General features: G+C 38.0%; 1 protein-coding gene across 1 annotated transcript; it reads right to left on the bottom strand.

The window, feature by feature from the left end:
• Positions 1 to 18,772: 18,772 nt before the first annotated feature.
• On the bottom strand, positions 18,773 to 45,296 carry CLDN16 (claudin 16). Its single transcript, XM_075555631.1, is given in 6 exon segments — positions 18,773 to 18,906; positions 20,609 to 20,800; positions 21,215 to 21,379; positions 25,003 to 25,105; positions 44,966 to 45,097; positions 45,099 to 45,296. Coding segments are annotated over 6 exon segments (924 nt in total).
• Positions 45,297 to 72,089: the final 26,793 nt, after the last annotated feature.

The raw sequence follows: 72,089 nt of genomic DNA, 5'->3' as shown, positions 1-72,089 counted from the left end.
ACTGTAGAGAGATGCCTTGAGAGAATGCAGAGAACAACCAGTTCCCATCAAAGGTGAACTGCAGAGAGATGCCTTGAGAGAATGCAGAGAACAGCCAGTTCCCATCAAAGCATGCGGGCAAGGAGAGGAGGAACAGAAGAAATCCTTCAGAAAAATGCAATAGAAATATGATGACAAACCAGTTATGGATAAGGAACCAAAGAAAACAAGAAAATTATTAAATCAATGAAACATTTCAGATTAGCATTAAAAACTAGCTTAGTTATCAGTGTCATGAATCATGATTTTTAAAATTATAATTATGCTTTATTCACAGTGACACAGGCTGAGGGTAATGTGAAGGATAGAAGATGATGGCAGAGAGAATTCTGAAAGATAATGGGAATTCCATGACTTAAGAGAATACCTAGAATTAAGAGAATAATGAAGTGATGGAGACAAATCACATGCTTTTGAAATTATATCATGAAATTGCTCATAATAAAATGTATCAAAAACAAAAAAACTCTAATTAAAATTAAAGTTGAAAAATTTTGCTACAAGGAGAACTCTGGAATAAGGTAGAACAGATAATTCTCATTTTAAAATATTGTTTGTGTTCGGTCATGTATCTTTTTGTATAGTATTTGTCATGCATAGTATTATTGATTTTTAAAATTAAATGCAAATGTTATTCCAACAAACAAATTGTTTGGAAAAGATATAGTTTACAACAGCAAGCAAGCAATGAAACACATACCATAAGGAGAACCAAAATGTTAAGTATGAATGTCATTAGGAGGTGGGGTGATTTTATTAGATGATTTTTTTAATTCACATATTTGGATGTTTCCAATTGTTCTATAGTGTGTTTATATTGGTTTTATAATTGAAAACCTTGGCAAACTTCTGTTTTAAATTATAGGCAAAAGAGCAAAATATATATCTGTCATTGCCTTTGTTTAGCAGATGAGAAATTTTAAGCTCTGCAATGGTAATTACCTCATTCACGGCGCATAGTTGATTAGCGTTAGCAGCAAACCTGGGACTAGGTATTTTGACCTTTCCATTTTTATTCCAGGTATTTTTCCTTTATGATCTTCTGACTTCAAAAGCAGGTATTAAAATAAGGATCAGTGAATTTTGGTTTAATTACATTGATCTCAAATAAGTAACACCCAGAAAAAGAGTTTTCGTTCATATAGCTGTTATATTTGCTAGAATTCATCAGTGTAATAGAACAAGTGTTGGTTTTATTAACAAAGAGAAAAGTCTTACTGTAACACTGACCACCACTTCTCTCTCAGTTTGCCATCTGCGGGTTTTTGGGGTGCTGGGTGCTCTTATGCTAAAAACCGCCACCAGATTTCAAATGTCATTCAGGTCCCCTCTGGTGGACAGCTTCCAGCAGAGTTTAGAAACTAAGACAGACTATGGAGAAGTACCTGGCAATCGACTTGTAAAATACTTGACCAATAAGCTTAAGAGAAGCAGCAGCCCATTGTCTGACATCATGCCAGCAGATCACATCCCAGGTTAAAAGACTCTAAAAGTAGAGCTGATCTAGGAGAGCTGATCAAGGAGAGCTGATCTTTATGATGTGGGTGGAGTAACTTTTAAGTCCCTATTTTGCTGATGTGGCACATGTGGATGAAGTTAAACATACACAAATAGAATTAGAATGCATAGCATATAAATCTAGGAAAATTTGAAATTATCAAAATGGAAATGGGGTGCTTGAAGATGGAACTGATAATTATTAAGTTGAAATGAACTTGTACTGACCATTTCTAAGCCTAGAGTTATACAGCCTATTATGCTAGGAAAACAGATCCCTGGTGTTTTAGTGAGTTAAGTGTTAGGCTGCTAGCTGAAAGGTGGTTTGAACCTCACAGCTATTTATCAGGAGAAAGAGGAGGTAGTTTGCTTTTGTGGAGATTTATAGCTGCAGGCACCTCTGACCTCAGAGAGGCTCTATAAGTCAGAATGAATTTAATGGAAAGAAAGTGGGGTACACCATAAATGAAAAATTGAGGAGGAATAGCATCACATTGATTGTAAATGGGGGGAAATTCTATATCTATCTGAAATACAATGTTGACAATGATAGGGCAATATCCATACATCTACAAGACAGACCAGTTAATAAGACTATTACTCAAATGCGCACACCAACCACAGAGCCAAATATGAAGAAACAATATTTTTAACAACTCCTATAGTCTAAAATTTATCAAATATGCAAACAAGATGCACTGATAAATATTAATAATGGAAATGCAAAAGTCGGAAACATAAAGGATCAATAGGTGGAAAATATAACATTGGTGCGTGAAATAAAGCTGGAGTTCACATGACAGCACTTTGCAAGACCTTTGACTCACCTGTTACAAATACTTCTTTCAATCATACAAACAACTATATATATGGACTTCCCCAGATGGAACACACAGGAATCAAATCAATTGCATCTGTGAAAAGAGACATGGGGAAGCTCAGTTTCATTAGTCAAAAAAAACAACTATGGAACAAATCATCAGTTGCTTATATGAAAGTTTATGTTGAAGTTGAGAAAAACTAAAACAAATCTATGGCAGTCAAAGTATAATTTTAAGTCTATCCTACCTGAATTTTGAAACTATCTCATAAACAGATTAGAAATGCTGAACACTCATAATTGGAAAGGTTGTTGGGTGACATCATACATGAAGAAAACATTTAATTGAACAGATAGGAGAGAAAGAAATTCCAAAAACGGAGTGCAGAAGACCATCTGAATCTTGCCCTTCAATGAATGACAGAGAAAACATCACAAGAAAATGGAAGTTGAGACACACAACATCTTTCATAGGTCACACCAGAAGAACTCGGTACTGAAATCCTATTAAGTGAACTGGGCCCTACCTTAAACTTACCTATAACCCTTTGAATTAAGCCTGAAACTTCCAACTGTGAAAAAAAAAAAAAACGTAAACAAACCAGATAACTACTATCCCAAGGTTTAGACCAGAACATGCACACTGCTACAGATAAGAGCCTGCAAAACAGGAAATCCAGGATAGATAAACCATTCAGGGCCAACATGGACAGTAGAAATACCAGGAGGTTTAGAGGAGTGGGGGGTGGGTTGGGGGGTGCGGGGGCGGAATGAATCAAAAGGCTCAAAGTATAACCCCCTCCCAGGGCGACAAATAATTGAAAAGTGGGTGAGGGGTGATGGAAGACAATGCAAGATATGAAAATAATAATCTATAACTTATCAAGAGTTCACAAGGGAGAGCAGGCAGAGGAGGAAGAGTGAAGAAATGGGGAGCTGATATCAAGGGCTCAAGTGGGAAGAGAATGCTTTGAAAATGATGATGGCGGCATATGTGCAAATGTGCTTGACACAGTGGAGGAATGTATGGATTGTGATAAGAGATGTAAGAACCCACAGTAAAAGTGAGGGGAAAAATGGTGTCATTGAATTTGGGTTCAGATCCCTTGGCTTGAGGAAGCTCAACAAACGGTAGCCCGGGACTATGATATATTTACAAACTTAACACCCTCCTTGCTTCATTGTGGCATATGTTAATCAGGTAGACTTGCATCTGCCTGTGTCAACAAATATAATTGAAATTTTTGTGTTATCACTAATCCCCATTGCTGTGTAGTGTGTAGTCATTTAAGAGTCTAATCCTTCCCAATAAACAACTCATGCAATGCTGTTCATAGCTAGCCTGTACTTGTTTAATTTCCTTTTCTCAGCAGTGTTTTAAATTCTGAAAAAGAGAAACAAAAAAGAAAGAGGAGGAAAGCGAACTTTCTACAAAAAGTGAAGTGTTGATGTTTAACCATTTCTGGAAGTTGATCAAGAATCTATAATATTTATGGAGGGAGTGCAACCTGCACTGAAAACACTGCTGAAAAACAAGCCTCCAGGAAGTGATAGAATACCAATTGCGATGTTTCAACAAATTGACGCGATGCTGGGAACTCCCTTTTCTGTGCCAAGGAAGTTGGTATGCAGCTACCTAATCGACAGATTTGAAGAACTCGATACTTGTGTCCCTTCCAAAGAAACGAGACCCAGCAGAATGTGGTCATTATTGAATTTAATATCGCATGCAATAAATTTTACTGCAAAGTATTCAAAAGTGGTTGTAGCAGTGCACAGGGACCTGCTAGAAATTCAAGCTGGTTTCTGAAGGGGAGAGTGAAGAATTGACAGTAGTAATGTCAGAGCTTTGCTAAGTGCAAGAAATACCAGAAAGACATGCATCAGAATTTATTGGCTGTTCTAAGTCATTCAACTGTGTGGATCATAACAAATTCTGCATAACACTATAAAAGATAGGAATTTCAGAACATGTAATTGTGCTCATAGGGAATCTCTATACAGACCAAGAGGCAGTCTTTGAAAGAGAGCAAAAAAAAAAAAAATACTGTGCGATTTGAAATCATTGGAGGTATGCACCAGGGATTTTTTCTTTTGCCATATTTATTAAATCCATATTAAAAATAGATAATATTAGGAGCTAGGCTATGAAGAGGAACAGCGCAGCAGGGTTGGAGGGAGATTCATTAATTATTTGTTATATGTGGAAAGTGCAGCCTTGTTTTTTAATCAAAGAACACTTGAAATAACTAGTGATCAAACACTTCAGCCTCCCATACACATTACATCTCAAAATTAAGCAAATAAAAATCACTATTGGAGGAACAAGCAACCTCATAAGAATGAAGACAATATTGAAATTGTCGATCATTTTACTTTAGTTGAATCCACAATCAACAGCCATGAAAGCAGCCGTCAAGAAAGACCTCTACAAAGTGAGGTTCATGTGTTCCTGACCCAATACACGGTATTTTCAATGACCTCATATGCTTGTGAAAACTGGATAATGAATTAAAAAACCTGCAGTATAATGGATGCCTTTGATTGATAGTATACATGAAGAAAATTAAGGACACCACAGACTGCTAGAATGACAAAAAATATATTTTGGGAGAAGTACAGCGAGAATATTTAGAATCAGTTTGGGTGAGACTTCATCTCATGTACTTGGGCAGGTTTTCAGAAGGGACCAGTCCCTGAAGAGGAATGTCATTTTTGGTAAAGGAGAAGGTGAGTAAGAAGGAGGAAGATACTCAATGACATCGGATGATACCAGGGTCGCAACAATAGACTCAAACACCCTTATGAGGATGGGGCACCATGCTGCAGAAACAGCTGGATTGCACCAAGCAGCAACAGAAGAGGCAAGCTCTGATGCGCTTTCCAGCCAGTACAGCTGGAAATAGAAATAATGATTCAGCAGCTGGATTGCTTATTTTGGAGAGGACACAAGGAGAGTCTAGGAAATGGGTGTAGGCAGCTGGGCAGGGCAGTTTCAATGACATTTTTTTTTATCAAATGCAAGAGAATAGATTTTCATTTAATGTTGAAAATACTTAGGGAATGACTATTATAAGTTAACTATTTTCAAGTTTCTAGAGCTATCCCTGCACTGTAGTTGGCCAATATTAATTTTAATAAAGCCTGCTTCTCCATCAATTGTTGTTGTAGTTGTTTTTGAATAGTAAGGAACTAGTACGAGTTAATTGCCCTGGGTCAATTTCAACTACTGACTACATCATTGTCAAGATAAGCTGTGCTTCATAGAGCTTTCAATGGCTGACTATTTCAGAAGTAGCTTTCAAGGTCTTTGTTCAACCATTCTGGGTAACCTTGAAGCTCTAGTATTTCCATTGATAGCCAAGAACATTAACCATTTGTATCACATAGGGATTGTTCTTAAATGTAGAGAGAGGTTTTCAAAGTTGTATAAAAGTTGCTGGTGTGTGTGACCCACTAGAAAATACTGTAAATAGCAAAATAAAACAATAATTTGGAATTTATGACTACTATGGAATATAAAATGTGGAGCCCTAGTGCCATACTGGGTTACTCAGTTCAAAACCCCTAACCTCTCCACCGAAGAACAATGAGACGTTCTACTCCCATAACGAGTTATGTGCCAATACAATTGTGATTAAGAAAATGTTACAATCTCAGAAATCCACAGGGAAGTTATACCTGTCCTATTGGATCTGTACAAGTCAGAATCTACTTGATGACAGTGAGTTTGTTTTCTGGAGTTTTAAAATATTTAAAAAGAAAACTTGAAATCAAAATTTGCATTTTCTGTCATCTCACTCCAGAATCTTTTCCTGCATCTTAGCTCTGCAATATCTCTTTGCAATTTGAATTTAACCAGATATCTCAGATTTTCGTTTTATTAGAACTGGAACTTCTTTTCTTATATCAAAGAGTGTTCTTTTATTTATTTATTTATTTTGTCTTTCTTCTAATTGTCTTCAGGTGCACCATTTATTTTGAACTTGAACTGCCCCGTGTTGAACACAGTAATCAGTTATAAAGAGTGTGAAATAATGAACCTGGCGGCTTCTAGGCATTGCTCTTCCTTTGACAATCCAGCAGAGGGCATAAAATTCCATCTACGAGGCAGCTCCTGAGCTAGATTTGATTGAAGGACTAACAGAAACTAGGACGCTTGGGTATTATTGATACCAATTTTTTGACAGACCCCAGAAAAATGGAATGATAATGAGACTTTTGTAAAGGATAATGATATTTTAGATCGTGTTGGTCAAAATGTACCTGAATCTCAGATGAAATGCTGTCACTGGACAAGTCCAGAAAATGTTTTCTGAAGAGACCTCATCCTCAAATGCATCCAAAGACATGTTACTGTGTGCATGCAATGGCCACGTGGGCATGTCATATCAACAGAACTGACCCCAGGGGTCTAGCCTATTTCATTTTTCCCTGACTTCAAATTCTTCCCTAATTTTCACTTTTGTAGTTCCAAATTTATTTTGTTTGTGTTAGGGCACAACTTTTATAAAAGACAACTATAACTTTCACAGAAATGAAGTACAGCTGGGAGAAGGCAGAATATCATTCATGTGGACTATGAAATGAAACTCACCCAGAATATTATGTTTAAAGGAATTGAGTAAGGGAAAATGATACAATGAAAATGTGCTGTCTCTGAGACACATCCTTGAGAAAAAGTACCAAAATAAGCCCAAACAGTTTATTTTGTTCTATCAGAACAAAGAAAGGAAACTGGATGTACATTCCGCATTTTACTTTTAAATTCACTTTGCTTTGTGATTTGTACAAAACAACTCTAAGCTGGTATTCTCTTATTTTCTACTTGATATGAGCTCATAGCAAAATATTATTGTTCATGATACTTTACAAACTGTAGTTCTGTAAAAATAAAAGCAATGTCTCTTTGCAAAATGTAATGATTTTCCGATACACAAAATGTATATCCATAGGAGTATGTTTGAGAAATAACTTTTCTCTACCAAAATGACAATGCTCTATATCTACAATTTGACTCATGAAGGACACAATGCACTGTATTAGCTTGGGCACTTTAGAGAAACAAATCCACAGAAACTCATATGTATGAGAGAGTTTTATATAAAGGGTAAGTGCACATCAAGAAAACATCCCAACCCAGTGCTGCTTAAGCCCACAAGTCCAACATTAAACCATATATCTGACACCACTCCACAAAGTCCTCCTCCATCTCACAAAACACACACTATGATGCCGACTGCAGGAGGAAAGCCGAGTCAGTGAATGTGTAAGCATCTCAGCGGTGGCAGGGGTCTCCATGCGGCTGCTCCAGCACCCAGGGCTGCATTGGGGTAGGTCCATGTGGCTTCCTTCTCCTCAGGGATGTTTTGCAGGAAGTGAGCCTTGCTAGCTGAAGCAGGGAACTGACTAAGGCAGCTGCACCCTGGTGCAACCATCACAAAGCAAGAGACCTGAGAACTAGAAAGGCGAGGCTCACCAAGCCATTAATCCCTCTGCCCTTCAATTAACACATGTGTTTATCAGCCAGGTTGGCACAATAAACTAACTCATGCACATCATTCAAAATCCCAGGTTTGTAGAATAAGATGAAGAATGACATTACTCAGAAGTGCTGAAATTATCTGTGTATAACATTTTTTATTGTCATGTTTGTTTATGAATGGTTTTCTATTTGAGCATTTGTTCATGAAAAATAAGATAATCCCCCTTTATCAAGAAAAAAATAAGACATATCTTTATACTGAATAAATAGCCAGGGTGTGTTTTCTGCCTTCATGAGTTAGGAAGAACGGCTATAAAACACGAAATCATGTGTCAATTCAGATTATTCTCTTTTATGCGTTTATATCTAAGTGTTCTGATGTATAACAGAATCTTGGGTACCACTGACTAATTGCCTGCTAAGTTTACTTGGATAGAGTTATTTTTCTTTTCTTGGAGCTTATGGGGAGTCACAGTATACAAAGGTGTAAGTTTTACTAACATTGATAATTGGGTAATTGCATGTTCACCTGATAGCCTGTGAAAGTTTGCTGCCTGTGATGTAACCAAGAAAAGAATATCAATAGTTTAAGTAGAGTTTGATTAGAAGATTGGGATGCCAATCTCTGGACACTACCAAAACCTTGCCAACGTGTTAAAATATCAGTACATGGGTTTTTGGTTATTTGTGCTAGCTTGCTTGTGTGTTTATTTTTAAAGGTGAGTGTACATTGGACATAATTACTTAACCTCCTAAAAATGAGAGGCACCTATGGCGCATTCTCAGATTACAGGATGGTTAAAATACTAACCAGAGGCTGGAGGCTTGAACACACCTAGAGACACATTGGAAGACAGACATATCAATCCATTTGAAGAACAAGCAAACAAGAATGACCTTTGAAACCTCCATGAAGCATGCCTCTAATCTGAAACACGTGACCTCACCGTGATTCAGAATTGACTGGATGTCCCATAGAAGGTTGAGTAACTGCTGTGTGAGTGTGAGGTTTATGTGTTTGGATCCCGAATAACACTTTCAAGCCTATAGAGGAGGGTTTGTACTGCAGAGAGAACCAGACCATCACTGAGACATTAGCTTCCTGTGGTTCGATGTCCACTGCGTTTACAAACAAACACAAAGAAGAGTTGCCATCAATGTGACCCGTGTGCTTCAGATTAGACCTGCAAACGGTTTCAAGAGCAGTGACCTTGGGGATGTGGCAGTGGGTCTCCATAAATACTTAAACCTTGGGAGCCCTCCAAGCCACTTTCATTCTGTCCTCCTGATTCCTACTCCCTTGGCATCAATAGGAGGGCAATTGATGTGGTTTTGCTGCCCTTTCTAAACTTGATTGCCAGGCTTCTCTTCTGAGGTGTCAGCAGGTGGATGCCAGTGACCGATCATTTAGTGTGTAGTCTCAACTCCATTGTGTTCTTAGTTCCATCATTTTATTTCCCATGAATGAAAATTTTAATTGTTTTATCCTCTTTGTTTTGCTTGTTTTACTATAAAATGTGTTTACTGCTTCAGTTTCTGGTACAGTAACTATGTTAGCTTATGTTCTTTCTGTTTGCTAAACTTCAAGCCTTTTCTGCTTCTGATCAAATAATGTCCCCTCTGATTACCTACCCTAATAAACACTCCCCACTTAATTAATACAGAAAAACACCACATCCCCTTTCTGGGGAGCAGATATCAACTCAGAGCAGCCCTCTAGGGCAGAGGAGAACTGTCCGACAGGGGTTGTAAGGTTGACCTTTTTATGAAAGTGAACTGCCACGTCTTGTGTCCATGGGCTGTTACAAACTGCTAGTCTCAGTGTCAGCAGCTGAGTGCTTGCTAACCCGCTGCATTATTGGGAATCTTGTCACTCAATAGCTTCAGGAAAGTAAGACATTGTATAATAGCTATTTGGATCTACTCGAAAGGAAGACATATAGTCAAACTGGCCCCATTTGCAACCAGTAACATTCCTCAATCACTCCCCAAATTTTTGAGGCAATATTGCCTAAATGTTATATGTTGGCAGTGGTGGTGTGACTTATCATAGAGGTGATTCTGATTCATAAGACCTCTTAATTTGCAGAGTAAAATTGTACCACAAGACTTTCACAGCTGTATTCTTTTGTTGTCAAATCCTCCAGCCAGTTTTCCAGGATGATACTGGGTGCATTTAAACCCTCTGGACTTGTAGCTGGGCACTTCACCATTTGTGCCATATAGGGATCCTTTGTTAACAAGAAAATAGCAGAAAAGATTGATGGTTTCAACAACTGTACCTAATTCATTTGATTTACAGTGGTCAGTTTTTTCAGAAGTGGACTGTGTTCTTCTTCCTCTGTTTTACTTGGTCAGAAAGATCCACCAAAACCTGTCCACCATGGGTGAACCTGCTGGCATTAAGAACTCAGTGGCATAACTTTCAGTATAACAACAACACATTTTGATAAACTGGCAGAATGGTGAACGAAGTCTCATGTACTTTGAACATGTTATCAGGTATGAGCAGGGCCTGCAGAAGGACATCATTCCAGGTACAAAAAAGATCAGCAAAAAAGAGGGGGGCTCTCAACTACTTGGATTGAGGCAGTGGCTGCTACAATGGGCTCATACAACAGATAGAAACACTACCTGGTCCTCACAATTATATTATTGACACCTAACTATCACAACCAAACTTGACATCTTATCTACATCCAGTCCTTCCCTTGGAAGACAGGATGTGAGTTAAATGGCCCAGCTTCATGCCCCTTTACCTGTATGAAGGTCTTTTCATGAAAGATCAGGCAGTCTACTTCTATGAAGATTTCCGGCCCTGGAAATGTGATGGAGAAGTTCTGTTCTATAGAGTCAATTTTGAGTTGTGATCCATTTAATAGCAACAGGTTTGCAGTTTGAGTAAGACCTTATCACAAGACATAGCATTATTATTAGCAAACATTTAGTCTATGAACTTTGTGGGAACAGCTTAACTTATTAAAAGGTGATCTTATAATATTTCACATTCTTCAAAAGTCTTTGAAACATTGGTTCAAGTATAGATTATGGAAATAAAAATTATAGTATTATATTTAAGAAACCTGTGAAATGAAAAGATTCTCATTGTGTAGTCCATTGAAAGGACATTTTTTGAGATATGGGAAATTGTTATTATGGAACTATTGATTGTTACTCTTGTTGGCTGTGATGATGTTATTGTGCATTTACAGAGTCCTTTTATCTTAGTCATATACATTGAAGTATTCCTGGAAAAAGTAATAAAACATTTCAATTTATTTAAAAAACCCTAGAAAATATACAATGCATTTTTAATGTGAATAATCATTTGTCTATGGATAAAACATATATGTTGAGTTTCAGTTTACAACACTATCATTACTGTGAACTGTAATCCTAGTTCATGATTCTCTTATATATTTGTAGTAATCTGAAATAAACAATCTCTTACCTTGAGCTTAAAATACATTTTATTATAAGCTTTTCATAGGTTAAGCAAGCATATAATAAAATTCAGTCACATACGTACAAGCTTTTTCACATTTGATATATCTAAAAAAATCTGAAATATATCTGAAAAATATATACTTACAAATGTTTGCTTAATGCATTTTAAAATGTATTCAGTTCCTATTTAAATGTATTTTAAAAGGAAACATGCAATACCATTGGAATATGGATATATTTTCAAGTCCACATTTAGGAGCAGCATATAGGAGTATTCTATGTACTCTCTCAAAACAGTTTAAGAGACATCCTGAAGTGAGGAACTCAGTGAGTCAAGCTTTCAGAACATTAGTTAGGTCTAAAACTCTCATTGAATGATGTGCTTGGTACTACTTCATAGCATGAGAGTAAGAAACAAAGCACAACAATAACTTTCATCAGAAGAAATACAAATATCAAACATTGGCAATATGAAAAGTTGTTCATTATGTTCAAATTAAGTAACTAAAAGAAAGTCAAACTAATAGTCCGATACATTTGCTTTTGCCCATTAGATTAGCAAAGTTTACAAAAATCCCAGGTTTTCAAAAATGAGGTGCAACAGGAACTTCTGGGAACGGTTGCTTCCTGATCCATGTCCAAATTACACAAAATGCAGTCTCACCCATCTCAGGATTTGGATGCTCACTGGTTTGGCAGTTCATGCGTAGTAATCCTCCATGATGAGATCTAACACAATGTAATCACTTCCCTGATGAAATAGCTATGAGAGGTCAGTCAATGGGAAGCAGTTTTTCTCTAGGGCATGACCCACTTCCACTTCCAATATATGCAGACACTTTAGAAATGCTTACTTTTTTTTTTTTTTGGGGGGGGTCTGGATCCTGCTTCTGGTTCATCCTCTGACCTCTGGTTCTTTGGACTTGAGTAAGAAATCTGCTGTTGCCAACAGCCTACCGTTCTTACATGTTGATCTTTGATTTATTTGCCTCTTTAACTAGATGCTATACCTGTAGCTATGAGAGCAAGGAGAGGCCTCCAGCCTGACATCTGACCTATGCACTTGCCAGAGCCATGTCCTTCATGTAAGCCTCACTGTGTGTACATGAGGGAGGAGCCCTAGTGGCATCGTGGTTATGCATTTGGCTGTGATCTGCAAGGTGCACAGTTTGAAACTATCAGCTGCTCTACAGGAGAAAGATTTGGCTTTCTATTATCATAAAAAGTCTCCGAAACTCATAAGGACAGTTCTACCCTGTGCTAGAGGGTCACTGTGAGTCAGCATTGACTTGATGGCAATCAAGTTTTGGTTCATGTATACATGTATAAACTTCATGGATTTTCCTTCTCTAGAGAACACTTCCTGAGTTACCGTGGGATAGTCAATATTATTCACCAACACCATAATTTAAAGCAGTGGATTGTTTATTCTGGGTCCAGCTTTCATATGCATATGAGATGATTAAAAATATCATGGCTTGGCCCAGGTTTACCTTAATCCTCTATTTGCTTTTGAATACTTTTAAGAAGTCTTCTGTAGCATGTTTGCTTATAGGAACAACAAAAACTGACAATGATGGAAATGAGTATCAATATGGCAAACAAACCAAATCCCCCAGCTATCAAGTTGATTCTGATGAAAAATAATCTACTGCTATTAAGATAATGCCAATGAATATATAAATACAATTTAATTTTTAAAGAAAAATTACACTGTAAAGTATGGTGTTTTACAAATATACACATGCCATTCATATTGTTTTTCCTTTAGAATAATGAAAAAAAAAACACAATACATTTACCTCTCCATGAGTGTGAATAAGACACAGTATGTAGATGCATTAGAGAGATATTTTCCATGTATATTTGTGCATCGTTAATGAACCAAACAAACTTATCAATGTCATTTTTCTGTAAGAGAACATTTCTGGGCTATAATAATGGGCATTTTAATTTTCTAGTTTAAAGCATTTTGTGATTTTAACAAGTTTTATTCCAGCATGTTTAAAAAGATGAACAGACATTGTCTTTATATTTGTTGTTCTTTGCTTGTTTTCTTTCAGCATGTTCCTGAATGTAAACACAGGGGAACCAAGCCTAGATTGTGCAGTGTCTTATTTCCAATCGGTTGCTATATTTCAGAGGCCAATATTATCCATCTATGAAAAATATTTCTTATTTCAGAATAACGTGTTTGAGAAATCATTTTTCTATCTAATAATTGATGCATCCTTGTAAAATAAATTGGGTTGATTCTCTGTATCATGAGGCTCTTGGGAAATAAATCAAAATTATAAAATAAATAGTTTGAAAGATTAAAGTGTCAAGGAGAGTTAATGGTAGGGAGATTAATTTAGGGATTAGCATGACCTCTTTGATGGTGAAGCTTGGTTTAAGACTGCATTCTGACTTCTTATTTCCAAAGACATCTGTTGGAAGGAAAGTTGGCTAGTTACTGGCACACTAAACAAGTTTTTTATGCTTCTATTTCTTGTGGTGGCATTGAGGACTTTTCAACAAACACCCTTACTTCAATTTTCCTTGGAATAAAAATTTTAAATCATTTTATTTGGGGCTTGTACAACTCATCACAATCCATACATACATAGTGTCAAGCACATTTGTATATTTGTTGCCCCAAAAAAGTCCTTCTCGTTTCCTGTGTGAGTGTATTGTGCAGACCACACAGACCTCTACCCCCAGCCATTCTCTGGAGACAAGGCAACACTTACCACTTTCAGCAGACCTGTTGCCCTCATTGGTCTTGTTTTTTATGCGTGTTGTTCGTTTGCATAGAATTTGTCTCATTTCCTCACTAGGGTAGGTGGGCAGTATGAAGCTCACTGCCTGTAATAACTGCCTATAAAACCTTCATGCAACATCTCAGCAGAAATCTATCGTTTGTTATTAAAATGTACCTGGACTTAGTATAACAATAAAAAGTCTTCATAAACCCAGCGTAGCGGAATCAATAATGCCTCAAGGCTAAAACACTATGCTAATTTATTTTAAAAACTTTCTAATGCTCTCTGCTTATTATTACTGAATTATATTGATGCATAGAATCACACGGTTTCATCTGCAGGCGCTGCAAGCACTGTTACTTTCACTGCTGCAAGATTTTTATAGTTTCTGATTTTACCAACATTTCTGGTGTTTTAGTTACCATATTGTTGTCATTAGTATTTGTGAAAGTATATCAACAGCCTTTTTTGAAAATGAAATAGGAATAAAAGAAAAGGAGCAAAATATATATGTACAAAAAACCTAAATGTGGAACAGTCCTGTGACTTTCCCAGACTGTAACTCTATGGGAGTAGAAAGAACACTTAGTCTCTCTCCTGAGAAACAGCTGCTTGTTTCAAATGTTGATCTCACAGTTAGGAGCCCAACTCTTAACTGCTACACCACCCAGCCTCCGCTGGCCATCAGGGACAAAACAATTGGTTTTTAATGAGGTAAGAACAGATTCATATAGACTTGGCCATCATATAACTTAAAAAATGGGGCATATGAGACAACACATGCAATTTTAAAAGTTATTTTTATCACCTTATTATACAGTGTATTTAAAACATCCAAGACATTTATAAAATGAGTGGATTAAACTAGATAGTCACATCTTTTCTCCCCTGAAATTTTTATTCCAGCATTATTATTACATTCCTCTAACTCATTAATATCACAATTCATTTCCAACTTTAAATATTTGTTTAATATTTTTTAAATATTAATTTATATAGGCATTTTCTATATTGTAATTTTGTGATATATTTATAATGGTTTACTGCATGTATCTCTGTAAAATGTGTGAATGTTTTTTTAAATCTTCTCATGGTATTTTAAATCAATTCATACACATGTGAAAATTAGGCATTGAATAAGAGAAACCAAAGAAGAATTGATGTATTTAAATATAGTTGCATTTGAAGAATATTAAAAGTATCATTAACTGGTAAAGAACAAACTATTACATCTTTGTAGAAGTACAGCCAGAGTACTCCTTAGAAGAAAGAAGTAAACCTCATTGCATGTACTTTGGAAATGTTGTCAGGAGAAAGCAGCCCCTGGAAAAGGACCTCATGTATGATGAAATACAGGGGCAATACATCCTCCCAGAGGAATTTATCTCAGAGGACAGCACTGAAGATGCAGCTCAGGAAGAGGCACATGTCTGATCAGAGCACACGGGAGCAAATGAAGGGGGAGGAAGAGAGAGTGGAGCACATCCTGGCCCATCAGACCTGGATGACGATATCACCCGCTCAGAGCAGCCAATCCACAGAGAAGACTATACGGCCGGCCCCACTATGAGACACCACATCCCTCACTGACCATGGTCCTACAGGGGATAACACTGGAGACACAGTGAGGGAATTGTGCCCAATATGACCCCACCACACCAAGGCAAAACACTAAGGGCCTACAACAGAACAGCAAGAGGAACAGAGTAAGGAAGTTTCCAGGGATTACCAAAAATAAACTGTGGGGAAAGTGTGTGGCACTGCATCAGACTCGACGGGAAAACACATAAAGGCCAACAAACAGTCCTTGAACTAACGACAGGCTTTTATTTATTTATTTATTTACCTATCTTTTTTTTTTTTTTTTGGTCATTGGTTTTTTTGTTGTTGATTTTTTTTGTTTTCTTTTGTTGCTTTGTTTTGCTCTGTATTGTTTTTGTGCATGTTATTATTTCCACAGGTCTATCTAGATAATATAGACTGGATAAACAATCTGAAGAAGAAAACAACATGACCAACATTCCCGGGGAACATGGGAGAGGGAGAGGTGGGGGAAAGGAAGTGGTGTTAATAAACCCAGGTACAAGGGAAAACAAGTGATCCAAAATCGGTGGCGAGGAGGGTGTAGGAGGCTTGGTAGGGCTTGATCAAGGGTAATGTAACCAAGAGGAATTACTGAAACCCAAATGAAGACTGAGCATGATAGTGGGACAAGAGGAAAGTAAAAGGAAATAGAGGCAAAGTGCATTTTTAGAGGTTTCAATACAAGCATGTACATATATAAATAGATTTATATATGATATATGAGGATGGGGAAATAGAGCTATGTGTATATATTTATAGGTTTAGTCCTAAGGTAGCAGATGCATATTGGGCCTCCACTCAAGCATTCCCTCGATGCAAGAGTATTTTGTTTTATTAGACTGGCATTCCATGATGCTCACCTTCCTGACATGATTGCTGAAGACAAAGTGTGTGCATAAGCCAAAGTGGTGAAGAAAACTAATGGATCCTGGCTATCAAAAGATATAGCATCTAGGGGCTTAAATACTTGAAGGTAAACAAGCAGCCATGGAGCTGAGAAGCAACAAAGCTCACATGGAAGAAGCATACCAGCCTGTGTGATCATGAGGTGTTGAAGGGATCAGGTATCAGGCATCATAAAACAAAAAATCAAATCATTGTGAATCAGGAGGCGTGCAGTCTGGGAACCCAAGACCAATCTGTAGGCAATTGGACATCCCCTTACAAAAGGGTTGCAGGGAGAAGAACCAGTCAGGGTGCAGTGTAGCAATGATGAAACATACAACTTTCCTCTAATTCCTAAATACTTCCTCCATCCACCTCACCCCACCCACTATCATGATCCCAATTCTACCTTGCAAGTCTGGATAAACCAGAGGATGTACACTGGTACAGATAGGAACTAAACACACGGAATTCAGGGCAGATGATCCCTTCAGGACCAGTGGTGACAGTGGCGATACAGGGAAGGTGGGGTGGAAAAGGAGAACGATTACAAGGATCTACATATAACCCCCTTCCTGGGAGATAGACAACAGAAAAGTGGGTGAAGGAAGACATCGGACAGTGTAAAACATGACAAAATAATAACAATTTATCATGGGTTCATGAGGGAGTGGGGAGCAGGAAGGGAGGGGAAAAATGAGGATCTGATACCAAGAGCTCAAGTAGAAAGCAAATGTTTTGAGAATGAAGGTGGCAACAAATGTACAAATGTGCTTGACATAATGAATGGGTGTATGGATTGTGATGAGTTGTATAAGCCCCAATAAAATGATTTTTAAAAATCTGAAATGCAGGATGCATTTCCATTGTTAGAAATTGAACATAATTAAAACAGTGATTAATTACAAAACTATATGTAATTATATTTTGTGAAATATTTATTTCTAATTACAAATAAATGAAGCTTTTTCATAAAAAAAGAATAGGTAGAGAGGGAAATACGGTGTTGTGATGGCTAAATAAGAGACATAATATGAATTTTTGTGTTTTGTAACTTTCTATAATACACATATACAATATTTATAAGGATACTTTTACTTACAATTTTATATTATAAAATAACTAGTTATACAAAGAAAGTTTGGGGTAAGATATGAAAATAATAATTTATCATTTTTGAAGGGGTCACAAGGGGGTGAGGTTGTGAAGTAGGGAAAAAAAGGAACTGATAACAAGGACTCAAATAGAAAGTAAATGTTTGGAAAATAATGATGGTAACATATGTACAAATGTGCTTGCTCCAATTGATGTATGGATTGTTATAAAAGCAGTAAGAACCCCCAATAAAATGATCTTTAAAAATAATAATAATACAGAGAAAGGTCAATAAAATACTACATTTTATCATTGTTACCATGACATAACTAAACTATAATGCCCCAAGTTTAGTTGGCTTTTTTCATGTGTCAGCTTAATAATAGTCTCATGTGTGTAGTCTTTATACAATAAAATAATTGTATTTTATTCCTGGTCTGTTGAATCACCATCGTGCCAATGATTACTTCACCCATCGTGTATGCTGTTAATGAGGTAGAAAGTCACCACTGATTCCCAAATTAATTTTCAAACTAATATTCTCAAATATTTCCCTTTGGAAATTAGTGTGTGTGTGTGTGTGTGCGTGAGTGTATCATAGGAGAAGGGAAGTTCCTTGTCTTCAATGTCCTCCGATTGTCGGTACACGAAGTTGGTATTTTCTTTACTGTTTTAACAAAATTAGAGCAATGGTAGATACTTTATATAATTGTTTAATTAGGTTAGAAGCATTTTCTTCAAAGTTAGCAAATATTTCTCTCAATTGAGAATACAAAAGTAAATCAAAGCTAGGGAAAGAGCTAAGAGGATAGCTTCTTTTGAAAATAGTTTTCTCTTATTAAAGTCTCCTTTTAAAATATCACCACCTCCCAATTTCTAATAGCAACATACAAATCACAAAAAAACATCTCAAATTTCTAGCAATCTTATCTTTAAGACGTATGTGTGTGAGAAAGGGAGACGGAGAAGCTGCGTGGATAAAAAGAAAGAAAATGAGGAAAAATATAACAACGGGAAAAAGAAATGAGAAATGGACTTTTGACTAAGTTGAGCACTGGATTTAATTAAACATAGAGTCTAAATAACAGTTGGTCCTGAATTTATGCTAGTTTATTAACTTGAATATTTTGATTGATTCATTAAGCAGTATATCCACTCAGGCTGGTGCACGGTGCTTTATACCCTTGTGTCAATAGCATACATTTTGGCAGTCTCTGTCTGCGGTGCTATGGATGACTTGACCATGGAAACAGCCGCAGTTGAGTAAGCCTTCCTCGTGGAGTAGGGATAGTTCCTCTTAGGTTCAACATCTGAAAGAAGTTAGTGCAAGAATGAACATTGTTCAGTAAGAGTGTTCTTCGGTGGCCTCATGCTCAAGTGCCCCCTGGCTAACCAAAAGGTCAGCAATTCCATCTACCATCCATCCACTCTGTGGGACAAAAATATGACAGTCTGCTCACTTACAGAATGAATTTAAGTCAGAATTAGCTTGAGAGCATCGAATATTTCCCATTAGTCAGGGATAAGGTGCGGTGCTGGGGGCATAGTATCATTTTATATATTCACTCAAGAAAGAGGTAGGGATATGGGAATTATTTTTAAGATTTTCCAATAAAATGAGAGTGATGTCTTTAAAACGAACCCGGGACATATGTAAACCACAGATGCATGAATGGATTTTGAGCTGGTACTTATTGTAGCCCCGTCTAAAATACAATCAATAGCTTTAATTATGTGGCCCTGATTGACACTTGCCCTCATGAAGATATCACCACAGCAAAATATGGAGAAGAAACCAAATGGTGCCCAGGAACTAGAGAGAATATTGTGTGAGGTTGTAAAAGCTAGTATTAAAATAAGCAGTCACTTAAGTGATGTACCAACTAAGTCCTCGTGGGAGAAGCATATTAGCCTGTGTGATCCATGAATTATGAATACTTAAATCCAAGACCAAATAAGGGGACAAATTGGAGTTTAAGCTCTGAGCACCCAGATTACAGATGACTATGGATGATGTGAAAGCCCCCAATGCACTTGCAGGGTGCCCATGTGGACCAAGCCTCCAGGATATCCCCTCTGACCAGGTGCATTAGAAAGTGGATTCATTCAGATAGAGTTGGATAATATTAAACACCTTACAATTGACCTATTTTAAATATATTCTAGCTTAATAGTTTCTGCTTTATTTTTATTAAGGTTGGTTTCTGTTTTATTTTGGAATTTTTGAGGGGTATGTTTTTCCTGTACATGAAATTCAGGATAGGTAAATCTATAGATACAGTAACTGGATTAATAGTTTTTCAGGGTTATGGGAGAGGAAGTTGAAAGGAAATGAGGAGCTAATAATGAGTGTAAGAATGGTGAAAATGTTCCAAAATTTGCTGTGGTGATTATTGTACTACACTTTTTAATCAGCTTCAACCAATGAGATGGATTATGTGTGAGTTGAATGATCTATGAATTATATGTCAATAAAACTGTTTTAGAAGTATGGGGACAAAGATATGAATATTCTAAGGAAAATTTACTCTAAAAGTACCAGGAGTTTTCACCATTAAAGTTATTTTTTGCTTGAAATTTTAGTTAAAGTTTTCATTCTTCTCAATGACACAGCAGATTTATTTAGCTTTTTTAAGGTAATGTTTTTAGCAACTCAAGAGAAAAACATTAAACTCTTTAAAAACAGATATTTTTCTTTATTCTTAACCCATGTTGTTTCGCTCAAAATGTAAATTTAACAAATTGGATAACATTAGATATATGAGATTACAATGCATATAAATAATCATAAGTTTGAATCTCAGAGATAATTTTAGCTCTTGGTTTCCTTTTCGCCATTGACAGAGCAATAAGGTTCAAGTCTCGCAATTCAGTTGTTCAGTAATTACTGAGCAATTGTTATTTGTCATGGAAATCAGTAGGGATTAAATGAGTGGCATTATTCTGTGCTGGAGACATGGGTTTCCATTGTGTCGGCAAGTATGTGTGTGCCCTACTTTGCTTTGTTCTTACCTCTAAAGACATAGAAGCAGCAGGTGAGAATAGTCCCAGCCAAAAAACAACCCAGAGATCCAGCCATTCCAAGCCAACAGGACCAACCAAATTTATATTGGATGCCAAGGAATATATTGTGCAAAATCAGAGATGAACGTTCCACATAAACATCAACAGCATACCACACAGAGCCAATGATCCCGGGGGCACCTGAGAAGCAAGTGCAAGGACACCTGGCATCATTCAACATGGCAATAACAATACTGAAAAGTCATGGGTAGCTAAATTTGGGGAAGTTTCCCTTTATCTCTTTCTTTGACCTTCTTGTTTCTCTTCCAAATTATATCTTAGTATATACATAGGGGGATGTGCAACAATAAGGGGGAGCAGAAGTCATCAGATTTATTACCACCCAGGACAGCAGTAAACCACGACTTGTGATCTTACTGTAACTATTTGAGAACTGAAAAAAGTTGCTTGGAAACAGGTGCCCTTAGCTTCTTTAATCTCGATTAGCAAGCTACACATGATCATAAAATGAAGTTCTGTGTCTGCACAGCATCCTTCTCTTTGACCTCCCATCCGAAAATGAGTATTTCTACTCTCTCTAGTCCCAACCAGTACCTGCTATCAGTAGTGTAACTCCAGCAACGACACAGAGGCGAATTTTGATGTAGGGCTCATCAGGGAGAAATTTTACACAATCCAGACCCAGCAGCAGAGTGACGAATCCAAATCCAGCTAGAATATCGGCAGTAATCATCAATGCCCGCGTCACCACCAGCTTCACTGGAAGATCAGGGTGTGTGGTTATGGCAAAGAGAAAAGGACACTGTTACTCCTCAGAGATATATGAACAGATACTCACATACTTTAACACAGGTATGTTCTTAGATGTCAAATAGTTCATTGGTGTGAACATGGGAAGGAGTATTTTATAAAACTAAGAACTCTTTTTTCCCATGGAGCTGAGGATGTGTTCTTGACCTTTTGATTACAACCAAGTGCTTAAACCACTGCATCACCAGGGTGATTATTATTTAATCTTTGTCATACAAGGAAAGTACATGGGACAGTGGGAATTTACATAAATGTTTTCCTGGACAGAAATGATCTTACAAGTGTTTTAGATGACCATTCTTCAGAAATGCTGAATCGTTAAATTTTCCCTATATTTATTTGAAACTTAATTCAAGAAATCATTAAAGAACTCATTACTAAAATTTGGTATGAAGGAGCACTAGAAAATATTCCAAGAGCTAGTGCCAATTCGGGACTTCTGGTAGTGTTGTGGTTACATGTTGGGCTGCGACCTGCATAGTCCGGCAGTTCGAAACCCCCAGCAGCTCCTCGGGAGAAAGACGGGGCTTTCTACTCCCCAAAACAGTTGCAGTCCCAGAAACCCACAAGGAGTCGCTATGAGTCAGCATTGACTTGATGGCAGTTAGGTTTGTTTGTTTGTTTTTATTGCCAGTTCAGGCTGGAGGGAATCGTATCTTTATAAAATGTAAAGAAGACTATTTCTGGAAGCTTTACATCATGCTCGCTTTCAGAACTTCACATCAGGTCCTTTTGGGTCATGACTCTATAGTAGCTTTTCCACTTTACTCTCGTAACTGAGCTTTTGTACAGCTGCAGGCAAGAAGCATGTGTGGTAAAATCGGGTAAATGGAAATGGAATTGTGTCAACTGCCTTATGCAGTGGAAAATTTATCTTTGACTGTAGTCTCCTGACCTGTAGTGTCATGGTTAGGTAGAATTAAAATTGGAAAAATTCTATCTAAAACAGATGGTTAATTAACTTAAGTCAGAATTATGACTATTTTAACTTGCTGTTAGAAAAGTATTAAACTTATACTTTGATGGTCTAATTTTGAATTACATTTTCAATTTCTTAGTGATTGGGGACTTTTTTGCATTTTAAATTATTCTTATTCCCTCAATAGGTGGCCTTAAGACCTATTCAGTAATAGCTTAGTTGTAAAACTAGCCAATTTTCCTTATTTAAAATGCCTCATGCTGCATCTAAGAGAAGGAAAATTTATATATTATATCAGTTTTTAATTTACGGGTGAATTAATATAATATATGTTATTAATAGACCTACATATTACTATCAGAAAAAAGATGGGACTTTCCACTCCCATAAAGAATTAGTCTTGCAAACTTACAGAGGCAGTTCTACCCTGTCCTATAGGGTCACTATGAGTCAGTATTGGCATCACTGTGTTGGCAGTGAGACAGAGAGGTATTACTACATAATTATTTTTAGAATGGTATTCATCAATTTAAAATTTGCTATTATTTAAAAAAACATTAATAATCTAAAGCAAGGCTTTTTAATGTTCAAAACTGAGAGCAAGTGAAAATATATGACTCATAGGATCTTATAAGTTTCTTATGGTTTTCAGCAGATCCACTTGATCCCCAAAATTATATATGTACATTTCGGCCCTCAGATCTGGGCAAGCTGGACTCTCATCCAAGGTCTCAAGTCTCAGAGGTCCCTGATATTTGGGTTTCCCTTAAAATTAAATCTGCCTTCAAAACCCTGGATGAGCCAGGGCAAGCAGCACCATCAGAATGTTTAACACTGAACTCAACTGGAACCCCATGGACCCTGGACTCTCCCTTCCCTTCAAAGAGCTCTTTAGCTTCTTGCTGTTACATAAGATCATGAGGTCCTCTGCAGGGCCAGTTCCAGGAGAGTAGCCAGAGAGCAGTTTGCGTATAAGGCCTGTGAAGAATTTTTGTGTTTTAATTCTGTAAAATCTGGCTAAAAATGCTGTTAGCACACTGATTTGGGGGGATACAAAGAGTATTTTTCTGGAGCCTCACACCCTAGGTATCTGGAAATCAAGTCATTTGCAAGTGATTTTATGAAGTACTGAAAGACTAGAAATTCTGTTACCTTTAGCACATAATAGAATTTTTTAAAAGGGAAGTAAAATAAAAAGACTTTGGTATATGATTTTAAATCAGTAGTTAGAAGTATATCGGGTAAAAAGACAGGAGACAGTAGAAACAATTGATGAAAAAGAAAGTTAATAAAATGCAAACAGTGATTTCCTCTGTGTGGTAGCCTTATGAGTAATTTTATTTTCAATTTACACAAATGTATATAGAATTATTTTGAAGCTTGAAATGTTTAATCTCGCTCATGTTTTCTTCTGAGGACTAGCCAGGCCACTACATTTTTGGAAGGGGCATATGGTCCATAAGAATTTCTATTCCTATTGACCAAATCATACAACATACTAGGTAGGGCTAGGTTCGCACAGAGAGGGGGAAAAGGTTCAATGTAAAGAACCTTAGGAAAACTTTTTAAAAAAATGAAATAAATGAATTATGTTTTTAAAAGTTTCAGGCACCCAACTAGTTAATGGAAGATGAGGTATTTCAAAGCACTTCTCCTTTTAAGTGCTTTTTATGTACTGAAACTGCTATTGAAAAGCAGGGAAAGTCACATTCCAAGGGCTTACATTTCATTTGTCTTGAAAAAGAATTTTCCATGTGGTGCCATCACCCATCATTGTCTTTGAAAGAAGCTAAAACAGATTTCCTTTAACAACAGAGCTGGTATTTCTTGAAGGGGTGCTTTTTTTTTTAACTATGGAGAAGGATTGAGAAGGTTTTATCTTTTTTTTTTTTAGTTAAGATATCTCTATTCATAAAACCATGAGTCAGCTTATTAAAATTTAAAGAACTTAAAGCTGGATAGAAGAAAGATGAAGGAGATGGCTTGACTATATATATATATATATATATATATATATATATATATATATATATATATATATATATATATATATATATATATATATATATATATATATATACTGGTCTCTATGGTCCCTACAGTCTGGGTGTTTTTTCTTGGACTAGTTGCTTGGTTGATTTTATTTTCTCTCTTTTTAATCTCTGTACTACTATCTTTAGCCTGCTCTTTCTTAGCAAATTTTCCATCGAAGTAACTGTAAACCTTCTGTATGAACTAAGTCCTGGCTGAAAGAAATCTCTAAAATGCTTTTCATCTAACCTGTCAGTTCTAATCATAAAATCACAGCACCCTGAAGAATTCCTTTCGATTCAGAAAGCATTTATTATTAGCCAGCTGTGCGTAACTGTCAGGAACTTTGGCGGAAAGCAAAGAGTCTACCTTTAGGGAATCTAGAGATACATGTTAAGAGATAAAATATGTTAGACACACAAAAACAAATCTTCAATCCACATTTCAGAAAAGAATTCCATTTCCATCTGAAGCTTTTAAAATAAACTGTAGCCTTTTTTCTAGTTGTATCAAGATAAAAACACACGCTGTAAAAGGAGCTGGATTTCCTATGTCCTGCTTTTATGGCGAGCCAGTTTAACACACCCATCCCTGGGAGCAGAGGTCGAAAGCATACACATACATGGGTGCTCAGCAAATATAGAATCGTACTCATCGCAGGTGCGAATCCCATCAAAGGCATTTGTGACACACTCCCACCAGAGTCCTCGGCACTTTGTGCTCACCTGCATGTGGAGAAGACACAGAGTGAAACAGTTCATGCAGACACACTTGAGTTCTGCTTGATCAAAGGGAAAGCCGGGTTGTGGGTTTGATAGCAAAGCACAGAGGTTACAAGCGTGATCGGAATTTAATTTGCAACAAACAATGCATTTGTAGTATTTTCCCTCCAGCGTTCCCCACCAGGAAATGGATCTACTCACTGATTTTGGAAGGCAGAAATTAAGTCATGATTATGATAGTAATTTCAACACTAAATATATTCAAATGCAATGGCTAATCCCATCATTGAGTTCTCTGCATGGAGACAAATAGTTTTCTTCTCTCTGCTTTTTACTCATTAGTAAAATATATAGCAATACGTAATAACTGTTGACATCTTGAGTCTATTAAGAATTTACATTAATGCAGTCTCTTCATTGTGAACACCAAGTTCCAAGAAGAAACATACTATTTTATAGTACATATAAATTTTCAATAAGTACCTAAGCAAGACATACAAAAAGTCACCTGTAAGTGAAATATTAAAATCCTGAGTCATCCTACCCTGACAGATTATAAATTCTTAAATTATAAACTCGATGTCAACAACTGAGCATTCCTTCCATACAATATAACAGCTGTAAATAACTTTTACATGGAAACATCGGGCAGAGGACTACAAGTGACCACTAAGAGATAAATGGTACCAGTTCCCTAAGCCTTCCAATCTTTCATTATTAAACCATACATCACAGTGGATTTCACAGAATTGTAAACATGCCAACTGAAAATAGTCTTGACAGGAGACATACATATGGAATAGAACTAATAGGATTGTTTCCCCTGTATCAATTATAAATCAACCTTATCTTGAATATATTAGGATAGGTTAGTAAAGTTTAACCAAGAATTATCTTGAACTCTTTTTCTTTTGAAAATAAGCAAATAACAGAATCAGGTGGTAAGAGAATATGAAAGTACAAAGTCATTGCCGTCAAGCAAATCCTGGCTTTGGTGGTCCTGTGTTATATGTGGAACTTTCTCACAGGGCGTTGGGGGCCATAATCTTGACAGGAGTAAGTCACCAGGCCTTTCTTCTGTAGTGCCACTGGGTGGGAGAACCTTTGTATCAGCACCTAGCATTAACTATTTCTGTCACTCAGCAACCTGGTCGGCAGGCTGTGGTTGTATAGCATCCACTCATTTTTTACTCTATAGACTATAGACTTTGGAGTAGAACTGTACCTTAGGGTTTCCTAGGCTGAAATCTTTTTCTTTTAAAAATCATTTTATTGGGGCTCTTCGAGATGTTATAACAATTCATAAATCAATTATATCAAGCGAATGTATGCAAATGTTGCTATCATCATTTTTTTGACATTGTTATCTGTAGCAGTTTTTTTTCTTTTTTAAAAAAATATTTTATTAGGGGCTCATACAACTCTTATCACAATCCATACATATACATACATCAATTGTATAAGGCACATCTGTACATTCTTTGCCCTAATCACTCTCAAAGCATTTTTTTTCAAAACATCTTCTTACTATTTGAGCCCTTTAATATCAGCTCCTTTTTATGTCCTCCCTCTCCCCTCCCTATCACCCTGGTGAAGCCTTAAATATTACACAGTATTATTTTTCCATATCTTACACTGCTCGATGTACCCCTTAACCCCCATTTTTGTTATTCACCCCCCTTGCAGGAGGTTATACATCCATCACAGCTGTCAGCTCCCCTTCCCTTTCCATACTCTCATGGAATCACTATTCCCATGACTGTTTCTCAGGGATTTACCTCTCCTGGATTCCGTGTGTCAAAAGCTCTTATTTGTATGAATGTACATATGCTGTTCTATCAGGATTTGTGAGGTAGAACTGATGACATGACAGTGTGAGCAGGAGTGGGTGGGAAGCATTAAAAAACTAGAGGAATATAGTGTGTTCATCAGTGTTATACTGTACCCTGGATTCATTGTCCTTCCATCTATCCCTTCTGTGAGGAATGTTCAATTATCAACAAATGGACTGTGGGTGTCCACTCTGACCCCTCTCCTTCACACTGATATAATTTGTTTATGTTTGATTATCTGATACCTGATCCCATTAGACACCTCGTGATCACATAGGCTAGTGTGCTCCTTCCATGTGGGATTTATTTCTTACCTGCTAGACGGATGTTTGTTTAACTTCATGCCTTTAAGACCCCAGATGCTATATCTTTTAATAGCCAGGGACCATCAGTTTTCTTCATCAAATTTGCTTATTCACCTATTTTGTCTTCAGTGATCTTGTTTGGAAGGTGTGTATCACACAGTGCCACCTTATTAGAACAAAATGTTCTAGTGTTGAGGGAAGACTTAAGTAGAGGCCCAAAGTCTGCCTTCTACTTTAAAACTATAACATATAAAGATATACTAATATCCCTATCCTCATATATCAATACATTCACATATATATGTCTATATTTATACTTCTATATGTAGTTTTTACCTCCTAGTTCTTTATAGGATGATATATTTACTGGAGCAGATTACCAGATCTTTTGGTAGGCCTGAATTATTGAACTTTTGGTTGGCAGCTGAGAAGTTAACTATTCCACAACTAATGAGGTTATAATTGGAGTGGAAAAGAAAGGAAATATAAATACTTTGCTTGAAAAACTATATATATAAGCTATATATATTAACGATATTAAAAAATTTTTATTTTCCATGAAGTCATTCCAACTCATTGCAACCTTATAGGACAGGATAGAACTGCACCTGTGGGTTTCCAAGCCTGTAATCCATTGTGGGAGCAGAAAGCCTCATCTCTCCATCTATCTATGTAAATAGACAGAGGGAGGCGAAGGCGCAGAAGAGGAGAGGAAGAGGTACCTGCAGTGAGAGAGGTAGAGGAAGTGGCCTTGAGAGGAAGCTCAGGACATGAAATTCTGTGTCCTGTATTGCACTTTGAATCTGTGTTGTTGTGTTAAATGACACTCATACTTATAACTCCATTACAGTTTTTTAATGTGGCACCATTTTTTTTCTGTGCCCCCCCCCCACACACACACACTCACTCTCTGTGGCACCTTTTTAAAGTAAAATACTTACCATATATACTCGAGTAGAATCCAACTCGATTATCAGCCGAGGCATCTAATTTTACCACAAAAATTGCATAAAAATATACTGAGAACCTTGACTTATACATGAGTATATGCGATATAATTAGTAATAATTGATAATAAAAATTGAGTGTATACTATCTATCACTTTTTCAGCACTACTTTCTCATTTTTGTAGAAAGACTCAATAGGATGATCACGATTCTTTTGCTTCACTTTACAAATGAAGAAATAAGTGCTGATTACATGCTATCTCCAAGAAGCTATGTAATACATGCTGGAAAGGAGTTTACATCTGTATGATCATAACATCACAGACTATGTAAAAGCCGTTTTAAAAAGGCTAACCCTATTTCAGGTTAATATATTCTATAAATGGAAATGAAAAGATAACTTTAAGAAAAGTAAGCCTTATCTCAAAGTAGAACCCAAAGCTATTCCTCAGCAAAGCTTCACTTGGTCTTGTTCTTTCAAAGGCTTCATCTGGCAGTTACGTTCTGGACTTAATGGCAAATTCTCAGACCCAGAGACCCACAGTAACAAAAAATCTAATGTAGAAAACATATCTAGGTACTTTAGCACATCAATTAATAAAGAAATATATGAATATCTAAATTTATATATGCCCAAATCTTAAGCTCATGTATGAAAATCACAACCTTTAAATGTAGATTAATACAAACATTAATACAAACTGAATAGCTGTATTGGATCACTGGGAAAGATCTTATCGTTTTTGAGCCCCAATTTCCTTACACATATAAAGGAGATAAAGATAGGGTTGTTTTTCAGAATTAAAATTTATTAATATATACTATATAAATGATTTCCACAAAAATGATAATTTTATTAAAGTGCTTAAACATCCTAGTAATCATAATATGGCTGTGTGTAGACTTTAGTGACCAAAACTAATGTAGAAAAAAATTGGATACAGTGGATTCCATCTAGTCTCCCAAAAGTTTTGTCTCCATCCTAATTCCTGGAATCTGTGAATATTATCTTATAGATAACAGTTGTTTCTACATAAATGAACTTTTTAAAGACTGAATTATTTTCTGGTTGAATACTTTTGTTGAAACCACATTTTCAGTAATGAAAGGTATTTTGAATGAAATGAAAATAATTAAGGTGATATGAATTTTTGACACAATTAGTGGGACACATCTGTCCTCAGGGGTCTCTGGTGCTGCAGTTTGTCCGGTGAGGCCCACGTCTTCATATTTACACAGTTCTACAGCCCCCCCCCCACCCCGACCCAGTCAACTTTGCCTCCCTATGACCAAACCCAAAGCCAAATTCACTGTCATAGAATCTATTCTACATTCACGAAAATCAGGGCAGCAGCTTCTTACTCCACCCCAGCAACAGAAAATGTAGGTAAGAACTAGATGTCTCCTGGACGACAACAGGGCTGATAATCGAAACCAAAAACTCTTTGCTATCGGGAGTAGAAAGGCCCGTATTTCTACCTCAGAACAGCTGCTGGTTTCTAACTGCCAATCTTGGGCTAGCAGCCAAATGCACAGCCACGGTGTCAAAACTTTAGATTATCTGGCTTTCTCAAGATCGACTCTACAGAGGAGAGAGACACCGCTACAAGCACAGAGTATTAAGGAGCAAAACATGTCAGTTGTGGGAAGTCATCCAGTTTGTGGTAAGTTGTTATAAGGACTAGTTAATTCCGTCGAGATGATTTGTGCTGAAGTATTAGACCATAACAGAAAACAAATCTCCTCATAGTCTTTCAATCCATGGCTTAGCAGAAACACAGGAAATCCAGTTTATTCCAACTCAAACTAGGGGAAGCGGACCTCACATGGGAAGGAGAAAAATAAACAAACAAATAATTTGACAGACCTGCGACATTAATGTCATGTAGGAAGTTATTTAGGAATGCCTATAAGAATACTTTGATTTGACACTAAAAGAGCATTTCTATCTTGCCAAAATAATCCAGTAGCGGTGTCATTTGCAAGGCTATTGATCATTTACCTGCAATGACCATGTTTAGCAAAGCAATGAGCTCATTAGAGGAAACAAGGAATCCAATTTCATTAGGTATTAATGCTCAGGGGCTAACTATCAGATTGTTTGGTATTCACACTCAGTTAAGGTACGTGACAACAGTGGCTCTAATTAACTAAACTTCTATGTTAATATAGCACTTAGCAGAGACACTCTTAAAGGTGCCTTTGTGCAAAAAGAACAAGGTTAAAAAGGCTTTATGTTATTTAAGTTTATGAAAGGCCCTCCTTGTCAATATGTCTTCATGTACTTATTGCTCCACTGAAAAATGCCTTAGTAGGAGCAGCCAAAAAGACTGGCAACCCAAAATTCTTAAAAAGTAGTAAGGCAAGGTTTTAACAAAGCAGAGCAGTGCTTAAAATATTATGGCTAACCTTCCTTAAAGGGCCAGAACTCTAAAAGTTCAGGGATAATATTTATCTTGCAGGATCACTTAAAACAAAGATTTCAAATACAATATTGCTACTTTGAACATGTGACATATGTTGATAAAATAATACAGCATATACTAATTATATGTCAATGGATACCTGTTGATACTGAGATGAAGAGCGGATTATCTTCTAAATTGAGAAGTTAGTTTAACCAGGGGGGTGACAATCATGTAGAAGTAACAAATATGAGACTGGAAAAAAATCTTTTTATTTCATTTAGTTCCCCAAAGACAGAATCTAGAGATTTATAGAAAAGTGTCAATTTCTGGCTACTCTGGGGACTTGCTCATCAGGCTAGTGATCTCAATGCCCCACAACACTGCAACAATTTGCAACAGTTGAATGGTAGCGCCTGCCATTGCCCATAGTTTTCTAACCATATAAAATATTCCGTTATCTTTGTATGCCTTTTTGTGCATCCGTCTTCCAAGTCTTCTGTCTATCGTCTGAAATGCAACATTTTGTCAACTATATTCATTTCCTGCCACGTCCTGGGCAGCACGCTAACTAAACCCTTTTTGTAGAGAAACAAACATGATCCGGACAGACAGACGTAGGGTTTTCCTTCAAGGAATCTACAAACCCTTCTCTCTCCACATGTAAGTGCTCAAAAGACAGTAACTGAAGGAGAAAAAAAATTTTGATGTTTTCAATTCATAACATACATTCACATTGTGACTTCGGAGTCGAAAATGGGTATGCTTGTATCATATCACCAAGGAATGACTGCCACACATGTTAACTTGACTCAATAAACTGAACAAGGAAAACACAGAATCTGTGCAAATGACAAACCTTTGCTTAGTGAAAGTGAAGAGGACAGGAAGCAATTATTGATGAAGGACAAAGAGTCCTTTGAATTATGGGGTGGAAGACTACTGTGAGTATAATCCACTGCAAGAAAAACAAGCATTTGTCAAACATTTGCTCTCCACGTAAGCTCTACTTTGGAAGAAGTACAAGAATTCTTCCAAGAAGAGAGAGTGATGAGATTTTGTCTCATGGACTTTGAACATGTTATCAGAGGTGACTAATCGACAGAGACAGACATAAATATTTGGTAAAGTAGAAAGTTAGTGAACAATAGTACAAGCCCCACTGAGCCAGATTGATACAGTTACGGAAACAGAGTTACCAGCCAATGTGAAGATGGCACCGATTAGGCAGTGTTTATTCTTGCTGTGCATAAAATCACTTTAAGTTGGAACTAACTTGATGGCACTTAATAACAACATTTATTACCATGTAAAAGTTTTAAGAATATGATAGTAAATAATATTTTAGATATAAAATTTGAACTATTTTGTTTTGCATATTTTAAATCCCCAAGTTTCGAAATTGTTATATATTTTAATACTTTTCACTAGTTTGAAATTTTAGAGAACTTACTGTAAGCCTTAATGAGGTTGAGGGACTGAAATAAAAGTAATATATGTTGCTGACCTTTCTATTCTACTTATGCTTATATTTATATTTATAAGCTTTTAAAGAAATGGAGTTTATTTGATAAAGTATAATCCATTCTGATAGAGCTCCTTTGGTTTATTTGTAGAAAATGGGATAAAGGTATAAATTGCAAGGAATAATATATAACGCAAACACTTGTTTTGTTGACTTTGAGTCAGTTCCTATGCATAGCAACTTCATGTAATACAGGCCCAAACCTCACCCAATCCTGCTCAATTTCACAATCATTGATATGACTGAGCCCATTGTAAAAGATACTATGTCATTCCATTCCGATAAAAGCATTTCTCTTTTTTTATGGAGGTTGGGTCAATTTTTTTAAATTTTCTTTTCTTTAAAGCATTTTATTGGAGGCTCATACAACTCTTAACACAATCCATACATACATCAATTGTATCGAGCACATTTGTGCATTCATTGCCCTCATCATTCTCAAAACATTTGCTCTCCACGTAAGCTCTTGGCATCAGCTCCTTACTTTTTCCCCCTCCCTCCCTTCTCCCCTCTCCATCATGAACCCTTGGTAATTTATAAATTATTATTTTATCATATCTTACATTGTCTGATGGCTCCCTTCACCTACTTTTCTGTTGTCCATCCCCCAGGGAGGAGGTTATATGTAGATCCCTGTAATCGGTTCCCCCTTTCCACCCCACCCTCCCTCCACCCTCCCAGTATCACCACTCTCACCACTGGTCCTGAAGGGATCCTCTGTCCTGGATTCCCTGTGTTTCCAGTTCCTATCTGTACCAGTGTACACCCTCTGGTCTAACCAGATTTGTAAGGTAGAATTGGGAATTGGGATCATGATAGTTGGGGGATTGTGTGGGGGGGAGGAAGTATTTAGGAACTAGAGGAAAGTTGTATGTTTTATCCTTGCTATACTGCACCCTGACTAGTTCGTCTCCTCCCTGTTACCCTTCTGTAAGGGGATGTTCAGGTGCCTACAGATGGGCTTTGGGTCCCCCCTCAGCATTTCCCCTCATTCACAGTGATATGATTTTTTGTTCGTTGATGCCTGAGACCTCATCCCTTCAACATTTCATTCCTCTTTTTTACTGACCCTCTTTACATCATACTTTCCAAAACATGATGATCTTCTCGGGGTTTGGATTCTCCTAATAACTAGTCTAAAGTACATGAGACAAAGTCTATACTTGCTTCTAAGGAGCATTCTGGTTGGCTTCATTGACATATGTGTTTATTGTTCTAGAATCACATGATATATTCAGTATTTTACATCAGCACCATAATTCAAAAGTGTTGTTTATTCTAACACATTCTTTATTCATTTTCTAGCTTCCACATACATATGAGGTAATTGTAGATATCATGGCTTTGGTCAGGTGCAACTTAGGCCTCAAACTGAATACACTTTTGCAATCAATTAACTCAGTGTAATAAGTCATTGGATGCCTTGGCTGCTGCTCCCATGGACTTGATTGTGGATGTAAGTAAAATGAAAGTATTAAAGTGGACCCAAAAGGAAGATCAAATGATAAGTGCTATATTTTAAACTAATTGTATCTACTGTAATCAACGTCAATGCTATCTGTCTGATAGGAAGGCTATTCAGATCCCTGAACTATGATCAGAGAATATTCACCAGAGGCTTGACTGATATTGGGATGCTGCAAATGGATTTTGGACTTCCACTGTCCATGCACAGCCTTCTGCAAACACGGTGTTTATAATTTGAGATCTGATACTATTCCCTCCTTCAGATTTGGATTTTATTATTTACCGTCTGAATCACACAGGCTGGTGTGTTTCTTCCATGTGAACTTAGTTGACACCTCAGTTAGATGGATGCTTGTTTTAAAATGACAACCTTTTAATATCTCAGACACTATTCTTTCTGATAGCCAAGCACCAATTTCTTCAGCACATTTTGATTCTTCCCTATTTTCACTATTTTCTGCTTCCTTTTTGATTGAAATTTTTCTATTTTATTTTGTTATCTTTTTCCCCGTTGTTTCTTTCTATGTTTTTTCGGTGTATATAATACAGGATACATAAATTTATAGAAACAGTAATTGAATTCATTAAAAAACAGTAATTGGCATGGCAGAGGATGTTAGGGGGAAATAGGGAGCTAGTAATAATAAGTAAAAGAAAGAATAAAATGTTTTGATTGTGGTATTGTGGGATAATAATTACCCAGATACTTGGCAAGGGATATAAAATGGGAGATGAAGAGCTAACAATATTAACTACAAGAAAGGAGGAAATGTTTTTATTGTGGTGATGATTTGGCAACTCTTCTTAATATTACAAAACTATTAAATTGTATGATGTGTGGATTATATGCCAATAATAAAAAGAATGAATCGGTGAAAATATTATACCATGGGTAAACTTGGGGGACATTAGGCTGTGGGAAATTAGTCAAGCATGAAAGTAAAATTGTTATACACCACTATGATGGTAACCAGCCAAGAATGAGTTTTCATCCTAAAAATATAAAGTAAAATAAGCTTGGAGTCTTAAAAAAGTCATTGACAACTTTAATATACTGTAAATTTATCACGATGTTGTTTATTAGTCTTTTTTGAGGAATTTTGTTTTCATTATGCTGTGTTGTAATCCATATTAAAGGCTGCTGTCTTTCAATGTATGTGAGCTTCAAGTTATCTTTGGTGTTAGCAAGCAATGTGTGTCAAATGTATATTGCAGATTATTAATAAACCTTCCTCCAGCCCTTCATATAGTCCAGTTTTCCAGCTTATTTCCTCAATGTAGAGATTAAATAAGTATGGCAAAAGAATAAAACACTGCCACACACTTTTTAAAATTTTAAACTATGAAATATTCCCATGTTCTGTCCTTTGAATGCCGGTTGTTCTGTATACAGGTTTCACATGAACACAATTAAGCGTTTTGGAATTTCCATTATTCACAATGTTACCCACAGTTTGTTGTGACCTGCACAGTTTAATGTATTTGCAGAGACATTAAAATACAATAAGTATCTTTCTGGTATGAAAATCCAGATCCATCTGGATCTGATCCATCTGACATTAATAATGACATCCCTAACCCTATGTCTTCTTCTGAATCTGGTTGGAATTTCTAACAGTTTCTTGTCAGTTTACCACTGCATCTTCATTACATACTTGATCAATTTTTTTTTATTTTAACAATTTATTGGGGCTGATACAATTCTTTTCACAGTTCATACATATACATACATCAATTGTATAAAGCACATCTGTACAGTCTTTGCCCTAATCATTTTTTCTCTTTTCTTCTTTTACATTTTATTAGGGACTCAAACAACTCTTACCACAATCCATACATATACATACATCAATTGTATAAAGCACATCCATACATTCCCTGCCCCAATCATTCTCAAGGGATTTGCTCTCCACTTAAGCCCCTTGCATCAGGTCCTCTTTTTTTTTCCCTCCTCCCTCCCCTTTCCCCCTCCCTCATATGCCCTTGGTAATTTATACCTCGTTATGTCAGAATTCTTCAATTACTTCATAATTGGCTTTAGTGGTTAGAGTATAAATTTGAATAATAGCAATTTCAATCTTTCTTGTAAGCATATGGACATTAGTCCAGCACTGACAATATTGAACTTCAAGATAGATCTTACAATGATCTTTTTAACATTGAATGTGGCACTATTCTTCTACAAAGTGTCATTTCTAGGATGCATATCACAAGATGGAGCCAGATGCAACTCTATCTTCTATTTCTTTTGACCCTATTCAGACACCAGCTGCCTTCCCACAGCACTCTACTTCTGCGCTGCATTCAGTAGTTCATTGAAAGGGCTACACCAACTCACATGCATGCTCATAACTATAGGGCTTATTATGCTAGCTAACAGGTTATAATTCATGTAAGAAATGCTCAGGATACAGTTGTTCACTAGGACATTTTTTTGCTTGGCCTCAGGCAAGCCATTCTCTAGCACTCAGCCCCTTGATCTGACCTTTGCCTTGCTCCAGCTATAGTAGAAAGCTCTTTTAGGGCTGTTAGAAAATGCTCAAGAGGAGCCCTAGTAGCATAGTGGTTATGTTTTTGCCTGCTAAATGCAATGGCGGCAGTTCAAAACTACCAGGTGTTTCTCTGGAGAAAGGTGAGATTTTTCTACTCCCTAAAGAGTTACAGTCTCAACCCAGGAATAAGGGAAGAACAAGAGATCTAAAATCAATGACAAGGAGGGTGTAGGATGCCTAGTGGAATGTGATCAAGGGCAATGTAGCCAAGAGGAATTACTGTGAGCTGAATGAAGGTTGAACATGATACTGGGGCAGGTGGAAAGTAAAAGGAAACAGAGGGAAAAAATAGGAGGCAAAAGACATGTATAGAGGTATAAATATAGGTATGTAAATATGTAAATATATTAATATTTGATGATGATGATATAGGCCTATGTCCATATGTTTATGTAAGTATTGAGGAAGGAGACAGACATTGGGTCTCTTCTCAAGTACAGCCTTAATGCAAAAAACTTTGTTCTAATGACCTGGCATTCTGTGATGCTTACCTTCTCATATGCTGAAGTCAAAATGGGTGCATAAGAAAATGTGGTGATGAAAACTGATGGTGCCCAGCTTTTAAAAGAAATAGCATTTGGGCTTGAAGGCTTGAAGTTAAACAAGTGGCCATCTAGCAGGGAAACAAATAAGCCCACATTGGAGAAGCACACAGTCTGTGGGATCATGACGTGTCAACAGGATCAGGTCTCAGGCACCAGAAGACCCCAAACAAACAATCATCTTGATGCAAACAAGGGCCATTGGAGCAAACATCCAAAGCCTATCTGTAGACAATTGAACATCCCCTCACATATGGGTCACAAGGAAGGGACGAATTAGCCAGGGTGCAGTTTAGAACCAACGAAGCACACAATATTCGTCTAGTTATTTAATACCCCCCCGCCCTAACATGACTCCAGGTCTACCTTAAAACCCAACTAGACCAGAGCATGTGCACTGGCTCAGATAAGTGCTTTCCACACACAGAATCCAGGACATATAAGCCCGCGCCAGGAACAGTAATGAGAGTAGCAATACCATGAGGGTAGAGGGAAGGTGGTATATGGGGGATAAAGGGGGAAGTGGTCTCAAGGATCAGTGTATAACCTGTTCTCTCCCCACCACCCAGGATATGAAAATAATAATAATTTATCAAGGGTTCATGAAGGTGGGAGGTGGGGAGGGAGGAAAAAAATAGGAACTGATACCAAGGGCTCAAGTAGAACGAAAATGTTTTGAAAATGATGATGGCAACATATGTACAAATATGCTTGATACAGCATTGATGTATGGCTTGTTAAAGAGCTATAAGAGGCCCCTTTCCCTCCCCCCAAAAGAGTTACCGTCTCAGAAACTCCCAGGGGCCATTCTACTCTGTCCTATCGGATTTCTATGAGTTGGCATCAATCTGATGGCAGTGAATGAGTTAAGTAAATATGCAAAGGGCATGCTAATCGGCTATCAACCTCAACTCCAAGAACTGGTTTCAGCTCCATGAGTCAGCAAAATGATCTCTTGAAACTACATGTCCAGGGGCAACTCCCTCCACGAACCATCCTCTTATCCAAAAGCCCTCAGCTTTGCTTGCTCTGCGTGCTCTGGCTCCTGGTTCTGCTGCTACTGCTCCGCTGCCACTCTTTCACTATCAAAGCTGACTCTTGGATCAGGAATCCAATGCTCTGGGACCTCAATGTCCACAAGATGCACCCATTCCTACTCTTCTTCTTTATTGCTAGTGAGAATCTCCCCTCCTTGCGTTGAATTATTTTATACCCATCAGGATGGTATAAAAATGAGCCCTATTAATAATGTTTGACAACAGAATTATGTAATCCAGTGACTATCTTCTCCTCTCTTCTTATCAGGCCCATCAGGAAAATGAAGCCAGTTTGGTGTGAATAGCTATGGACAAAACATCTATATAAAATTGGTCACTTCATTCTACTGTCACAGTAAACCAGATGATCATCTGATTACATCGGCCCAATACCAGTCTATTTTGGCTCACTAATTATTAGGATATTACATGTTATATTTTCATAGCATTTTTGTTAACATCGAATGTTCCAGGATTCAACCTGGTATATTCCATGTTCCAACGATGAATGGATGTTTACTGTTTCTTCTTGTTTTGAGTTGAGCCCTAGTGTTGTAATGGGTTAGACATTGGGCTACCAGCCTCAAAGTCAGCATTCGTAACCACCCTTGGGTCCATGGGACAAAGAAGAGACTGTCCAATCTTATAAAGAGTTAGTCTTGGAAACCTATGCAGGGAGTTCTACCCTGCCCTATGAGGTCTCTAGGAGTCTGAATTGACTCAAGGGAAGGGGAAGACGACATCAGCAAATAAAGGTCCTAAAGCAGTGTTTCACCAATGCCATTAAGACTGACTCACTCTAATAAGGAGGTCTTCCCCATTCTTATACTCTGGTCCTTCCAACCTGTGGGTTTCATCTTCTGGAACTCTGTCAGATAATATCCAACTATTCCTAAAATGTTCAGCAGCTAAATTTTCACAAGTGATTCACGTCTTCCTTATTTCTAGTCTGTTTAATTTGGAAGCTCTGCTGAAAGCTGTCCTCCATAGGTGACCTGCTGGTATTTGAAATACCAGTGGGATATTTTCAGCATCGCAGAATCACACAAGTCACCACAGTGTGAGAAACTGACACACTAGTTGTGCATACTTAGTCAGTATTACATAATCTTTGTAGTCTTCATGGTTATATGACATAAACACAGGCTTGCTACTCCTATAAACAGTAACAAACTCAGAAACAAACAGAGCAGTTCTACAGGGTCATTATGAGTCTGGCATCAACTGGATGGCAGTTGAGGTAGTTTATTGTGTCAACCTGGCCGATAAACACATGTGGAGTTAATTGAAGGGCGGAGGGATAAATGGTTCGGTGAGCCTTGCCTTGCTAGTTCTTGGGTGTCTTGCTTTGTGATGGTCGCACCAGGGTGCAGCTGCCTTAACCAGTTCCCTGCTTTAGCTGGCAAAGCTCACTTCCTGCAAAACATCCCTGAGGAGAAACCACATGGACCTATCCTGATGCAGTCCTGGGTGCTGGAGCAGCCTGTGGAGACCCCTGCTAGCGCTGAAATGCTTACACATTCACTGACTCGACGTTCCTCCTGCAGTTGGCATCATTGTGTCTGTTTTGTGAGATGGAGGACTTTGTGGATTGGTGTTGGGACATATGGGTTAATGTTGGACTTGTGGGATTGGGCAGCACTGGGTTGGGATGTTTTCTTGATGCGCAATTAACCTTTATAAAAAACTCTCTCTTATACATGAATTTCTGTGGATTTGTTTCTCTAAAGTACCCAGACTAATACAGCAGTGAAATTGTTTTTGTTTTATTTTGAACCATCTAAACACTTTGCTTTAACAATGATTTTACTATTTGCTAATATCATGTATTTGATATCTCAAAATGCTTTCTTTATAAAATTTTGTTATTACAGTTTTGCAATAATTATAATCCAGCAAAAATCCTAATTTTTATTGTGTAAATGGCTATAAATAATAACTTTCTGTTCTTTCTCTATTTTGAAGTAGAGGGTGAAAAAATTATATTCTCTGCGCAAGAAAATGTTCTTCACTAAATTTGCAGGTTCGAGGGGTAGGACTTTATTTATATCCTACTAAAAAGAAGCACCAAATCTATATCCCCACAATAATTTAAACTGTAGAAAGATAAAAGACCTGTCTTGAAAAATGAGAAAGAAAAAAAAAAGTAGTGGTCTCCACACAGAGATACTTTTTAGCCTAAAAGTGAGACTTCCAAAGATCATCTTACATCTTATTTCTTCATTTATTCATTTTTTCAACATGTATGCCAAGCATCTTATGAGGTCTTCCGTCAATTCATGTTGACAAATGCATCAGGAATCCCTAGCATGTGTAAATTGTTGCACGGTACCATAGCTCGTGAGATGAATAAGAGAATGTTCACAACTCAAATTTCTTGTAGAAATATCTGAAATCTATTGGAAAGTAAAATTAGTACCTTCAGAATGCATACTTGGTACAATAATTTTTATTTTATGTCTGAGGAAACTGTAGCATCATGAATACAAATATGCATCTCAAGGGAGAATCTGACTATGGGGATAAAATTGATTTGAATTTGGGAAAACGTCATTAGAAGTAAACATTTTTAATCATACAAGCTTTATATTCTCTGTAAATACTTAGCAAAAGGTTAACTGAAAATGAGATTATTGTGTGAGAACATTCTTCTAATTTTTATAATTGAGTGATTAATAAATCTGAGAAGCTCTTTTCTGTTTCAGTATAATTAAAAATTACATTTACTACAATATAGTTCACAAATAAGTGATATTGTTAGTTCATAGTTTATTTTATTTAAGTGTGAGCATTTAACAAACAATTGTCAGCATTATAACTGCATATTCTTTTCTTCTTAGTTAGAAACAAAGGAAACTATCATGAATATAAAAAATTGCAAACTGAACCACAGAGCAAGCAGTAAAGAAAATTACCTCAAAGGAATCAATAGTGAAAATGGGACTAGAAGTACAATCTTGTATTTTTCTCTTCAGCAAACATTACCCAAAATGTCATTGCCTCCTCCACAACAGAATAAAAGAGAGATAGAGAGATCGTGGTGTGTGTGTGTGTGTGTGTGTGTGTGTGTGTGTGTGTGTGCAGAGAGAGAGAGAGAGATGGGGTTGGGAGAAAGACATTTTTGGATATTTGTTTTTGATTGGTACTGTGGTAATTGTTTCAGATACAAAAGTTCAGTTATTCTGCACATAATAGTTGGTGATGGACATATTATTATTCTCTCTTCAGAAGAGGAAGTGTGCTCTACAGCAGGTATACAGTCTCTGACTCCGTATAGCTACTGCTTGGTAAGGGGAATTGAAGCTCAGGTTGCTCTTGCACCAAGTGCAGCCTGTGACCTTACGCAGTATAAATCATCATTTTCCCACACCTCTCATGGTATTGTGTAATAAGTTAAATCAGAAATAGCAATTTGAGGAATGGCCTGGGGGTAGTTATGTATGATGACTTGTATATAGTTGCTTATTTTCTTCCATTTAAATTCTAGGTAAGTGTATCCACTGTGCCTCCTGTTGGCAAAAACATTCAAATGGATTTCAACCTTGACTTCTCCCTCTTCATCATCCTCTTGCCCCACATGCAATTAACTATCAAATATATCCATTTGGGTTAGTTTGTGTTTCTGAAATGGGTATATGTCTATCCATGCTTGGCACCATGGTGTCCGTCCAGGGATATCGCCCAAACAAACCATAGCTCTCCTAATATCTCATTTTCTTCCTCATTCCAATCACTTTCTACGATGGGTCAGAATCATTGATCTTTCAAGAATCCTTATTTATAACCCTCAAATGCTGCAGTCAGTGCTTGGTGTTCTGGCTCTGTAGTCCCTCTTCCACCAAGAACGCTCACTCAATGGTGAAAAGCCAGCATGTTATAGGCCTGGAGTAGGGTCCTGCTTGGACTTCCGGTGGCTGGAGTCCCTACACTCTGCCTAAGTCAGGTCTGTCCTAACAAGCCGTGCTTAACATACAACCAGTTTGAATGATAAGGTTACACACATAATCATCTGGCTTATTTTTGAACACCTAATTATTAGTCATATATACTAAAGTCGCAGCATGTAATTTTCTAATTCTATCATTTTCAGTAGTTCAAAGGTCAGATTTATAAGAATACTGGTAACAAAGGGCAATAATGAGAAGTTAAAAAGTATTTGACTAGTATTAGAACAGACTTGCATTGGACTCAGAGAAATGGTACCCACTTATAAGTCATCGGCTTCCTGAATTTGAGCTTCTTTCCGTCTGTGTACTCTACTATTCAGATCAGTCTTTTAATAGACACTGGGTTTTCCTCACTCTCTATTTGGTCACACTGTAATTTTTTTGTGTAAATGCCGTCTGCTGCCATTTCTACTTTTGGGATCATTTGCAGAATCTGTTGCAACTACTTGAGAATGTCTTTCTCAGATGTCTTTTCCTCCAGCAGGCCCACTCAAAGGTCCAGAAGAAAGAACAACCGTGCTTCCTCGGCCTTCATGGCATGCCATTCATTTCTCAAAATAACAGTTGAAACATTCTTTTCATTATAGCTGCATATGTATCTTTTCTCCAGATTAAGCATACCCCTCTGGGGAAGTGTCTATTCTTGTTTGTTGCACCTGGTGCAACATTTTATTATGCTGAGTGAGCAATAGAAGCCATCTTCCAACTTTGGTGCCTATATTACTCTCAAGTACTAGCAAAGCTAGAAACCTATAATACACTTCTTATTTAAAATTTCCTTCCATATACTTTTTATTTTATTTAAATAATTTTATTGTAATCTGATACAACTCTCATCACAATCCACACATACATCCATGTGTCAAGCACATTTGTACATTTGTTGTCATCTTCATTCTCAAAACATTTGCTTTCTACTTGAGCCCTTGTTATCAGCTCCTCATTTTTCCCCTCCCTTCCCACTCCCTTCTCCCTCATGAACCCTTGATAATTTATAAATTATTATTTTGTCCTATCTTAAATCGTCCGATGTCTCCCTTCACCCACTTTTCTGTTGTCCATCCCCCAGGGAGGAGGTTTTATGTAGATCCTTGTAAACAGTTCACTTTTCCTCTGCTCTCCTGGTATTGCCACTCTCACCACGGGTCTTAAATTTCCTGTGTTTCAAACCTTTGTTGTATCAATTACTGTTTAAGAGTTGATTAAAGTGGAATGTTAATATAGACCAGACGTGGTATTTATATGGTGGTTGGGTAAAAAAGGGCAAAAGTGATGTAATTAAGTCAATGACTATATGCACATGTAAATATTACAAACAATAGTATACATTTATATTCTAGCCAATTCCAGAAGCAATTATTATGTGATAATCTCATCTTTTTACATACATTTGACTTACGAGAGTTTATTATTAAAGATTGCTTGCAAATAAGGTGGACTTTCTTATGGGGAACCTTTTTCCTTACAGGATTTGGAGGTTTCTGGGGACATGCTTATTTCAATATAGTTCAAGTACAAGAAATAAGGAAGAAACTCAGAAATACTAACTTGTGTCTTACAAGAATTTAGTTGAGATGAATAACCTGAACTGCACATCTAATTCACCTTAACTAGAAATGTACTTCCACAAGGCAGGTGAAAATTCACTGGATGTACTTAAATAAATCAAGAAGGCAGTTCAAGTGTCAGAATATACAACCTCTCACTCAGCCAGTGTTGACCCTTCCCCAAACTCCATTTCACTCAAATGAAGCTAGCAATTCACTCAGTTTAAGCAGACAATTTTCAAATTGTTTTAGAAAATGCTTTAACTAGCCTTAATATTTAATTTTGCCTACTTTAATAATTTATGAATGGAATTTTAACTATACTTAAATCCAATGTATTTCTGCTATTAATCACTATCTACTAGTAGTTAAGACCATCATAAGCTAATAGAAGCAGAATGCTGTATCTGCACTATTATTTGAGCACTGTGTATAATTTTTGTGTGTATTCACTACTTATATGCATCCTAGAAAGTATATATGATTAGATTCACTCGTCAAAAACATGTTTGACAGTATTTCAAGCCTGTCACAATTTCAAGAAATATTTTCTAGCACTAAAGAGGCATTTATAACTCAATTGATTTTGAAATGCCATGTGTAGGTCAGAAGGAAGTTGAAAGCAAAAACAATAAGCAGCAAAAGTAATACACAGCACTATAAAAATTATTACTCACCATTTATATTACTAACTTGAGAGTCTCTTAAATAAAATTAGGGGAACCGTAGATGATAGATAGATGATAGATAGATCGATCAATCGATAGATAGATAGATAGATAGATAGATAGATAGATAGATAGATAGATAGTCTCCCTCTTGGCTATCTTGACTGAACATCAGAGTAGCGATGTTGTAGCATTTGGTCAGGTCAATTGTTACATGTTGGATGTACACAATGAGCAAGTTAGGTTCTCTAGATGCACTTCTATTGAGTTCTAATATGTTCTTTTCCCACCTACAATTCCTTCAACCTATGTCTCTAGGCCAGCAGCAGGTTTTGATGATTTATTATTTTATGCAGTTCTATCTCCTTCAGATTCCTCTCTCCGCAGGAAATGATTTTGACTTCAAAACGACTTCTCTGAGATTCTTGAGTGAGAAAAATAAAATTTTCAAATGTGATTTTTTTCCCCTTTTTCATAGTAGTCAATCAGTCCCCAAGAGCAGTTCCTTTTTTTAAGGGAGAATTTCTCAAAGCCCAGATATATCTCTTATTCCTTCAAATATACTGGAAATATATTTTTCTCTCTTGGGACGTTTTCTTCTACTATGACAAGTCCTTGAAATATAATTATTCTATCACATACAATGTGCATTTCATATGCCTTGAACCATATGCCTTGAATCACTCATCTTAGACTTTACCATTTCTTAAGAAAGTTCATCATCCTGTTCTTAATGCTTCAACTAAGCTGAGCAAATTCAGATTTAAGAGACGGGTATATGCAGCAAGGAGAGACTCAAAATAAGAAATATACAATTACCTTGTTATGAAGTTGCTTTTATTTTCAAAAAGGGGATGGTCTTATAGCCACCTCTACTGTAAAATGGGGATAACAACAAAACTGGTTTATAGATTAACTGGAAGAAGTTGAACTAGCAGTACAGAGAAGTAAGTAGGTAATTAGGTAGTTAGTCTAGGTTAGCTGTTACTAGTCTCGTGGCTTAGCCTAATAAATATACTCAATGGCAACGTAACAATAAGAAGATTTGGGTGGGCTTGAGCCAGAAAGACAATTTACTGCCTTCTTACCTCCAGAGAATCATCGGCATTCACCATCCAACAGTCTGTCCAGGTGGCCACAATCAAGAACCCAGCAGAGAAAAGGGCAAAAAAGCAGGCAGTGTACTGAAGAAGGTCCCTCATCTCGGTGAGCACGCTGTCCAGAAGGGACACATGAGCAGATGTCAGCCCAGGACCACACAGATAGCTGGAGCTCTGTCGGCGACGTCTGTGTTTCTGCTACGTGAGGATGTGAAATTACTGGTCTTTTATTTTTCCTCACACCCCACTGCAGGCATTCCGAATCGTAGTAGGAATAATAGTAACAGGCTGTAACCAATAGAGGGGTCCCAAAGGTCATTATCCCGAGCAATCAGCCTCCAATGCGAAGCCAGGCCGCTGGAAGGACTGATTACGTTCTGGGTGGCTCATTCAAGAAGATGGTCACCAGGAGCATGAGCCAGTGCAAAGATGCAGAGGATCCCACCTCATGCTGGAGCCTATACCCTGCTCTTTCTCAGGCCCTCCAGGGAAAGTGAGCTAGTCTACCCTCAGTGAGAAGGCTGCATGGTTGACTGAGTGCTATTTTATGATTAGTACTATTTTAATATTCGCTGACTGCCTTGGAGAGACAGGGTGCTAGTGAAAGTATGCTAAACCAGTGCTGGCTGAAGGGAGTTTGCATTCCAAAGTGTTGGCCACAGCAGCCCCAGGAAGGGTTTCCAGCACCTGGAAAGCAGGCAGCGCCTTGACTCTTAACCTTTTGACATCTCAGAGTGGAAAAGAGTGCGCATTTTAAATTAGAAGGCTCTGGGCATAACCCTTTGTTTGGAAGCTAGCAGGCTGTGGGAGGTTGGGTGCAGTTTCTAGAAAATGGTGCTATTCATACCTCTTCATAGGGTGCTTGAGATAATTAAATGATATCGTGTAGCTGAATCATTTAGAGAAGTATCTTACAGTAATAACTAAATGGCAAATATTAACATGACTAATACTTCCTTTTATTATTACTCTCCCCCTCCCCTCCTGGGCAAATGTTTCCAAGTGTGTCTAATGGAAAAGCCAACCACCTCTACATAGTAGATAAAATAATGCTTTATAAAGAATTTTGATAGAGCAGGAACAACTGGAGTTTTAGCTATTCCTGACTAGTGACCGTCTTGGGAATAATAAATGATCCATAACCCTTCATTAACACAAAAATTTAAAGACTAGGTGTGTCTGTCTTCATTTTATTGCCAGACCAACTTGTGTATATTAAAATAATTTGCAATGGTATTTAAAAAATACTTAACACAAATCACAGAGAGCATGAGAGAGAGAGAGAGAAAGAAGCAAAGAAAATAATTCTAGCTAAGGCATCCTCATGGGAGAAGTCAGCTAGTAAGACAGCCAGAATAGTAACATATCACAAGGACCATTAATTTGTTCCCTTTATTAGTGATTTTATCATACTGTTTAAGGTAGAAGACTAAAGGCACTATTGATAAAATCTTATAATGACCAAACCAAGGTAATAACTTTTGGTAAGCAAAATGTGATTTTATTTCTCATCTATTTTTATTCAAAGGGATTTAATATCAATTTAAATGCAAACGATGAATGTAAAAGCTGTAAGTGAAATGTAAGCCTAAATTTGAATAGCAGTTGAAAGATTGAGGGTTAGAACGCGCCCAGAGCTACCCCCGAAGAGAGGTCACAGAGGAGCTTTGAAGGATATTCAGATCCTCAAACGTCTTATGGAACGATTCCATTCTGCACACATGGGGTCATCATGAATCATAACAGACTTAACAGCATCAGTCTCATAAATAAGAGCATGTATGTTAATAGTGTGATACAGTAGCGGCAACAGCAGGCTCAAATATACAGCAGTTGTGTAGACAATGCAAGACTGGGAAGAGGTTCGCTCTGCTGTCCATATGCTGTTGCCGTGAGCTGGAACTGGTTCAATGGCACCGAGCAACAATACTATGTTGATGGTACTTATCACTAGTCTATGATTGAACGAAACGGACATTTTACAAGTTTTAGTTTACTTTTCTTAACAACTGGGAAAAACAATTAACTTAAAATATAGTTTTCCTGTCATATAATCCACAAACCATAGATTCAATAGTTCAATAATATTAAGAAGAGTTGTACAATCAATACTGCAATCAATTTTAGAGCATCTTCTTCTTTTTAGTGTGTGCTTACTGTTATTTACCTCACCACCCCTGCCAGACCCGCCAAGAATGATTAATCCAATTACTGTCTCCAAATATTTACCTATTCAGGATTTCATATACAGAATAGCATATAAGCAAAAAAAACCAAAACACAATAACAAAGTAAAACAGAGAAAAGCATCAATAGAAAAGAAAGGAGAAAATATTGAACTCTAGATTTTGATTAAAGTGTTCATTCAGGGAATGCAATTATCTATAGTAAAATCTAAACCAAAACACACTCACTACCACAGAGGCAATCCTGACTCATGACAACTCTGTAGTGTAGGGTACAACTACCCCTGTGGCTTTCTGAGACTCTAACTCCCTTTCTCTCTCTTTTTGTTTTTACTAAAAATTCATTTTATATGGGGGGGGTCTTACAACTGTTATAACAATCCATACATCAATTGTATCAAGTACATTTGTACATATGTTGCCATCATTTTTTTCTAGACATTTATATTTTATTAAGCCCTTGGTATCAGCTCCTATTTTCCCTTCCCCTGCCACCTTTGTGACCCCTTGACAAATTATTCCTATTTTAAAAAAATTATTATTATTTTCATATACACTGACCACTGTCTCCCTTCCCCCGTGGTTTCTGCTGTTCATCTCCCTGGATAATGAGTGTACGCTTATGTGTCAATCATTGCAATTGGTTCCCACTTCCTCCCCTCCTCTCTTCACCTTCCCCGTACCCTTCTGGTATTGCTATTCCCATTCCTGTCACTGGATTCTGTACATTGTGAGCTATTATCTCTTATTCTGTATCTGTGCACATGCTCCAGGCAAACCTTCATTAAAAGGCAGGATTAGGGTCATGATAGTAGGGGGTGAGGGAGCTTCAAAGAACCAGAGAAATATTATGTGCTTTATTGGTGCTTTACTGTACCCTGGTTGACTAATCCCTTCTCTGTGACCCCTCTGTGAGAGGATGTTCCATTGTCTACTATGGGCTTTGGGTCTCTGCTCTGAATCCCCTTGTTCTCAGCAATATGTTTTTTGTTTGTTTGTTTGTTTGTTTGTTATGGGTCTTCTGATACCTGTTACCCTGTCCTGATGACACCTCATAATTGCAATGGCTGGTGTGCTTCTTCCACGTGGGCTTGTTGCTTCTCTGCTAGATGGATGCTTGCTTAATTTCAAGCCTTTAACATCCCAAACGCTATATCTTTTGATAGCCGGGCACCACCCACTTTCTTCAGTGGACAGATCTGGAATTGCGTATGTTTGTTTTTGTTTTGTTTTTTCCTTTCCTCTTGTGTTTTCTTTTTCTTTTTGGTCTATGTTATTGTGAATTTGCCTACTTATATAGGAGACTAACTCTTTACCAGAAGAGAAAGCCTCATCTTTGTCCCTGTAGAGTGGCTAGTGGTTTCAAACACTAAGCTTCTGTGCCACCTGTAGTATAAAGCAACTATAAAATATGCATACTGCTTTGGTGAATCACAAATGATTCTTTCCCCGTGTCCAAAAATCTGAAGCACTCACACTCTGTTGATTTGGGAAAGGAAACTAATTTCAAAAGCACACACCCATTACAGAAAAAGTCCTCTGCTTAGTCTCTAGCTTTCTACCTAGGGAATTTCCACAGCATACTTTTCCTGCTAATAGCATACCCCGGAGTATTGGCTCTCAAACTTGCTGCACAATGGAATGTCTAAGGCCACAGTAGACCCTAGAGCTTCATCCTCAGAGATCTGAATGCAGATGCTGCCCATGGATGTAAGACATTCACATTATTTTTTTGTGTGTCATGGAGTTGACTCTAACTATAGGGACACCATGCATAGAGAGTTTCCTTTAACTCAATCCTTTCCATATTTTGCAGGACCCTACGTAGTCTGCTGCCTGCCTGTCTCTCCAATCTCCTGCTATGCCATTGCCTATGACCTGGCTGTAGCCGAGTTACTGTTGTTAATGCCCTCGGGTTGGTTCTGGCTTATAACATACTCAAATTGTTCCTTCTGTGTGAGCCCACTGTTACAGTTACTATGCCATCTGTCTCCTGGAGGGACATCCTCTTTTTCACTGACCATCTGCTTTACCAAATATGGTTTCTTTTTCCAGAGACTAATTTTTCTAATAACACGTTCAAAGTATGTGAGACAGAGTCTCAGCATCTTTACTTCAAAGCAGCCTTCTGCCTGCAGGACCTCCCAAAACAGCTTAGCTTACTTTCTGGGTATCCTTGTTCATCGTTCAGCATTCAAATGCATCTGAGGGTGTTGAAAATACCATGGCTTAGATCAGGCACACCTTGGTCCTCACAATGACATTTTCATTCTTTAGCACTTTAAAGAAGTCTTGTGCAGTAGATTTGCCCAAAGCAATAGTATGTATTATTTTAAAACACATCTTCCATCAGCATTGATTCTGGATCCAACCAAAATGAAGTGTTTCACAACATCAATAGTCCCTCTGTTTATCTGTGTTCTATTGGTCCACATGTGAGAATTTTGATTTTCTTTACATTGAGGTGCAGCATGCTGAAGGCTTCGTTCTGTGATCTTCTTTGGTCAATGTTTCCAATTCTCTGACCTTTCTGCCAGCAAGAGTGTGTTATCTCCATGTCATGGGTTAGTGTGGAGTCTTCTTTTAAACCTGATGCTTTGCTTTCGTTCATACAGTCTGGATTTTTGGATTATTTGCTCAGCAGAGACTGGTTAAACATAATGAAAATATCCATATATTGGCATATGCTTTTCCAGATTTTTAACCATGCAGTGTTCTTAATCATAGAGTAGCAAAAGCAAATGGTAGAAAGGATGAAGTCAAAGGGCTTAATTGAGGAAAGTTTAGGGAGAACTTGAAAACACAAAGCCAACTATTAGAATGAAATGAGCAAAATCATAGAAAAACAAAGTGAAGGCCAAGGTCAGCACACCTGAGACTAAAACACTGAAGAAAAATTCAAGCCTTGAGTTGCAATATTGAAAGATTCTTTGTGCAAAATATTGAATGATGCATGAAGCATAAAAAGAAAATCTAAAGAATACACAGAGTAACTGTACCAAAAAGAACTATTCCACCATTTCAGAAGGCAGCATATGAGCAAGAACCAATGATACAGAAATAAGCTTAAATGGTACTGAACGCATTAGCCAAAAGCAAGGCTGCAAACATGGATAGAATACCAACTGAAATCTTTCAACAAGCTGATGAAACACCTGAAGCACCCACTAGTCTATGCCAGAAAATTTGGAAAATCGCTAGTTGGCCAACTAATTGGAAGAGATCTGTATTTGTACTCATTATGAAGAAAGGTGACTCAACAGAATATAACTGATATCACACACAGGTAAAATTTTGCGGAAGATCATATAATGTTTGCTACTGTACGCTGACATGGAACTGTCAGAAGTTCAGGCCAAGTTCAGAGGATGTGGAACAAAGGAAAGCATTACTGATGTCAGATGGATCTTGGCTGAAAGCAGGGAACCCTATTTACTTGTGTTTTATTGAGTATGGTAAGGTATTCGACTGTGTGGAATATAATAAACTACTGATAACCTTGAGAAGAATGGGAATTCCAGAACACTCCTTGTGCTCATGAAGAATTTGTCATGGATCATGAGGCATTTGTGGGAACAAAGCAATGGAATAGTGCATAATTTAAAATCAGGAAAGTATTGTATCCTCTCACAATATTTTTCAATCTGTATAGAGAACAACTCAGTGAAGTTGGCTTATATTAATAATAATACAGCATCAGCATTGGAGGAAAGCTCACGAACTACATGCTATATACAGACGACAATGCCTTGCTTGCTGACAGTGAGGAGCATGTGAAGCATTTGCTGCTGAAGATCAAGGGAGCCGCTTTCAGTAAGCAGCCATCACAGTATGACGTAATGTCAACAAGACCCAAATCCTCACAACTGGACCAAGAGATAACATCACAATAAATGGGAAAAAAAGATTGAAATTTCCCAGGAATTTTGTCTTGCTTGGATCTACAATTAATGCTCAGGGACACAGCAGTTAAGAGATCAAAAAATATGTTGCATTAAGTAAATGTGTTGCACAAAACCTCTTTAGAGTATTGCAGAACAAGGGTGTTACTTTGAGGATTAAGGTGTACCTGACCTAAACCATGGTATTATCCATTGCTTCATAGGCATGTGAATGTTGCACATCGAAAAAGGAAGACTGAAGAATTGATGCATTTGAATCATGGTTCTGGGACTGAATATTGCAAGTACCATGCACCACTAAAAGGACAAACTGACCTGTGTTGGAAGACGGACAGCAATAGTGCTCCTTAGAGGCAAGGATGTTACAGCTTTCTCTGACATACTTTGGACATATTGTCCAGAAAGACCCGTCTCTGAAGAAGGACTTCATGCTTGGTAAAGTGTGTGTGTGTGGGTGGGGGGGGGGGACAACAAAAGAGAGGAAGAATTCCAAAGAGATAGATTGAAACAGTGGCTACAACAGTCATGTTGCTTGGGATGGCCACAAAGATAGCTCGCTCACCATTGGTTGGCCATTCTTCCAGCTTTCTTGACATAGGTGAGCGAGTGATTCCAACACTATATTAGTTTCTTAAAACATTTACATTGATACTCCATCAATTCTTGGATTCTTGTTTTTGATCAATACCTTCAGTATAGATTGGACTTCTTCTTTCAATAAATATCAGTTGTTGATCATATGCTACTTCTTAAAATGGATGGATGTCGACCAATTCTTTTGGGTAACAGTAACTCTGAATTCCTGTTTAAGTTTCTTGTATCATTAAATATTTTGCCCACAGAATCCTTCACTATTTCAACTTGTACTTGAATTGTTTCCTTCTGTTAATTCACCTGGAGACATGCTCAGCAGGTCCTTCCTTTTTGATTTTCTAGTTTGAGGTCTTCACACATTGCATTGCAATCATTTACTCTCATGTTTTCCGGCTCCCGCTTAAATATTCTGTTCATCTTTTTCACTTTATCATTTTTCCATTAGCTTTAGCTATTCTACATTCAAGAATAAGTTTCAGAGTCTTTTCTGAGAGTCATTTTGTCCTTTTCTTTCTTTTCAATGACGTTTACTTTCATCTTGTACCATATTCTTGTTGTCATCACCAACTCATCAGGTTTTCCATCATTAGTGTCAAATGGATCAAGTCTGCTCTTTAGATGGTCTCTAAACTTGAGACCTTCTTAAGGTAGTGTTTGGCTTTCATGAGCATTAAAAATGTTTTAATTTAATTTATTTCTTAATTGTGGGCGCATACAACTCTTATCACAATCCATATATACATCCATTGTGTCAAGCATATTTGTACATTTGTTTCCATCATCATTTTCAAACATTTTCTTTCTACTTCAGGCCTTTGTATCAGCTCCTCATTTTTACCCTCCCTCCTTCACCCTCTATCCCTCATGAACCCTTGATAATTTAAAAAAATTTTTTTTCATGTCTTACACTGGCCAATGTCTCCCTTTATCCACTTTTCTGTTGTCCATCCTGACAGGGATCTATAAGTATACTATTGTGATCAGTTACCCCTTTCTCCCCACACCTTCCCCTTCCCCTCGTAGTGCGGCTACTCTCCATATTGGTCCTGAGGGGTTTATCTGTCCTGGATTCCCTGTGTTTTCAGCTCTTATATGTACCCATATCTGTACCCACATACATGCTCTGGTCTAGCCAGATTTATAAGGTAGAATGAGGTCATGATGGGGGGGGATTAAAGAGCTAGAGGAAAGCTGTATATTTCATTGGTGCTATTCTTCACCCTGACTGGCTAGACTCCTCCCTATTATCCTTCTGTAAGAGGATGTCCAATTGTCACAGATGGGATTTGGGTCTCGACCTCATGAACTCTGACATTTTTCTTCAGCTCAACTTGAACTTTCATATAAGTAATTGATGATTTATTCCAAAGTCAGCCACTGGCTTGTTCTGGTTGATGATACTGAATGTAATTGATTCTTCCTACAAATATAATCAATTGGTTCTTATGCATTACATCTGATGAGGCCCACTGATATAGTCACTGTATATGTTACTGTACATGTTCTTTAAAAAGGTTATTTGCAGATTGTTTATCTTTAAAACTTCTCCCACTTGTCTCACCAAGATAGGTCACATTTTTCAACTGCTGATCCTTCTCCCATTCAAATTTTCACATTCCAAACAACAGTATCATTGCATATTTGATCAATTTCAGACAAAAAATGTTGGCATAATTCTGCAATTTCTTGATCGTTTACTTTAGTAGTTGGTGTGTAAATTTGAATAACAGTTGCACTAACTGGCCTCCCTTGTAAGTATACAGAATTATCTTATCACATTTATTCATCTATAAAATTCTGATTGGGTAAAAACCACTATTCTTTCAGATACTAGTTCAGAGGACGCAAGAAAAAACAAGTAATATTCCACAGATACCTGACTAACCCATGGATATGGAGGAATATCAAGATGAAATATTCGATACTAACTTTTCCCTAACTAGTACCAATAACAGGTTCCACACTGAAATAGGAAAACATAATGGAAAAAATAAGGAAGGGAAAACTACTGAGCATATACTCATATGCCCAAATGCAAGCATACATCTCTGGATTTTTTGTGACTTTAAACAGGAAAGATCTAGACTATAATTTATTTTTGCCCCCAATACTGTTCTGAACAGTATGTGAACTTACAGCAAGAAAGAGAGTGTTTTAGAAATAATAGAACTACTCCATACTTTGAGAAATTTCCAGATTTTAGAGAATATCCTGTTGCCCTTGAGTCTACTCAGATTCGCAGTTCCCTGTAGATGAGAGGAGAATGGCCCATAGATTTTTCAAGTCTGTAATCTTATGAAAACCATCTGCCTTCTATTTCTGCCACAGAGCAGCCGGCACCCAGAGCAATGAAATATTTCACCACTGCCCCACCAAGGCTCCTTTCAGACACTCTCGTAAGACATATTGCTTAATGTTAGCTTCCAGTGGTGAGGTCAAGCACGTGATAAGGGGTCTAAGGAAATCAGATAAAAGAGTCATGCAGATAAAAGTGAAGGAAAGCCCGCACAGGTGCTGAAGCACACCTAAGGAAAGACAATGATCGGCTGGGAGTCCGGAGGGGAGAATGCAGAAGAAATCCCTCAGGAGGACACACAGACACCTTTGATATGCATTCAGCTAATCCGCTGGACTCCAGGTTATCAACTTGTCCCCAGTTCAGTTCCATTCAACTCGGCACACCTTGTTGGAGAGGCCACACTGACCCAGCATGATATTGTGACTCCACCAGGGGTACACAGAGACAAATGAAACGTTGACGATCTGCCCCTGACCTTGAGAAGCCCACTTGCAGTGAGTAGACCTGAACCTGGCACATGGGAAAATGTGAAGTTATCTATGGGAACTTTGGTTGAAGTATACTCCCAGTAATAGTCCACAGCCACATGAATTAGAAATCTGCCCTTTCCCGATTTGTGAGAATATGAAAGACCATCATTACTCTGTCTATGGCCCAGGAGGGTAAAGTCCATCTCCATCATTATATCTCAAGTGCTCAAAATTCTGCCTGACAATAGCAAATATATATATAATTTACCTTAATCCTCATAGACCCAACATTTTATAGAAGAAAGATGGAATGTTGGACTTTTTCTAGTACACACTTAGGGTGTCTACCAGGTGGCAGAGGTGGCCCAATAGTCTCTGTAGCCACAGCTGTGTGTTTAGCACTAACCTTTTGACCGGTGGTTCTCAACCTGTGGGTCGTGACCCCTGTGGCTAGGTCAAACGATTCTTTCACAGGGGTTGTCCGATTCACAACAGTAGCAAAAATACAGTTATGAAGTAGCAACGAACATAGTTTTATGGTTGGGGTCACTACAGCAGGGGAACTGCACGAGGGCTTTAGGAAGGTTGAGAACCACTGCCTTAGACAAACGCTTAACCAGTGTTCCCTCCCCCGACCCACCCAGGTTCTCACTACTCTTACCTGAGGTCTCAGAGCCACCTGGTGATCAGGTGTGAGAGGCAGCCTCTGCCTACCACATAAAAGGGCTTCTCTGGAAAGAATGCAGTTTTCCCTTCGGCCTGCAGATGGAAGCAGCCCTGCACTTTCAGGTGATTAAAACAAGCTTTGTTTGGGTTGATCTGTCTCTGCTAGTGTCCCATGTCCTTTCTGTACAGATAAAGATGATTTTAATTCTTTGGAAAGAGTAAACTAATGCATACCCAGTCTTATAAAATATTCTCCTTGTTGTTGATGCCCAGTACTCACTGGGAAAGCCTTACACAATACTGTGAGTTGCTGCTGTGGAAGGCCATCGGGCTAGCATTGGCAGCAGGATAACCCACCTGTGCCGTGGCTGTTGAATTAGCTCTGACTCCCGGCTATCCCACCTGTGCCATGGTAGACCTGGATTTCACAGGGTTTTCCGTGGCTCCTTATCCAGAAGAGGTCACCCACCATTCTTCCAAGGCATCTCTGGATACACTCAGAGCTCCAGACCTTTGGTTAGTCACGGACTGTATTCACCATGTGCAAGAAATTGGCAGCTTAATGCTTGCATTTCAGAGTTAGGGAGACCCAGGTTCAAATGAAAGTTGAATCATTTAACAGCTATGAGAATTGGAGCAAACTATTTGATCATTCTGTGACTGTTTCCTAGTCCCTAAAATGAGAATTATGAATTCTGCCTCATTAGATGGCTGTGAAAAGTCAATAGCATGTATGAAGGTGATAGAATAGCACCTGGTGGATAATAAATAATAAAGCATAGCCACTACTAATTTTATATCATAATCTTGCTCTTCTATAAGCACATATACCATATGTATATATATATACTGTCATATGCATGTGTATATGCATATAGGAACATTAAAACATACAGAAGACAAAATTAGAGCAAAATCATTTTTGCTTCCCATAGTTCCTTCAAATTCATTTTATGAGCTTATTTTTCCACTGTACCTTGTATAAAATCTAGGACATGAACCATTGCTTTGGGGGGAGGGCATTCTTTACAAAAAATAGAAAGAAAGAAAGAAAGAGAGAGAGAGAGAGAGAGAGAGAGAGAGAGAGAGAGAGAGAGAGAGAGAGAGAGAGAAAGAAAGAAAAGAAGTTGTCAGGGAGTTGATCCTGACACCAAACTGGACTCTCTAGGTATTGTGAGGATCAGATTGTTCAGAAGCAGGTCACCCAGCCTTTCTCCCATGGCATAATTTCTGCGTGGGTTCGAACTGCTCACCTTCTGGCTATTTAACTCTGTTCTAGGTATAGACTCCTTGTCATTTTAAGTAATATAAGCTTTTCCAGTCACTGTAAAGCACATTCCAATGATGCAAGTATCTACATTCTTTTATTCAGGCCACAGTCTTTATAACCGCTTCTCAACCACACAGACATCACAGAAACGTACGTGCCAGGAAGTCTGCTATTTAGCGTTTGGGGCTACAGTCAGCCCACAATCCACTCAGTCCCAAGTTCAAAAAACAAATACCTAGCTTTTAGGGTAAATGACTTCAATCCTTTTTTCTAGGCTCAAAGAGTGGCAACATAGGCAAAAGGGAAGTTGGAGGTTAGAAATGGGACTAAATGTGTAATGAATTGGGGGGAGGGATTGAGAAAAGTAGAAATCCCAAAACACTGCCACGAAGCCTATTTGAATCCACAGCAACCCTGTGCAGGCTTATGGAGGCTGAGTCTTTTCAGGTGGCTTCATATTCCTCATGGTTTGAACCACTAGCCTTGTGGTTAGCAGACCCACACTCCCCTGATGGTACAACCAGGACTCCGTACATTGACAATTCATACCTTAGAACCAGCAGCAGTGCACATTCCATTACTTCCTTCTAACTGTTTTAACTGGGGAAAAAAGATGCTCATCACTGTATAGTGTGACTGGCCATCAATGGTGCCATAGGAGAGTGATGGTGAAATAAATCTTGTGCGAAGGGTTAGCATTTTAGTCTCTTTGAAGCCATATTAACACGAAAGTTTCCCTTGAATGGTCTGTACCCTTCCACTTTCAAGGCAGCTTCAAAAAACTGTTGGAAAATTTGATTATCTTTCAACTCCATTTTTTCATCAACCCATTGGAGCCCCTCATTTAGCTTTATATGCATTACGTTTGAAGTTGCAAAGTGAACGTTCCTCGGTTGATTTGGAGCACGGTAGATTGACAGTTATTAATACTATCTAACAATTATTAATACTATCTAACAATTCTGCATTTCATTTTTAGTGATTTTTCTCCAGATAGTTAAACATTCTCTTATAGGGCAAGTATCAACTCCTTTTTAAAAATTAAAAGAGGCTTTGTGAATGGTTCACTGAAGGCTGTTTTTGATATGGCCACTGAGTTGATTCCAACTCATAACAACAGTCTGACATAAAAACTTCACCATGTACTTTGAAGAATATCAACAATAATAAAATAAAGCTCTGCATGCCAATAGATACTTCTAAGGAGCCCTGGTGGCAACCTGGGTTACCTGTTGGGATACTAATCCAAAGGTCAGAAGTTTGAAACCCCCAGCCACTCCACAGGAGAAAGACAAGGTTTTTGTTCCTATAAGGATTTTCAGTCTTAAGAGGCAAAGGGGATTTCCTACAGGGTCACTGCATATTGGAATTGATTCCATGACCGTGTGTTTGAGTCCTTTGAGTTTGGGGGGCAACAAAAGTCTAGAGAGGAAAGATCATGGCTGTATGGATATGGTTAGATTTTCCAGTGAAATTCTCATAGGGCCACCCTCCAGAGGTCCTCCACAGGTCTCAATCTTGGCCGGAGTGGCTAAAAGAGGAGGAAACGTAAAATTGAAGTGGACTCGGAGTCTTTAATACCATACACATTCATTGCAAACATTAAAAAGTTTAAAGAAATTCTCATAGGACAGCACTTGGTACACTAGACAAATGAGCAGGTGCAGTGTGATAGAAAAAAAATTCTTTGACACAATTTTCTTGGCTTATTTATCACCAATGTAGTGTTTAATTTGCCTTCAAAAAACTCCTTAGGATTGCCCAGTGTTCATAAAGAAAAGCTATCAAGATGACCTCTGACGAATCACCCAGGAACAAAGCCAAATGAAACCGAAACAGTCACCGTGACCTTCGGAGTTGACCCCTGTGTGTGGACTTTAAACTCTAACTTGAAAGCCCCTCTGAAGTCATGATTTTGATTGGGATTTTTTTTTTCTTTTTGAAGGCACCTTAAGGAGCCCAGGATAAGTGTTTTACTTTGAGAACTTGTCTGTAGGCATCGCTGATTGTAGAGGCCAATTTAAACACATTTTGTCTGTAATAAAACCTTGATTCAAGGTGTGAACTTGAATCCTGTAGTGATACTTTGTGTGTGTGTGTGTGTATGTGTGTGTGTGTGTTACTCGAATGTATTTATATACACTGGAAGAGAAGAGGAAAACTATTGAATAGATAAAATTGACCCAGTGGCTGCAACAATGGGGCCAGACAAAACAGGTATGAAGCAGGACTAAGTAGTGTTTTGTTCTGTCGTTCATAGGGTTGCTATGGGGCAGAACCAACTAGATGGCACTTGACAGCAGATATCTATATTTGTTAACAAATATATGTGGTACTTATTTATATATATAACTAGTATATATAATATATGCATAGCTATTATGTAAAATACATATGTATGTATAGAATAAGATAAACCAAAGAAGAATTGATGCATTTGAATCGTGGCGCTGGAGAAGAATATTGAAAATACTCTGGACTGTGAGGTAGTTAGTTTATTGTGCCAACCTGGCCGATAAACACATGTGGGATCAATTGAAGGCTGGAGAGATAAATGGCTCCATGAGCCTCGCCTTTCTAGTTCTCAAGTCTCTTGCTTTGTGATGGTCAGACCAGGGTGCAGCTGCCATAGCCAATTCCTGCTTCAGCTGACAAGGCTCACTTCCTGCAATACATTCCCAAGGAGAAGCCACATGAACCTGCCCCGATGCAGCCCTGGGTGCTGGGGCAACCATGTGGAGACCCCTGCCAGTGCTGAGATGCTTACACATTCACTGATTCAGCTTTCCTCCTGCAGCTGGCATCATAGTGTGTGTTTTGTGAGCTGGAGGAGGACTTTGTGAATTGGTGTCGGACATATGGTTAATGTTGGACTTGTGGGCTTGGGGAGCACTGGGTTGGGATGTTTTCTTGATGCGCACCTAACCTTTATATAAAACTCTCTCTTATGCATGAGTTTCTGTGGATTTGTTTCTCTAAAGTACCCAGACTAATACAGAATGCAAAAATGACAAAAATCTGTCTTAGATGAAGTACTACCAGAGTGTTCCTTGGAGACAAGGTGGGCAAAACTTATCTTACATTCTTTGGCCATGTGTTTGGGAGTTAGCATTCCCTGGAGAAGGACAAGGAGCTTGGTAAAGTGGAGGGGCAGGGAAAGAGAGGACGACCTTCCACGAGATGGATTGACAAAGTAGCTGCAAAAATGGGCGCAAGCATAGAACAATTGTGAGGATGACACAGGACTGGACAATCTTGTGTTCTGTTGTCTATAGAGTTGCCATGTCACCTAGCAACAGTAACAATGTGCGTACATATATACATACATATAGATTGGTTCTATCAGTTGACATTTATTCATCTATAGCATGACAAACAAAATTCTCAAATAGTTAAGACCATATTTTATGCAAATTACACATTAATTATATGATTTTTACAGAACATGAAACCCTTTCACCTATCATGAGCATTTAATGTGTGTGTTTGGTATTTCTAGGGCCATATCTTATGTGAAAAAGTACAACATGCATCAGGCCCAAGATTAGATAGTTAAGGTCCAAATAGCAATAAAAACATCATTCAAGAAGTTTTCAGTCAAATGTGAGAATACACACACAATAATTATATTGAAATATTTATTTCTGAAAAATATTTTTAAAGTATTATTTGGGAATAATTTTTTATCATTTTATTAGGGGCTCATACAACTCTGATCACAATCCATACAGACATCAATAGTATAAAGCACATTTGTACATTCATTGCCCTCATCATTCTCAAAATCTTTGCTCTCCACTTAAGCCCCTGGCATCAGGTCCTCATTTTTCCCCTCCCTCCTCACTCCCCCCTTCTTCATGAGCCCTTGATAATTTATAAATTATTATTTTGTCATATCTTTCCCTGTCTGACGTCTCCCTTCACCCACTTTTCTGTTGTCCATCCCCCAGGGAGGTCACATGTAGATCCTTTATCCCATTTATCACTGGAAGATTACTACAAAAGGATTAATGGAAGATATAATGATTGATTTGGTTCTTAAACAATCACTAAAAATTGATTAAATAAGGTACAGGGTAACAGCTTGAAAAAAGTAAAGGCAGTAGGAGATTACATTGCATTAATGAGCATTTGTGATAAGCAGCTAATAAGCAACTTGGGAGCAAAAGCCTGACTTTTCCTCTATACTTGCAAATGCACAAAAGACAAATTTCTGTGGTGATATAATTGTAGGACTCACACTCCACGATGTTTTTCATTTTCCAATTTTCTCAATAATTTAGAATAATTCAATCCCATGGAAATAGGGAGTGTATGGCTATTTTTATTGAATGAATCTATTTTGATAAAGATATATGTTTACTGTGAGCATTCTAAATGGTTCCTTCTAATATTGTCAAGTACTGGCTTGGTTTGTTTGGCATATGTATATTCTATTTTAAAGTAACAAGGTATTTTAATAGAAAGTACTAGGTTGGTTCCCTAGATAACTGGTTACAGCCCAAAGTACACTTCAAATATTTTGTAAGTGGGGAATTAGGGGTTCTACAGTAGAGTAGAAAAGAAGGTGGTATTCTAAAGATTGTCTAACAAATTTGTCAATTTTGGAAAGGCAATCCACATACAGACCCCCACATGAAGAATTTAAATTCCTTCCATTACCTAGGCAACCATTCACCGTTTCTCTGTCAGTTTGTTGTACTGAGATGGTTTGCATGTTGTTATAATAGTGGAAAATATGTCACCAGTGTTTCAAATAGCAGGGTCAGTGAAGGGAACCGTTTTCAGCAGAGCTTCCAGACTAAGACTAGATTACAAAAAAGGAATACGATTATTTGTATTAACCACAGGATATTTTTATGAATAGCAGTGGAACATGGTTAAAAATACTAAAAAAGGTATAAAGAGTAATAGAAGACTATCAGAAATTGTGCCAGAACATGAGCCCTCTGGTTAGAGGACCCTCAATATGCCACTGAGGAAGAGCTGTGCTCTCAGTATTCTCAAAGTAGAGGCGACTATAACCATGGGGATTGGATTAAAGTTTACAAAACCATTACTTCCTGATAGGATATGACTCAAAAGGGAAATATATAGCTGCATGTGTGTGTTAACAATCAAAGCATGGAATGTATGAAGTATGAATTGAGAAAATTGGCAGTTGTCAAAAATGAGATGTAACACATAAAGATCAAAATCCTAGGCATCGGTGAGCTGAAATGAACTGGTGCTGGTTATTTTGAGTCAGATTATCTATGGTTTACTATGCTGAGAATGACAAAATCAAGAAAAATGGCCTTAAATGCATTTTTAAAAAGAACATTTCAGGATAAACCAGAAGTACAGGGCTGTCTAGATATGATAATATTGATACACATCAAGGAAATCCAGTTAATAATTAATATTCAAATTTTACTCACCAACCAATAAAAACTGGTGATGAAATATTAAAGAATTCTGAGACTTCTTTAGTCTGTAGTTGCTCAAATATACAATCAAGATTTATTGACAAGTATTGGTAATTGGAATGCAAGGGTTGGAAACAAAGAGGACGGAACAATAGTTGGAAAATATGGCCTTAGTGATAGAAATGAAGCTGGAGATCACATGATAGGATTTTTCAAAATCAATGACTTTTTCATTGCAAATATGCTTTCTTTTTTTCTTTTTCTTTCTGTTTTAAAAATACTTATATTAGGGCTCTTTCATCTATCACAATCCATACATTCATCCAGTGTGTCAAACACATTTTCACATATGCCACCATCATAATTTTGAAAGTATTTCTTCCCACTTGAGCTCCTGCTATCAGCTCCTCATTCCCGCCTCCCTACCCCACATACACTCCCTCACAAACCCTAGATAAATTATAGATTATTATGCTCATATCTTACATAATATTCCATCCCTACTCACCCACTTTTCCATTATTCATACCCCTAGGAGGGGGTTCTAGATTGATCCTTGTGATCAATTCCCCCTTTCTGCCCCCACCATCCCCTGATCCTACTGGTATCTATACTCTAATTTTTGGCCTGGAGGGGTTTATCTATCCTGGATTTCCTGTGTTTCAGGCTCTTTTCTGTAGCAGTGTGCATGCTCTGGTCAAATCCAATTTGTCATGACATCATGACAATGGGGTAAAGGAAGCACCAAAGAACTAGAGGAAAGTTGTGTGTTTCATCGGTGCTATACTGCACCCTGACTGGGCATCTCTTCCCTGTGACCCATCTGTGAAGGGATGTTCTATTGTCTACAGATGAACATTGGGTCTTCATTCCTCACCCCCCATTCACCTTGAGTTTGGTTTTGTTCTGGGTCTTAGATGTCTGGTACCTGATCCCATTGACACCTCATGATCACACAGACTGGTGTATTTATTCCCTGTGGGCTTTGTTGCTTCTCAGCTAGATGGCTGCTTGTTTATCTTCAAGCCTTTAAGACCCCTGACACTATATCTTTTGATAGCCAGGCACCATTATCTTTCTTCACCACATTTGTTTATGCACCAATTTTTGTCTTCAGTGATCATGTCAGGAAGGTGAGCATCACAGAATGCCAGATTATAGAGGAAAGTGTTCTTGTGTTGAGGGAGTACTTGAGTTAAGGCCAATGTCCATCTGCAGCCTTAATTCTTACAATATACATATGAGTACATAGTTTTATTTCCCTCTCATTATATATGTATTTACATACGTATATGTCTGTTTTGAGGCCTCTATAAATGTCCTTTGCCTCCTAGTTCTTTCCTCTAATTAATTTTACTTTCCTCTTGTCCCACCCTCATGTTCAGCCTTCATTCGGTTATAGTAATTCCTCAAAGCTACTTTGACCTTGATTAAGCTCCACTAGGCATCCTACAACCTCCCTTCCATTGATTATAATTTACTTGTTGTTCCCTTGTCCCTGGGTTGGTTATCCTTCACCCCACTTCCTTTCTCCAACCTACCCTTCTGCTGTATCCCACCAGAACCATTGGTCCCATTCTTTCCATTCCCAATTATTTATCCCACCTATCTTATCTAGATAGACATACAGAAACATTGATTAACAAGTACAAAATCTTGGAAAAGCCAGATGACACAACAAAGGAAGTCAAAACCAAGAAAACAATAACAACAACCAAAAACAAAACAATAACCAAAAAAGCCACTGACAAAAATGGAAAAGCCTATAAGTAGTTCAAGGTCGTTTGTTGGCCTTTTCAAGTGTTTTCCAGTTGAGTCTGATAGGGTGTCACACTCCGTCTCCAAAGTTTATTTTTGGTATTCCCTGGAGGCTTCATCACTCTGCTCCTCCTTTTTCAACAGCATAAATAGTGACTATACCTACGGACTGGCACCCTGGTGGTATAATGGTTATGGATTGATCAGCTAATTATAATGTGAGTTGTTTGAAACCCAAAGAACTCCATGGGAGAAAGTCAAAGCTTTCCATTCCTATCAAGAGTTACAATTCAGAAACTCACAGGAATGGTTCTACTCTGTCTTATACCCTATCCTACATGGTCGCTATAAATAAGAACTGATTCAATGGAAGTGAGTATAGATGTGGAATTCACCAGATGGAATACACAAAAATGGAATGTACTGTTCCAGGGTAAGAAATAAAGGAGAAATGGAACAAACCAGAAGTTACTCCTTCGTAAATTCAAGTTGAAGTTGAAGAAAGTTAAAACAAATCTGAGAGAACCTAAATACAACCTTGAGTCTATTGCACTTGAATTTTGAGAGCATCTCAACAATAGATTTGAATCACCGAACACTAATACAGAAAACCTAATGGACAGTTAGATAGCACTATAGACAGCACCAAGAGCATCATGTATGAAGAAAGCAACAGGTCACTAAGAAGAGTATTGAGTCATATGTCAATAAGACTTTTAAAATGATTTTTTTAAATGACAAAGATGAAATCTTTGGGGTAAAGTTAATTGGATAACAATAAAATATTTTTCTATTAAATATTTAATGAGTTTCAGCCTAAACAAATAAGGCATATTTTTTTAAAAAAAGGAATGTAATAATGTGACGATCATGGTGGATTTCAGAATAGACTCAGAATCTGTTTTGATCCTAAAGCATTGAGGGCAAATGGGAAAAAAATCAAGACTATAATAAAAATGTTCCGGTGGCAATTTGAGAAAAAAAGTAAAGTACTATAATGAAATTGATAAAGACCAGCTCTTAGAAAACCAAAAGTGAAGCACAGATTCGGCACAGATCAAGCTGAAAGAATTGATGAGCATTCAAGCCTTGAGTTGAAATATTGAACTATTCTATGGGCCGAATATTAAACAACTCATGAATAATCACAATGAGAGGGCAGGCATAGAACGCTAGCTGTAACGAAAAGGACTGGTTGACATTGAACCCGTGCAAAGCTAGCACCTGAGCTGGAATCCATGACACTGGAGGAGGAAGTCTAAGCTGCGCTTGAAGACATTTGCCAAAAGTAAAAAAGAAGAAACAAAACTCACTGCCATTGAGTTGATTCCAACTCCTAGTGACCCCCAAGGACAGCCTATAACTACCCTCGAGAGTTTCTGAAGCTGTTCCTCTTTACAGGACTAGAGAAGATTTGTCTCCATTGCAGTCACTGGTGGTTTCCAACAGCTGACCTTGCGGTTAGCAGCCCAACTCATAATGACTATACCACCAGGGCTCCAGGAATCGACAGAATACCTGTTGAAATAATCTAACAAGCTGATGAAGAACTGAAAGCACTTACTTGTCTCTTGCAAAATATTTGCAAGAACTGGCTGGAAGAGATCCATATTTGTACCAATTCTAAAGAAAGGTGATCTAATGAGGAAAGAGGAAATTATCAAACAATATAATGAATTCACATGCAAATAAAGTTTTGTTGAATCATTCAACAATTCTTGCCACAGTACATCACCAAGGAGCTGATAGAAATTCAAGCAGATTCAGCATAAGATAAGCCACAAGGGATATCATTGCTGATGGATCTTGGTCAACGTAAAGAATAGCAGAAATATGTGTACTTGTGTTTTATTGATTATGCACAGACAGATTACTCTGTGGACCATAATAAATGATGGAAAATATTGAGAACCATGAACGGTCCAGTACATTTCACTATGTTCCTGCAAAACCTTTTAAAGAAGGAGTCATTTGAAAAGAACAAGTGAATAGTGAGTGGTTTAAAGTCGGGCAGGATGTGTATCCTTTCGACATGCATATTCAATCTATTTGCTGAGCAAATTATACAAGAAGCTGGATTGTATGAATAAAATGTGGCATCAAGTTTGGACTAAGCCTTGTCAACAGCATGAGATATGCGCTCCTCACAACCTTGCTTGGCGAAATTGAGGAGAACTTGAAGCACTCGTTTATAAAGATCAATGACTGCAGCCTTTAGTATGGCTTGCAAGTCAGTGTTAAAAAGAATCCTCACAACTGAAACCACAGGCAAACATCATGATGAATGTTAGAAAGATTAAAATGGTCAAGGATATCAAGTGACATATTACATTACCTAAATCTGCTACACAAGATCTCTTAAACCTTGTTTCTCAACCCTCCTAATGCCACAACCCTTTCATACAGTTTCTCATGTTGTGGTGACCCCCAACCATAAAACTATTTTCATTGCTACTTCATAACTGTCATTTTGCTACTGTTATGAATCAGGTGGCCCCTGTGAAAGGGTCGTTCAACCCATCAAATGGTTGTGACCTACAGGTTGAGAACCGTTCCCTTAAAGTGTTGACGAACAAGAGGATGAAGGGGGTGTCTGACCCAAACCATGGGATTTTCAGTCATCTCGTTACATGCAAGAGTTGGGCAGTGAAAAATGAAGACCATACCCTCCCCCATGGGTGTATTATAGCCCTGTTACCCCATCACTCTCGTACATTCTCTCTCTCTCTCATTCTCTCTCTCTCTGTCTCCCTCCCTCCCTCCCTCCCTCATTTTTAGTTGGCTGTCATATGCATCTCTGGGTTGGGTCAGACCCCTGCCAAAGTGCCTGGATCTTGACATGTGTTTTTTGCATTAAGTAGCTTATCCTCTATGCACATTGTACTTTTTAATGTTACTTGAGTGGGCTCATGTTGTACTTGTCCCTTTGTGCTTGGCTAACTTTGCTTAGCATAATTTCCTCCAACTCTTCCCGTGTTTATGTTACAGTTTATGTCTCCACAGGAAAGGGAGAGAGGAACCAGACCCCATCCCAGATCGCCAACTCTTGAGGGCAGCATACAGACATGGAGCATCGAACTAACAGAGAGGACAACTGGGCCGGGGCCGAGCTGAGCTACATTGACCCCCTCCCCAGAAGAACACAATACAGAGGACAGCACTGAAGCTATAGCCCGGGGACACTGGCCAATCTGTCCAGACCACATGGGTGTAATCTAAAAGGGAGAAGGAGAGGGAAAAAGCAAAAGAGCACCTCACTTTGTCATCATGGCCACCAAACCCTGGGGACAACATCCCATTTTCTCACCCATAACGCTATGGGGGACAGCACTGGAGACACTGGGTGAAAAGTGTGCCCAGTCTGTGTGTGGGCACACAGCAGGGTGAAATTCAAAGGGAGAGCAGCAGGACAGCAAGAGGAGCAAAGTGACCAAGTCCCTGAGGAATCCTGAAAACAGACTTCTGACTCAGGGGAGGGCTTGGCACCTCATCAGACCCCATTGGAAAACACCCATAAGGGTAAGCAGACAGACCTAGAACTATCTTTTGGTTTTTGCTTTTGTTTTTCTTTTGCCCTATGTCTATCTGTAAAAGCCAGACAGGACAAACAATCACGAGGAGGAGGAGAAGACAACAGGACTGGCATTCCCGAGGGTGGGGGTGGGGGGTGTGATATGGGAGGGGACTGAACAGCGGGGGGGGGGTATGCCAACAAACTCAGGAGTAAGAGAACAACAAGAGCTATAAAATTGATGACAAGAATAACATAGAATGTCTGGTGGGGTTTGATCAAGCGCAATGTATCCAAGAGGAATTATTGAGAGCAAGCCAAATGGAGCTGTCGCATGATAGTGGGACAGGGGGAAGTTGAAAGGAAATAGAGGAAAGAACCAGGAGGCAAAAACTATTTATAGAGGTATAGCTTTAAGCATGTATATATGTAAATATATTCATTTATAATAATAGGGATAGAGGTCAATGTACATATATTTATGTCAAATATGAAGATACCAGATGGACTTTGGGCCTCTGCTCAAGGCCTCCCTAAACACAAAAAATGCTTTGTTTTAATAACCTGCCACTCTTTGATACTCACCTTTGATACTGAAGATAAATTGTGTGCATAAACAAATGTGTTGAAGAAAGCAGATGGTGCCTGGCTATTAGAAGATATAGTGTCTAGGGTCTTAAAGATCTGGAGGTAAACAAGCAGCCATTTAGAAGGTAAACAACTAAGCCCACGTGGAAGAAGCACATGAGCCTGTGTGATCATGAGGTATAGACAGGATCAGATATCAGTTATCAAATGATCCAAAACAAACAATTATATTGTTGTGAAAGAGTAGGGTTGGAGTGGAGACCAAAAGCCCATCTGTAGACAATTGGACATCCCCCCACAGAATGGATACAAGAAAAGGATGATTCGACCAGGATGCAGTATAGTACCAATGAAACATACATCATTCCTCTAGTTCCTGAAAGCTTCCTTCCTACTCTACCATGGTCCAGTTCTACGTTGAAAATCCAGCTAGACCAGAGTACATACATTTGATACAGATAAGAGCTCTGGAAACATGGAATTCAGGAACAGTAGTGGGAGTAGTGATATCATGAGATTAGGGAATGGTTGGTTGTAGGGAGAAGAGGGACCCCATCATAAGGTTGGATATATAGCTTCCTCCCCTGAGGGGGTCGAATAACAGGTGGGTGAAGGGAGACAAGGGACAGTGTAAGACACTAAGTAAAATAATAATATATAATTGATCAAGGGTTCATGAGGGTGGGAGGGAGTGGGAGGGGGTGGGAGGAAGGAAAGAGGAGCTGAAACTAGGGACTCGAGTAGAAAAAAAAATATTTTGGAAATGTTGTTAGCAACATATGTACAAGTGTGCTTACTATAATTGAATGATGGATTATTATAAGGTTTGTAAGAGTCCCCCCCCAATTTAAAAAAATTACAGTCTTGGAACTGATGGTAATTACCCAACTCCTTTTAAAAAGTGATTTAACCATGGAAAAACATTCAAAAACTGATTGGAGTAATAATTGGACAATTCTTCTTGTTATAATGAAACGATTGACTTGTATGATATGTGGATTATATGCCAATAAACCTTTTTTTTTAAAAAAAAATTAAAGTAAAATAAAGACCAGAGAAGAACTGATGGATTTGAATTGTGGTGTTGGTGAAGAATATTGAAAATACCATGGACTGCCAGAAGGAAAAATAGATATGTCTTAGAAGAAGTGCAGCCAGAAGGCTTTTTAGAAGCAAGGCTAGCAAAAGTTTGTCTCACATACTTTAGACACATTACAGGCAGTCCCTGGAGAAGGACAATCTAGATGGTCAGTGAGAAGGCAGAATACCCTCAAGCTATAGATTAACACAGTGACTACAATAATTGGCTCAAACATAACAATTATGAAGATGGTACAGGACCAGGTAGTGTTTTTTTTCTGTTGTAGGTAGAATTATTATGTGTTGGAATTAACTCAACAGTATCTAAAAACAAGTACTTCAATTGAACAAAATGTCCATATACCATATTTTTGGGAATTAACAAAGTTCTCTGTCTACATTTTCACTTTAATAGTAATTATCATTTATTCAATTTTATCAAAAGGACTAGTTTCAAGGGCATCGTATCACCTTTTTACAGATGAGAAAACTGAGAGCCATGGGTTCAATGACGTATTCAACATGACAGAGCTAGGAGTGGAAGAATCAGGCTTTGGAGCCGAAACAAAGCATCACACAGGCAAGTGTCCAATGGAAACTCTGAGAGACCATGAGTCATGAACATCAACGTCTTTCTGAGGTGAAAACTGGCAAACATCCAGGGACAGACTGCTACTCTACCTGGCACCTGCCCGCAATCCTGACTCATTACTTTCCTATAGTAGGATTCAGAGGTAAGGTCCTTATTCACCATTGAATAGGATGACACAATACTTGGATTATCATCCCAGGTCTACAAATGCTCTCTGCTGAAACTCTGAAACAAGTCACTTTACTTCTTGGAATTTCTCAGTGAAACAATTTCAACTGATCTGTCTACAGAGAGGCCGTGAAATTGAGTGACATCACACACAATGACATCACTAGCGGAAAGACTAAAACCTCTACTGTAGTTGACATCCTATGTCATACCTATGTGGAAACTTTGGTCTAACCTCTCCGACAAATCTTCTCTTACTCTGTATCTTATCTCTTGTCTCTTATCTCTTGTGTCTTACTGTGATAGTCTTTCAGATTAAAACTTCTCTCAGGTGCTATTTTCTTTGTGAGGCACACTATGATTTTCAAATTTGTGTCTAATCTCTCCTTGAATTAAGAGACTAAGACATTTGTGCTCAGCACTTATAATTAGCCATGGACTGCACTACTTGTTTATACGGTAGTATCTCTTTTCATGATCCTGGCAATCATAAGAATTAGCTACTATTGTTAGCAGGCATTTTATGCATGAGGCACAAATGAGGAGAGTCATCACTTAACTTATATTCACTTAGTAAGTAATGGATTCATAATCTCAACCTGTCCATTGGACTCCAGGTTAAATGATTCTAATGTCAATATGCAATATAGATGTCTACCTTGAATTAACACAAGGGTTAGGTCATTAGAAAAGTCACAGCTAAGACTAGAAGGGACCCTGAAATAATCATGCTCAGCTTCCTCATTTTATGGATGAGGAAACAGAAGACATAAGGAAAACGTCTTGTATGGCTCAGCAAATATTGAGTCAAGATCCAAGCCCTTACACTGTGCGCATGCTGCGCACCTTGTGTCTGATTCACAAGGGCAGGGAAGGCACCTGTCTCAGGCTCATTACAGTAACATTGCACGCACAACTTGCTTATGACGAAGCTTAAATAATTAAATTTCATTGGACTTTCTATAATCAGAGGTGACTAATGAGAGCTTTCAGAGATGTCAAAGAACATCATAGTTATTAATGACAGGCATAATATGTATGTGAAATCCTCAAGTGGACCTGTTGTGACACTCTAGGGCAGAGTAGAATTCCCACATAGAGTTCTCAAGGCTGTAAACTCTAGAGACGCACACAGCATCTAGCTGTTGTTTTAATCTTCTTTTTGTTTGAAGCTATTTGACCACCATGCTGCCAGGGCTCCCATTAATGTATAAAACAGTAACTAAATTACTTACATATCTTAGGAGACTTTAAATAGATGATCTCAAAGCAATATCATTTCACCTAGAATCAAAATGGTTTTTTTTGTTTCTTTTTTTTATAGGCTTTTGAAATCATTTTATTGGGGGCTAAACCCATTGTACATTCATTACCCTAACCATTCTCAAAACATTTGCTCTCCATGTAAGCCCCTGGTATCAGTTCCTCATTTACCCCCTTCCTTCCTGCTCCCCCCTCCCCACTCTATCATGAAATCTTGATAATTTATAAATTATTATTTTCTTATACTGTCCAATGTCTCCCTTCATCCACTTTTCTGTTGTCTGTTTCCCAGGGAGGAGGTTATATATAGATCCTTGTAATTGGTTCTCCCTTTTTACCCCACCCTCCCTCCACCCTCCTAGTATCGCCACTCTCACCACTGATCCTGAAGGGATTATCTGTCCTGGATTCGCTGTGTTTCCAGTTCCTATATGTACCAGTGTACACCCTCTGGTCTAGCCCGATTTGTAAGGTAGAATTGGGACATGATGGTGGGAGTGGGGTGTGGGGGAGGAAGCATTTAGGAACTAGAGGAAAGTTGTATGTTTCATCTTTGCTACACTGCACCCTGACTGGCTCATCTCCTCCCCATGACCCTTCAATAAGGGGATGTCAGTGCGTACAGATGGGCTTTGGGTCCCCATCCTGAACTCCCCCTCATTCAAGTGATATGATTTCTTTGTTCTTTGATGCCTGATATCTGATCCCTTCAAGACCTCATGATCACACAGGCTGGTGTGCTTCTTCAAGGTGGGCTTTGTTGCTTTTGAGCTAGATGGCAGCTTGCTTACCTTCAAGCCTTTAAAACCCCTGATGCTATATCTTTTGATAGCCAGGCACCATAAGTTTTCTTCACCACATTTTCTTATGCACCCATTTGTCTTCAGTGATTGTACCGGAGGGATGAGCATCATGGAATGCCAGTTTAACAGAACAAAGTATTCTTGCATTGAGGGAGTATTTGAGTGGAGGCCCAATGTCCATCCGCTACCTTCATACTGAACCTATAAATATATGCACATAAATCTATTTCCCCATCCTTATATAAAAATATATTTACATGTGTACATGCCTTTATTTTGACCTCTATAAATGCCCTTTGCCTCCTAGCTCTTTCCTGTATTTCCTTTTACGTTCCTCTTTTCCCACTATCATGCTCAACCTTCATTTGGGTTTCAGCAATTGCTCTCAATTACATTACCCTTGATCATGCTCTACCAGGCCTCCTACACCCTCCTTACCACTGATTTGAATCATTTGTTGTTCTCTTGTCCCTGTTAACACCACTTCCTTTCCCCCTCCTCCCCCTCTCCCATGTCCCCCCAGAACTGTCATTACCATTGTTTTCTCCTCCAGA

The sequence above is a fragment of the Tenrec ecaudatus genome, chromosome 8 (assembly GCF_050624435.1).
Source record: "Tenrec ecaudatus isolate mTenEca1 chromosome 8, mTenEca1.hap1, whole genome shotgun sequence".
In the NCBI taxonomy this organism is placed as follows: Eukaryota; Metazoa; Chordata; class Mammalia; order Afrosoricida; family Tenrecidae; genus Tenrec; species Tenrec ecaudatus.
The sequence above is the reverse complement of the archived record's forward strand: the minus strand, read 5'-3'. Positions and strand labels throughout refer to the sequence as shown.